We start from the raw sequence: 70,801 nt of genomic DNA, 5'->3' as shown, positions 1-70,801 counted from the left end.
GTGCCTCACCAACCATAAACCTCACCGCACGCCACTGATGGAGGCCACTGTGAAGGGTCTCAAGTGAACGGCGTCTTAGGTATGCTTCCACCACACCACACAGCACCATTGGGGAAGATGGTTAAATTGGCTCCACCACAAATTATTTATGGCAATACATGATAAAATCAACATCACAGTGTTAAAAATAGAGCCTTCAAGAGGGAATAACCTCAAAAACACGCAAAACTCAATTGTAAGTCTGATCCTCGGTCAAATTTTCAATGAACACATTTGTCATCTCGATAAAGTTTTGTGGCCACACGGTGGAAACCTGGTTAACGTGTCCGCCTCACAATGCAGAGGTGCAGGCTTATATTACGGCTCTAGCCTTCCTTTGTGGAGTTTGCATGTTCTTAACTTCACTCAACTATATTTATAGAGGACTTTAAAACAACCCCTGCTGTATACAAAGGGCTGTACCTAGAACAAAAATAATTTAGACAACAGCAAAGACAGACAAGCAATGCTTCTGGCAGCAAAAAATGGCAGTGGATACCCCCTTTGATCGCCAAGCTAAGGAAAATTCCGTCAAAATCTGAAGATGGACCCCTCGTCAAAGGTGGCGTGGACGGCAATAATGCCGTGGCGCTACTCAGGGAGCTAACGACTGGTATCGGGCATGGGTCGACAAGGTCCAGGGCCACGCACGACTGAGTAATTCCTTGCATTCAGAAATGAGCGGAGCTGAAAGCGTGTTTCGGTTCCTATTTTAACTTCACCAGCTGACCGCTGCGTATTCCGCCACGGTGCTTCCATGAAGGGCATGTGTGAATGTGGAAGAGGTCAGCCGGTGTGTATGCCAGAAATGGAGGCAATGTCCTCTCACCGCTGTCATGAACCTTCGATGTATTGTTGAAAAACTAACAAGAATTTTCTCCCACACCACGTACTGTATATATGTGATCCACCATGTGTGCCCTGTGACTAGTTCAGGGTGTACCCGCAATCCATCTGAAGTCATTTGGGATAGGCTCCAGCATAACCACAGCATTTGTGAGGATGAGCAGATTAGAAAATGTATGGATGGAAAAGGTTTTGTACCTGGTCTTTCAATAACATTTGTTTTTGTCTCAACGTGGCCAAATTAAATCACATCAGCTGGCTAATAAACTAAAGCATTCAAGAAAAGGAGGAGGCAGAACCCCCTCTCATTAAAAAGGAGGACAAAGGGCATACTCACATCAAAGAGAAGGAAGAGCTCCTCCAAACCAAGGGAGATGAAGAAAAGCTTCTCTACATCAAAGCGGAGGCTTGAATGCAGGGGTGCATTCACATCATCCACTTCCTTCTTAATGCGGGGGGACTCTGGCTCCTGCCACCCAGTACAAACATTTTCACTGACATTTTCAAGACAAGAAAATAGAGAAAAAAGGTTTGGCAAAGTGAATTCTCATGGTGTAGCTTTACATGACAGATTATTGTTTATATTTAAAGCCTATGACTCGATGCCACATACATGGATCACTGAATGCTTGGAGTTGTATAAGGTGAACAGGACCCTAAGAGCCTTCGTTGCGAACTCGATGAGGATGTGGAAAACCACACTTGAAGCCAATGGCAAGCCACCTGCCCAAGTGTCCATCAAATGAGTGATCAGATACCCTGCAGGAATAATAAGGTGGCCAAAGGAAGCGATTCAGACCACGGACGTTAGGACCCGAAAGCTCCTAACCATGCATGGAGGGTTCCATCCCAAATCCAGCACCCTGAGACTGTACGCAAGCCGAAAGGAAGGAGGCCGGGGACGAGTGAATGTGAGTGCCACTGCCCAGGATGAAACATCCAAGCTCCATGAATACATCAAGGAGAAGGCTCCAACGGATGACGTACTCAGAGAATGTCTCAGACAATGGGGAACAGAAGATGAGGCACTGAAAGAGGGATCATTATGGGAGGACAAGCCCCTACACGGGATGTACCACCGGACCATAACTGAAGTGGCCGATCTCAAGAAATCCTATCAGTGGCTCGAGAGGGCTGGCCTGAAGGACAACACAGAGGCACTCATCCTGGCTGCTCAGGAGCAGGCCTTGAGCACCAGAGCCATCGAGGCCCAGATATACCACACCAGACAAGACCCAAAGTGTAGGTTGTGCAAAGAGGCACCTGAGACGATCCAACACATAACTCCAGGGTGTAAGATGCTGGCAGGGAAAGCCTACATGGAACGCCATAACCAGGTGGCTGGCATAGTCTACCGAAACATCTGTGCGGAGTATGGACTGGAAACCCCAAGGTCAAAATGGGAAACACCTCCGAAGGTGGTGGAGAATGACAGAGCGAAGATCCTGTGGGACTTCCAGATCCAGACTGACAAGATGGTAATGGCGAACCAACCAGATATCGTGATCATAGATAAAGGGCATAGGAAAGCCATTGTCGTAGATGTAGCGGTCCCAAGTGATGGAAACATCAGGAAGAAAGAACATGAGAAACTCGAGAAATACCAAGAGCTCAGAGAGGAGCTGGAGAGAGCCTGGAAGGTAAAGGTGACAGTCGTGCCTGTGGTGGTCGGAGCATTCGGGGCAGTGACCCCCAAACTAGATATGAGTGGTTGCAACAGATCCCGGGAACAACATTGGACATCTCAGTCCAGAAATGTGCTGTGCTGGGAACAGCAAGGATACTGCGCAGAACCCTCAAGCTTCCTGGCCTCTGGTAGAGGACCCGAGCTGAATGAGGGACCGACACCACCCGAGGGGTGAGATGAGGATTTTTTTTTTTATATATATATGTATGTCTTGGCCTTAGCCACTGAATATTTTGAAAGTTGATAGTGAAAACAAAAATCAAAAGTGAAAAAGTTGTCGTATTTTGGAAAAGTGCAATATTTGGGAAAAAATACAGAGACCCGAACTGTGATTAATCACCGCATGAGGATTTATAAATTATTTAAACCAGGGGTGCCCAAACTTTTTCGATCGAAGATCTACTATTCGATCAACTAACCTCCCGAGATCTACCCTTACTGCACACAAACACACACGCGCACACACACACACACACACACACACACACATGCGCACGCCATGATGAGAAACAGCCTGAAATGGAGGCATGCGACTCACTTTTGCAGCCTGTTAACTATCGTAGCTCACACGTACCGTTGTAAAGTGCTTCCCTGGGCCCTCCTAGATTCTAATTCTTTGCTCGTGCCCTCGGTGAATTGTACACGAAGCAAACTCTGAATGAGAATCATGACGATAAAAGATAGAGCGCAACAGCTCTGATCACAAGTTTCAATTGCAAACTGCTGAGCGCTAACAACTTCCGATGACGTAATCACTCGCCACCGTAAATTTAAGATTTACCTGCTTTATTTGATTATTTATTTTATTTTTTGTGAAAATGAGACTGATAAGATGATTAATGTGCAGTGTATATTAACACAAAAAATATATTACTAAGATGTACAAAGACACAAAAATGTTCGTTTGTTTTTTTTCTTCTCGAGACTCCTCTGATCTACTTGCAATCTGTCTTAGATCTACCGGTAGATCAGGATCTACCTAATGGGCACCCCTGGTTTAGGGACTATCCCCCCCGCCTCCCCCGGTCTAGTTAAAATGGTATAACCCAAGAGGCAAGGTGCAGCTTGCTATCGTTACCGTGAGTTGCGATTCATGCTATTAAATAGTGATGGGTCCATGAGGCCTCATGAGGCGTGTCGACACAATGACACACTGTGTTGATACTGTACCGATACTGTGTCGCCGACCACTGCCACCTGCTGGACCTTCAAAATCCCTGCAGCCAACCCACTTGACAGACTGAACAAACTGATTTGATGATGACGTGTATACAATGCACTACCCAATGACTGGTACTGAATGAGTTAAAAGCTCAGTGTAGCCACAAGCGCCATTGTTTATGTTGTTGTTTATTCATTCATTCATTCATTCATTCAACTTCCGTACCGCTTGATCCTCACTAGGGTCGCGGGGGGTGCTGGAGCCCATCCCAGCCGTCTCCGGGCAGTAGGCGGGTGACACCCTGAATTGGTTGCCAGCCAATCGCAGGGCACACATAGACGAACAACCATCCACGCTCACACTCACACCTAGGGACAATTTAGAGTGTTCAATCAGCCTGCCATGCATATTTTTGGAATGTGGGAGGAAACCGGAGCACCCGGAGAAAACCCACGCAGGCCCGGGGAGAACATGCAAACTCCACACAGGGAGGCCGGAGCTGGAATCGAACCCGGTACCTCTGCACTGTGAAGCCGACGTGCTAACCACTGGACTACCGGGCCGCCCTTGTTGTTGTTTATGCTGTTTATATTGTCTATACTGTTCAGATTACATGTATTTTTTATATAGTGTAGCTGCTATCCTTTCTTAGCTGTGTGTGTTTAATGCACAGCATGTTTACATGCATGTATGCACTGAGGATTGAGAGGAAGAAATTTCATCTATGCTGCATGTCATACATAAAGCATATTTGACAATAAAGATGACATTGACCCTTGACAATATCATTCACATCCATGCATTCATATTGTATCATTCAATGTGTTTCAATAATGTGAAATTCATGTGAATGAGGATGCTTGTGGGCTTTGTCTTCACAATTTTTGATTTAGAAAAATAAGATGCTCCAGTGTTTTAAATTTCAGTCTGTTGCATTTAATGCATGCTATTTCCTCTGTTGTGAAGAAGACACACACACAAGGAATAAGACATGTCAAAAATCCGAGAGGCACTTGGTGAGACAAGGACATTTTAATGAATACCTTATTCTCCAAATGGAGATCAAAATGGCTCTACGCGGCGGACAATTTGTATTTGTCCGGAAGCTGCTCCATAATATGCACGTACTGTAGCAACGTCACTCGAGTGAAGCGCGTCTCAGCACTCAGCAGTCGATAGTCTGCTGCTCTCAGCTGTGCGCGCGAGCACGTACTTGCGGCGCCGACCCAACCCACGCCACATATTAAGCTTTGAACTACGACAACAGCTAAACTAGCCTAGCCGATGTAATGATGGTCAGCAGACAAGGTTTACGTTTTATATGACTTTAATAGCAACGTGGCAGAGTCATCAAACATGCGGGGTGCTCACTCGCAGTCACTTTCTGGAACTCCCCCTTAGAGGCGGGACGTCTCAATCAACTAGAGCAGGCGTGTCCAAAGTCCGGCCCGCGGGCCAAATCCGGCCCGCGGTCGAATTTCATCCGGCCCTCGGCCCCTGTCATAAAATCAGTGCCGTCTGGCCCGCAGTTTGGGCGCAATGGAACACGTGTTGCATTGACTGAGGTCTCGTAGACTGATGAGTGATGTTTCATAGAGTACTGCTTCCCTCTAGTGGCTAAATGAGTAATAGCATTCACTAAATGAGTAATAGCATTTAGACACTAGAGGGCATCACTCACGAGTTAACAAGACATCACTCCGTGTTTATATTGACTGATATGTCATATTTCAAATGATCCTTGCAGTTGTGGATATGTGTATTGCTTGTTCATTTCCCTATTGTTCGAGTCAAAGGTTTTGTGACTATTGAAAAGTCACGGTGATACATTTTATGTTTCAAATCAATCAATTTGCACTCAGGAGACTTCTGTTTAAGAAAAAGTCAAGTGAATAAGCAGTTGCATGTGATATACCTGTTTCAAATGAACCAAAAGAAATTCTTAAGATTGTTGAAATTAAAATAAAAATGGAAATGTGAAACAGACTGGCTTACTAAAATTTGTTGAACAATATTGTTGTTCAATGTAAAGAATGTCAGCCAAGGTCGGCCCCCCGACATTTTACCACATAAAATCTGGCCCCCTTGGCAAAAAGTTTGGACACCCCTGAACTAGAGTATGACGTACAGTACAAACGTTCATAAAACACTTCTCATATAATAATAGCCTATTATATGACAGCCGGCATGACGCTAGAAGTCAGACGGACACATTTTTTCTGATAATCAGTGTGTTTTCCGTGTTGCCCAAACATATTTTTATTCGAGCGAGGGTGGGGTCTAGCTTGTTTCGTCAATCGGCATCGTGTCGCCAGACGTACTTCCTTAGGATACACTGTGCGGGCTTTTGCTGGACTGTGTCAACGCAGCCGATGTGTCAATTAGCAGCCTGGACTGTGTCAACGCAGCCGATGCAGTCTAAACTGCGCCGGTGCAGTTCATGTGTTAATCACGTGACGTGATGAAGCGGCACATGCACCGACACGTGGTTTGCTCTGTGAGCCCTGCGCATGCATCAATGCATCGGTGTCGCTGGACCCATCACTACTATTAAAGCATTAGTCAAACGCCATCATGACTTGTGTCATTAATAAACCAAACACCGACCACCTGTCTCCTTCGTCGGACTATTGCTCTTGTTCACCGCATTGCCCATGCTTTATGTCTCATTCATGCTTCTAGTCGCCCTCCTCGTCGTAGTCGTTCGGGTTTGTGAGTATTTGCTTTGTCCTAGTATCGCACCTGGTTTTGTTTATTGTTTTATGTTCTCGAAAATCATTCTCTCCTTGTAATCGGCAAGCGCTTTGTGTTCTCGTTCTACTTTCTCTGGCTCCCTATTTTGCCAGTTGCCACTTGCATGCTCGTTGACCTGTTGTTTGCTATCGTTCTCGTCGTGTTTCTCGTTCTAGTTTCTCTGTACTATTTTCTCTGCTCGGCAGACCTTTATTTTACACATTGGATTTTTCTCGCGTGTTTTCCGATACGTTGTTTTTCTTTCGCATAGTCTGTTCTATTTCTGTTCCCTTGCCTTCTTGATGCAAGCTTTTTTGTTAGCCATTCTTATTGTAAATATTAAACTATTTTGTTTTTCACTGATATCTTGTTGACGTCTGCGATTATTGGGATCCCAAACCTGCTTCGGCTCGCACGCAAACGTGACAATATCTTCACAGAAACAAAATCACAGGAGCTGACCAAGGTTGTGGTGACAGCAGTTTATTCCCTGTATGCTGGCAACAAAATGGGAAAAAGTAATGGATGATGTAAAACAAATACTCACTCAGATTCAAAATGAAGGACTTAGGGACATTGAAACATTTCCTAGGACTCGATTTTGAACAAATAGATGGAGAAATTAAAATGTCACAGGAAAGATATGTGAAAAAGATTCTAGAAAGGTTTGAAATGCAAAACTGTCAATCAAGACAGACCCCTTGTGAACCAAAACTACAATATCTTCACAGAAACAAAATCACAGGAGCTGACCAAGGTTGTGGTGACAGCAGTTTATTCCCTGTATGCTGACAGCAAAATGGGGAAAAGTAATGGATGATATAAAACAAATACTCACTCAGAGATTCAAAATGGAGGACTTATTAGATTCTAGAAAGGTTTGAAATGCAAAACTGTCAACCAAGACAGACCCCTTGTGAACCACAACTAGAATACACTGAAAATGCAGAAAAGTTAAAACACTACAGGGAAGCAGTGGGAAGTTTAATATATTTATCTACATGTACAAAACCTGAAATCAATTATGTTGTCAGCAAACCATCTCAGCATTTCATTGAATCAACTGTGGAGTATTGGAATACAGTAAAACATAAATTCGGATATTTAAAAGAACAACAAAATCAGCGACAAAACAAGGGTTGGGGAATTTGCGATGCGGATCTTTGGAGGGTGTTGAAATGTGAATGTGTTGTTATGCAATTTTGTTGTTTTGCCCAGTGAGCTAAAGGCGTTGGGGGTGTTGGAGATTCATGTTATGTGTAGCGCTCTTGCTCACTGCTTTTCCTGTGGAGAGTCATGCCGGATGTACATATGAACAAAACGTCCGCTTTCAGTTAGCAGAAGCTATGCTCATGGCCACGGTTCGTGTTAATAATAATTCATTCATTCATTCATTGTTAATAATAATGTTAAGGAATTATTCCGCTAGAAGTAGTAGTAGAACATTGTTGATGAATTTCATCTTGCTATGAGAACTATTGACACTAGTCTCTGTCCTGAACATCTGCTTGTACTTAAAACAAAGAGTGTAGGGTGAAGTTGGGGTCCTATTTCCCCTTGAGTGATTAACAGTCCCCTGGCCGTCTTCTTTTGCGTCCCCCACATCGTAAAAGTCCCTGAAGGCTGTCAAGTGCCTTCGAAGAGGAAACCTAATCTCAAGATTTGCGGACCAGCAGATATTCTCTGTACTTTGTCAAAATGCCAAGATCGAACTTTGCTTGACTTTCTTGGTTTCAGATTTTTACATAAGGGGAAGGACTGCCCGCCCCTAATTAACATAATTAACATACTATGCCTATATATGCGTGTGACTGAAGTTGCTCGGGGCTCTCTGATGAAATCTGAGACTCACAGGAGCCCGAATCGATTCGTGTTGCGTTGTGATAAACTGAAGAAAAGACTACGTGGTGTTGGGTCTTCTTCTGTCACGTCCCGTGTTTGCCAGCAGGGGGCGGGCTTTCTTCCCGCCGTTTACACACCTGTCACCCATTTGGCAGTAATTGCTCAGCCTTTATTTGAACGCTCTGGCAGTCTACTCACTGCCGGAGAATTCCACGCCGTGCCAATATTCTCTCGCTCAAATTACTATTTGGATTATTTGTTGCCTCTTAGCTTTGTGGCTGTTATTACGCGCCATTATTCCTATTACGGACAAAATTTATATAATCGTCTAATCAGACCTTCCTTGCCATTTGTTTTCCGCAAGCGTTTTCTGTTGTTCCCTTTATTCTATCCCTGGTCCTTATTTTGACCAGTGTTTTTTGTTATTCTCCCTGTCGGGTATTTTGTGTTCGTCATTAAAGACTCCTTTTGTTCTCTGACAAAATCTCTTTTGTGTCTGCTATTTCGGGGATTCACCTTTCAGTTATTTTGTTGTGTACGAAGCAATAATTCCATCGCTTCGGGCACAACGTGACAGAATTCTCCGGCCCGCCATGGATCCCGCAGACATGGAAAAGATTTTGTCCGCTCTGTCCCGACAAGAGCAACAGATGGGTCCGCAGGGCCAAGCCCTTACGGAATTCCGCAGCGCGGTTTCCATGCTGGCTCATCGGTTCGATGAATTCGAACCCCGTTTGGTACGGGTGGAGTCACGGGGAACACCTCCCCCCGTGGTTCGTCCTACCACAGGGGTGTCCAAAAGTTTTTTGCCAAGGGGGCCAGATTTTATGTGGTAAAATGTTCGGGGGCCGACCTTGGCTGACATTCTTTACATTGAACAACAATATTGTTCAACAAATTTTAGTAAGCCAGTCTGTTTCACATTTCCATTTTTATTTTAATTTCAACAATCTTAAGAATTTCTTTTGGTTCATTTGAAACAGGTATATCACATGCAACTGCTTATTCACTTGACTTTTTCTTAAACAGAAGTCTCCTGAGTGCAAATTGATTGATTTGAAACATAAAATGTATCACCATGACTTTTCAATAGTCACAAAACCTTTGACTCGAACAACAGGGAAATGAACAAGCAATACACATATCCACAACTGCAAGGATCATTTGAAATATGACATATCAGTCAATATAAACACGGAGTGATGTCTTGTTAACTCGTGAGTGATGCCCTCTAGTGTCTAAATGCTATTACTCATTTAGTGAACGCTATTACTCATTTAGCCACTAGAGGGAAGCAGTACTCTATGAAACATCACTCACCAGTCTACGAGACCTCAGTCAATGCACCACGTGTTCCATTGCGCCCAACCTGCGGGCCAGACGGCACTGATTTTATGACAGGGGCCGAGGGCCGGATGAAATTCGACCGCGGGCCGGACTTTGGACATGCCTGTCCTACCACCACTGAGGCGCCCGCATCATTCCCCACAATGATGAGGGAGCCCTCGCTTCCACACCCCCCACGTTACGGGGGTGAGCACGGGCAGTGTGGGCACTTTCTCCACCAGTCCTCGCTCATATTCGATCAACAGCCTTCCGTCTATGCTAATGACGCCGTGAAGGTGGCATATATCATGAGCTTATTGACAGGTCCGGCGGCGTCATGGGCAATGGCGACGAGCGACGCGAAGCCGAGCCTCCGGTCTTCGTTCCACGACTTCGTTACGGCGTTTCGCCGTGTGTTCCACCATCCCGTGCAGGGCAGAGAGGCGGAGGGCCGGCTACTCGAACTCCACCAGGGAAGGCGATCGGTGGCGGATTACTCGATCGAGTTCCGGTTATTGGCCGCCCAGATTGGCTACGAAGACCGAGCACTATGTGGGCTGTTTCGTCACGGATTAAACCCCCAGCTCAAGGATGAACTGCCGACCCGCGACCACAGTTCCGACCTGGAGGAGTTGATCGATCTCTCCTTACGATTGGACAACCACCTGAGGGGAGAGAGACCGGGAACGTGGAGGTGATCGGTTCCCGTCCCGGCATGCCGCGTACCGCGGTGATTACTATGAGGCGCTTCGTGCAGCAGGACCCGAAGATCACCCTCGACCCCGGGAGGTGGTCACCGCGGAGGAACCGATGCAGCTGCGTGGCGAAAACTCTGGATCGGAAGGGGGAAGGCGCCGATTCAACGATCGGGCTCGGTCTGACAGCGACCGACCAGGACCTCATGCTGCTCCCAGCCTTCCGGAACCTCAGCCACCTTTATTCTCCGAATACCGTGAGTCACGACCCCGCGCGGAGCCTCCCGAGCCGCGGCGAATCAACTCCCGGCCGGGGCACCCCAGGAGACTGGAACTCGAAGGGGAGATATATGGGGGGGTCCCGGTCGCGACGGGTTAGGGACCTGATAGACTCGGGGGCCGATGAGTGTTTCATTGATACCGGTCTCGCCTCTGATTTAGGCTGTTTTATCGAGGAGTTGGTCGAGAAGAAGCGGGTTCATGACCTCGATGGGCGCCTCCTGGCGGTTGTGACACAAAGAACAGAACCACTTAAACTCCAAGTATCCGGTAACCATGTCGAGCATAGACGGTTTTATTTAATGCGGTCTCGAGCCGCTCCGGTTATACTCGGTTTGCCCTGGCTCAAGACTCACAACCCCGTCATTTCTTGGGAGCGCCCGGCAATAGAGAGTTGGAGCCGGTACTGTTACCAGCGTTGTTTACGGTCAGCCGTAGGGGAGCGCGAACGTGCCGGTAACGACTCCCCAGAAACTATCTGCCTTGACGGAGTGCCAAACTGCTATCATGACCTACGACAAGTATTCAGCAAGGATGACGCATGCTCGTTGCCCCCGCACCGCCCATACGACTGCGCCATAGACCTGCAGGTGGGCGCTCCGTTGCCGAATTCACGGCTTTATCAGGTGCCTCAACCAGAACGAGAGGCACTAACGGAATATATGAATAGCTCGCTCACTGCAGGTCTAATTAGGCCATCGCGATCACCGTTAGGGGCGGGGTTCTTTTTTGTGGAGAAAAAGGACAAGTCGCTACGACCGTGCGTTGATTATCGTGGATTGAATCACATCACGGTAAAAAATAAGTATCCGTTGCCGTTGTTGGACTCCGCTTTCGCTCCGTTGCAATCAGCCACTATATTTTCGAAATTAGATTTACGCAGTGCTTACCATTTGGTCCGCATTCGGGAAGGAGATGAATGGAAGACTGCTTTTAAGACCCCGCTGGGTCATTTCGAGTATTTGGTCATGCCTTTCGGTCTGACTAATGCTCCCGCGGTATTACAAAGTTTGATCAATGATGTGTTAAGGGATATGCTGAATATCTTCTGTTTTGTCTATCTTGACGATATTTTAATTTTCTCCCGTTCGTTGCAAGAACATAAGCAACACGTCCGACTTGTCTTACAGCGTTTGTTGGAAAATAGGCGAATTTCATGTACCGGTCATCTCTTTTCTGGGTTTCATTATTGAGCAGGGCAAGCTGAGAGCAGACCCCAACAAAACGCAGGCGGTGACGAACGCCTACTCCGTCCAACCGGAAGGAGTTACAGCGTTTTTTGGGGTTTGCCAACTTCTATAGGCGATTCATTCGCGGCTACAGCCAAAAGGCACTCCCGTTGACCCGACTGATTTCCACTAAATTCCCATTCAAATGGGACTCGGCTGCGGACACGGCGTTCGCAAGCTTGAAAGCAGCATTCACAAATCCTCCAGTATTGCAACATCATAACCCTGACTTTCCGTTCGTCGTAGAAGTGGACGACTCGGATTCAGGGGTGGGGGCGGTGCTGTCCCAGCGTTCCCCGGTCGACCAGAAGCTGCACCCCTGCGCCTTTTTCTCTCGTCGACTCAGCGCGGCCGAGACGAACTATGACGTGGGCAATCGCGAACTGTTGGCTGTGGTCGCCGCCTTGCAAGAAGACCTCGCGTCGGCCTCCGGCGGGATTGCTCCAGCCTCTGCCCATTCCTCTGCGGCCCTGGTCCCACATCGCCCTGGACTTTGTCACGGGCCTTCCTCCATCCCGTGGGCGGTCCGTTATTCTCACTGTCGTGGACCGGTTCTCCAAGGCCGCTCATTTTGTTCCTCTGTTCAAGTTGCCGTCTGCTTTGGAGACCGCAGACCTTCTCGTCAAGCACGTTTTCCGTCTCCATGGCATCCCGGTGGACATTGTCCCGGACCGGCGGCCCCAGTTCGTGTCCCGCGTGTGGAAGCGGTTTATTGAAATTTGTGTGAAGTAAATAAACTGAATTTAAAAGTAACATTTGAGTCCACACCGTTTAATTGAAGAACTCAAGCTGAAATAACTGCTTTGGAATACAGTAAAACAAAATCACCGCACATTTAAGATTAACTCGACAAACCAAACTGTTAATTTCACCTAAATAAAACAGTCAGGGAAAAAGAAAACACAACAACAACCAAAGAGAAACCAAACATGCATCCATCCGTCCATCCTTCCATTTCCAATTCACTTTTTCTCACAAGGGCCACATTTTTTATGACTTTTTTTTAAACAAGCACAAAGGTAAAAATTCAGATTTTAGAGGCCTTTTATTTTGAAATACAATACATGCTGATTTATATAGCGCTTTCACAACAGCGGCGGAGAGAACAAAGCGCTTATCAAAACAGTTAACATCAAGTAAAATAATAAACACAACACACAACGTAAAACACAGACAGTCGTACAGTCCTAACAGAGGAGAGAATCAAAGTGTCCTTTAACCAGTGGATCAGAGACGTCATGCTCAAAATGTGCACACGTCGGCTACAAGCTATGTTTCAAAGTCAACAAAAAGCAGTCGCATCCATTGACGAAAAAAAAGATAGGTTCACTTCTCCTGTCCCATGGAAATCCATTTCAATTCCAAGTGGCGACTCTCGGTTCCAAATCCTCAACTTCAGCAGCCATCCATCCATCCGCACCACCGCCGACTGTCCAACAGCGCCGACATCTCCACTGAACAAAACGAGGTTGTGAAAAATGCTGCCCATTGCAGGCGCAAAAAACACAAGCGCCCCAGGTCTGTCCAGCACCGACAGTCAATGGCGCAGACATTCCTCCCAATCAAAATCTGTGCTGGTACAGGCGTAACCACGCCTTGCGGCAGCCTTCACCGAGTTACTCCCATTAAAACAAATAAGTGTGAAACATTTTTATTTTACAAGACTGTATCTATTAAACTCGCCAAATCGTGTAGCCACCCTAGGTGCAGCTACCAGTTGCACCTTTCTATTAAGTTGTCACGGGAAAGTGTGTCAATTTATCAAATCTATTTGAGTTAGGATGCACTACTTCAGGTCACAGTGAGATTGGCAACAGCACACTCTAGTTGGAGTCAAGGGGAAAGATCCGACAGGACAACAAAAAAAATACAGTATACTGAGTAAATATTTACAATCGGAGTAGATGGGAAACTGAACTAAATACCTTACATGCCTCTGAACCAGAATACAAAAAGATGAACAAGGAAAAAAACACAAGTTAAATTGCTATCAGTTCTTATCAGTTGTTTTGGTATCAGATCTGACCCATGAAAAAAACGACTGAGATCTCAGATTAAAAAAAATGCTGGTTTCGTCAGAAAAAAAAGGAAATCCTTTCAACTGTCCGACCACCCTCCAGGGGACGGGTGGCTTTGAAGTCCAAGATTTAAATATACTTTCAAGCTCATAAACGGACTGGTTTCTTCATATCAAAACTACAGTATTTGAAATCCAAACCACTCACGTGCATGCATACATTTGGTGTCTTTTATTTTGAAGGTGGTCAACGGTGCTCTCTGTTCGCAGCTTCCCGTGTGCAGAGTGTTCACAATAGCTGTCTTGTCCGCAGTCCACTCACTCCAGGGTTTGATGAGCGTGGAGGGATTGACACTCTTGACTAAATTCTCCTGAATTTGTCGTTAACGTGTTCAAACCTCCACTCGGGGCGTCCAAAGTCATCTTGCTGGACCGACCAAAACATCTTTTGTTGAAGTTTCGTCCCCGATTAAAGTCGTCTCGGTGGACATTGGTGTTTCTCGGCCTTGTTTAGCTTCGGTTAGCTTGCTCGCCGCAAACAAAGAGGCGCTCGTGCTCAACACATCGCTCTGCAAAAATCGTAAACGTAAAATTGTTGTTGTAATTTCAGTGTGAACAATGTGCACAAGGACATCAGAATACGAGGAGGAACTATGTGGAGAAAAAGGGGACCACAAGGGACAACGTCAACTGCTGGACGCCATTGGCAGGATGCAGCCAAGAGTTGTTCTTCACAGATTAGGTTTGGTCACAACGTTCGTTTCACTTGTCTTGTACTCTTTTTAAAAGCCTTTATATGCTGTCTTTCTTGTACTCACTGAGTGTGTGTGCGTATATTAGGGATGTGAATCTCAGCACTGAGGACGATTCGATACACATCACGATCCACTGCCAGCGATGCGATACTTAAACGATACATGGAATTTTCTGGCGATACGATTCGATACACATTAAGTTAAAATCAATGCGATCCGATACGATACAATGCAATTTGTTGCGATATTGTGCAATTAAACATGATGCAAATAAGCAAAGAAAAAAAGCTTTTAAAAAGATGGAATTCAGTATGGTATTACAAAAAGGATACCACTTTATTCCTTATAAAGAGTAGAACTTGTAAAACAACTTATTTAAGCCCTTTCACAATTGGGTTTTGTGCAAAGGAAATGTAAACAATTTGGCACCTGAGACTCACAGCTGTTGCTATAGTGTAAACACAAACAGACTCTCACTGAGTGTCTTATATGAAATATTCATATATATATATATATATATATATATATATATATATATATATATATATATATATATATATTAGTTCTTATCAGTTGTCATATAGCGTATATATGTATGGATACATATATATATACACCTGTGTATGTATATATATATATATATATATATATATATATATAAATCTATAGCGCAAGATGTCCACCCATCCACTGTAAGTGCAACTCTTTGCGCACTGTTCAGCGACACAGTAATCTCACTTCTCACTTTGTTGTACACATCGGGAATATGTTTGTAAGTGAACACAGACCTGTCTGGTATTTTATACCGGGGTTCCAAAACGTGCACGAGCTGTCTGAAACCCTCGTTGTCCACCACGCTAAGGCTGGAGGTCTTTGCATATGAAATAAGCAGTGGCCTTAGTTATAGCCATTGCGCGGTTACAGTGAGTTGCAAGGGGACTCCCAAAATAAGAGGCATTTTTTATTCTGATCCTGACCTGGTTTACCAAGAGTTTCTCCGGTGTCCGACGAGGAACTGGGCGGGGAAGCGGGAGGGAAACTTGTCGGTGATCTGGTGCCATCAGTTTAAGTGGGTCTGCATATTTGTGGTGCTGCCGTTGCATGGCTTCTTAGTGCGACATTCCTTGCAAATTACGGAGGTTTTATCAAGCTTTCCGTCTTTCTTTTCGAAGCCGTAGTATTTCCAAACATAAGATTTGAATGTTGCGGCTGCATTAAATATAGTAGTTTCCTTGCTGCTGCGTGCGCTAACTTCCATAATGTTTCGCTCGTTGTGTACTGGACTGTATGTGACGCACGGCTACCGTCCGTATTCAACACAAAACGCAAAGCAATGATGGTGCATTCATTGCGCCTAGGAAATGGCAGATATGTGACGTTTAACATGAATAAAACGGCGATTGAATCGGATTTTACCGATACCCATCAATGCATCGTGATGAATCGCGATTTCACGGATACCCATCAATGCATCGTGATGAATCGCGATTTCACCCGTCAATCGCGTCGTACCCAGTGAATGAGCCGATGCACTCGGAATGGCGGACGTGCGCATCGATGTATCGATTAATATCGATTATTTTCCACACCCTTAGCGTATATATGTATGGATACATATATATATACACCCGTGTGTATGTATATGTACATGTGCTTATACTTGAGACACACGGGTGTGTCGGTCTTATTTTACCCATGTATACCTGAATAGTTCATCACTATTCATTCACATGGATAGTGATTATTATAATCACTATTAAAACCATTTCCATTAATAGTGATTATAATCAGAAACAGACTGCTGTGTTGAAAGCAAACTTGAGAAAAATGAAGTATGCAACCATGGTTTAAATCCACTATAGGCTGAGTACTAGTGTACCTTAGATGTGCACTTTACAATGTTATATTGCCCTATTTTGATTTCATAAAAAAAGCTGTTAAAGCAGCTGCTGTGTGACAAAATATTTTTTCACCATTATTGATGGACAGTAATATTGTGTGAGAGATTATGTGTGAATAACTGCACCAAGTGAAAAATGTTCATGTAAAATTGAAAATCGAATTTGTTATTTCAGTAAATATTTCCATTTGGCTCATAGAAAACTGATTCATGATTCCATGTTGATGAGAGCATTAAAATGGTGGGAAAAAAATGACAAAAAATGTAAAAGGAAATTCAGAAACGATAAATGTGTGAGTAATCATGATTAAATATTTAGTTGATTTGAGTTTATTATGACAGTTGCATTTTTAATTAGATTAAATATTTTAATCGTTTGACAGCTCTAATATATATATATATATATATATTAGAGCTTCAGAGAGATTCAGAGATTCAGATATATATATATATATATCGGCTGGATAGCTCAGCTGGTAAGGCATCGGTTTGGCATACGGGAGACGGTGGTTCGAATCCCGCTTGGGGCAAAAATGAGCACATAACACCATCCAGTGTGGGTCCTTGGGCAAGATCCTTCACGCTAATGCCTACCTCATACAATGATGACAGACAATAAAACGAATGACATGCCGGCTCAGACGTCGCCCGGCCAAACAAGGTCTGCGTCAGGTGCTGGGGAACCAGAGCACCTTGATGAAAAATGGGCTACTGGAACAAAGCGGAGATGGGCGAGATGCGATAACATGGCTCTGTTGGAATGCTACTACTCAAGCAACCCTAGTCAGAGGGGTTACATGCAGAGAATGTGGGCTAAATGGCTACTTCGAAACCCACAGTCACAGTTGACCGCGAAACAACTAGTAGCTCAGTGTGTTCCAACATCCACAAACGGCAACTGCTGTCACAACTTGAGATTGATGAGGTACAACGCAGGTTCCATGGTGAAGGGCCCCAGGCTGCCAGATCAGAGGAGGAGGTCATACAAGAGATTGGGAGGCAAGCCCCAATGAATGCAGATAATGAGATTGGGTGGCCAGCCCCAATGAATGAAATGCTGAGCGAGGCAGCAACTGACCTGAAAGCTAAGATCATGGCGAGAATGAAAGCTGGGCAACAAGGAAAGCGGCTACGGCCAAATACCTCCAGCGAGTGAGGCAAGTCCTAAGAAGCCAGCTCAATGGCAAGAATAAGACCCGGGCAATAAACAGCTATGCCCTGCCAGTGATCAGATACCCTGCAGGAATAATAAGGTGGCCAAAGGAAGAGATTCAGACCACGGATGTTAAGACCCGAAAGCTCCTAACCATGCATGGAGGGTTCCATCCCAAATCCAGCACCCTGAGACTGTACGCAAGCCGAAAGGATGGAGGCCGGGGACTAGTGAGTGTGAGAGCCACTGTCCAGGATGAAACATCCAAGCTCCATGAATACATCAAGGAGAAGGCTCCAACGGATGACGTACTCTGAGAATGTCTCAGACAATGGGGAACAGAAGATGAGGCGCTGGAAGAGGGACCATCATGGGAGGACAAGCCCCTACACGGGATGTACCACCGGACCATAACTGAAGTGGCTGATCTCAAGAAGTCCTATCAGTGGCTAGAGAGGGCTGGCCTGAAGGACAGCACAGAGGCACTCATCCTGGCTGCTCAGGAGCAGGCCTTGAGCACCAGAACCATCGAGGCCCAGATATACCACACCAGACAAGACCCAAGGTGTAGGTTGTGCAAAGAGGCACCTGAGACGATCCAACACATAACTGCAGGGTGTAAGATGCTGGCAGGGAAAGCCTACATGGAACGCCATAACCAGGTGGCTGGCATAGTCTACCGAAACATCTGTGCCGAGTATGGACTGGAAACCCCAAGGTAAAATGGGAAACACCTCCGAAGGTGGTGGAGAATGACAGAGCGAAGATCCTGTGGGACTTCCAGATCCAGACTGACAAGATGGTAATGGCGAACCAACCAGATATCGTGATCATAGATAAAGGGCAGAGGAAAGCCGTTGTAGTGGATGTAGCGGTCCCAAGTGATGGAAACATCAGGAAGAAGGAACATGAGAAACTCGAGAAATACCAAGGGCTCAGAGAGGAGCTGGAGAGAGCCTGGAAGGTAAAGGTGACAGTCGTGCCTGTGGTGGTCGGAGCACTCGGGGCAGTGACCCCCAAACTAGATGAGTGGTTGCAACAGATCCCGGGAACAACATCGGACATCTCAGTCCAGAAATGTGCAGTGCTGGGAACAGCAAGGATACTGCGCAGAACCCTCAAGCTTGCTGGCCTCTCATAGAGGACCCGAGCTGAATGAGGGACGGACAACGTCGGACGGTTGGAGGGTTGAGACGAGGATTCATTTTATATAATATAAAAAAAATAAATCCATCTCACCCCTCGGGTGGTGTCCGTCCCTCATTCAGCTCGGGTCCTCTACCAGAGGCCAGGAAGCTTGAGGGTTCTGCGCAGTATCCTTGCTGTTCCCAGCACTGCACATTTCTGGACTGAGATGTCCGATGTTGTTCCCGGGATCTGTTGCAACCACTCATCTAGTTTGGGGGTCACTGCCCCAAGTGCTCCGATCACCACAAGCACGACTGTCACCTTTACCTTCCAGGCTCTCTCCAGCTCCTCTCTGAGCCGTTGGTATTTCTCCAGTTTCTCGTGTTCCTTCTTTCTGATGTTTCCATCACTTGGGACCGCTACATCCACTACAACGGCTTTCCTCTGCCCTTTATCTATGATCACGATATCTGGTTGGTTCGCCATTACCATCTTGTCAGTCTGGATCTGGAAGTCCCACAGGATCTTCGCTCCTTCGGAGGTGTTTCCCATTTTGACCTTGGGGTTTCCAGTCCATACTCCGCACAGATATTTCGGTAGACTATGCCAGCCACCTGGTTATGGCTTTCCATGTAGGCTTTCCCTGCCAGCATCTTACACCCTGCAGTTAGGTGTTGACTCATCTCAGGTGTCTCTTTGCACAACCTACACCTTGGGTCTTGTCTGGTGTGGTATATCTGGGCGTCAGTGGCTCTGGTGCTCAGAGATCTACGGGGCGTCTCGGTCGTGGCGGATCAGAGTTCTGATTGACTCGGGGGCCGATGATTGTTTCCTCGATACAGACATTACCTCAGAGTTAGGCTGTTTAATCGAGGAACTAACCAAAAAGAAGCGCGTTCACGATCTTGATGGGCGTCTTCTGGCGATGGTGACCCAGATCACAGAACCTCTCAAGCTCAAGTTATCTGGGAATCACGTCGAATACAGGCGGTTTTATTTGATGCAGTCCCGAGCCGTTCCGGTTGTTCTCGGCTTACCATGTGTTTACCATGGGACCGCCCGGCCATAGAGATTTGGAGCCTCTTTTGTTATGAGCATTGTTTACGATCCGCCGTAGGGGGGCGCGCGCGTGTTTGCAACGATGCCCCCGAAATCATCTGCCTTGACAGAGTGCCTAGTTGCTATCACGACTTGCAACAGGTGTTCAAGCAAGGACCGCGCCCGATCTTTGCCTCCACACCGTCAATACAACTGCGCCATTGATTTGCAGGCGGGCGTCCCGCTGCCGAGCTCTTGGCTTTATCAGGTGTCTCATCCAGAACAGGAGGCATTGAGGGACTATATTAACAGCTCGCTCGTTGCAGGTCTTATCAGACCGTCATGATCGCCGTTAGGGCAGGGTTTTTCTTCGTTGAAAAGAAGGACAAGTCGTTGCGGCCGTGTGTGGACAATCGTGGGCTCAACGACATTACCATTAAGAACAAATGCCCACTTCCGTTGTTGGACTCCGCCTTCGCTCCCCTACAATCGGCCACCATTTTCTAAAAATTAGACTTGCGTAGTGCGTACCATCTGGTTCGCGTACGGGAAGGGGATGAATGGAAGACGGCTTTTAAGACTCCCTTAGGCCATTTTGAGTATTTAGTTATGCCTTTCGCTTTGACTAATGCTCCCGCTATATTCCAAAGTCTTGTCAACGACGTGTGGAGAGACCTGTTGAATGTTGAATATTCTGTTGAATGTGATTATTTTGTTTTATCTCGATGACATTTAGATTTTTTTTCCCGGTCATTACAGGAACACAAACGGCACGTCGGGCTAATTTTACAATGGTTATTAGAAAACAGGCTCTTCGTCAAGGCAGAGAAGTGTGAATTCCACGTGCAAACCATCTCTTTCCTGGGATTTATAATTGAGCAGGGTAAACTGAGAGCCGACCCCGTCAAAACTAGGGTGGTGGTGGAATGGCCAACTCTTACTAGCCGTAAAGAACTACAACGGTTCTTGGGGTTTCCCAATTTTTATAGAAGATTTGAACATCCCAATCCTGACCATCCTTTTATTGTTGAGGTGGACATCTCGGATTCAGGAGTGGGGGTGGTTTTGTCTCAACGATCTCCGGTTGACAAGAAGCTGCAGCCCTGCGCTTTTTTCTCTCGTCGACTCAGTGCCGCCGAGTCGAACTACGACGTGGGAAACCGCAAACTACTGGCGGTCGTAGCAGCCCTAGAGGAATGGAGACACTGGCTCGAGGGGACTAAGGGGCGTTCAATGTTTTCACAGACCATAAAAACCTGGAGTACATTTGCTCCGCTAAAAGACTGAACTCACGCCAGGCCCGGTGGGCGCTGCTGTTGACACGGTTTAATTTCACCCTCACATACTGTCCCGGTTCAAAGAACACCATGCCTGACGCCCTCTCCCGTCTCCACAATCCCGCAGGAAGGGACCGCACACCAGGATCCATACTTGTATCCATACCATTGTATCCTGGGGGCGTTGAGGTGGTAGATCGAGCGGAGGAGGGTTCAGGAGGCTCAAGATGGGGTCCAAGTCCTGGCTGACTGTCCCGCAGGGAAACTGTTTGTGCCTCCTTCACTGCGTTCGGGAGGTGTTGCAGCGGGGGCATGCGTCCAAGGTGGCTTGCCATCCCGGGGTGAACCGGACTTTGCACCTCATCTCCCAGCAGACGTTCCATTTCGGCCGCCTGCACACCTGCTGCCTATTTGTCGGTGATTACACCTGCTATATCTAGGCGCTCCGGTAATCGACTCATTGCCGGAGTATTGCATGCCGTGCCACTGCTGTTTGCCCATGTATTTTAGAAAACGCTACTGGTGTAGCATTATTGACCTTTACATTCTTCGCCGTCCCATTGTGAATATAAATCATAATTTGCCTAATCAATTCCCTTGCCGTTTTTTGCAAGCGTTTTTTGTTGTCTTATATTGTTTCCTGGTTTTTGTTAGTAACCAGCGCTTTCCGTTAGACGGTATTATTTTGGTTTGTAATAAATATTATTTTGTGAAAAGATCCTTTTTTTGGTGTCTGCTATTTCGGAGAGCCACTTATTCTCGCTTTTATGTTACGCACCAAGCGACAGTTCAAAATAAGTGTTGTATAAAATATAGCATTAGCAATATATTTGTAGAATAAATGTAATAAATAAGCAAAAGCATTGAAAACACTGCGTAAGGTGGCTGTGCTATTTACAGTGGTTACAGGTTTCCACGTATGTTTATCCCTCGTAGTCCACCGTTTGCGATGAATGCAAAATTGTCTTTGAATCAAAGGCAAAGGCATTCGGAAAAACACGAGAGAGCTGAAACCTATGGGGGGTTTTAAAATGGCCGAAATTTCTTGACGTCACCGGCTGATAATTCTCAGGCATTTCAGCAATAATAAAAAAGGTTTTGGTTCCGTAATCATCACAATTTACCTATTTTGCACCATAGAGACCCATTATAATTCATATTTTTGAATGCATCGTAAACCTAATGTGTAAATGTGCGATTTACGTCAATCGCTTTGTTTTCGCTTGGACAGACGTATGCATGCCACATTGTTGGTTTGAGGTCATTCCAATTGTGCAACTTTTAGGTGGCGTCAGAGGATCGCAAATGAGTTTGCCTTTTTGCAGGAGGCTTCAAACCAATGCATTTTACATGAACACGTCCGGTCGGGATTGTTAGTAGGGCTTGGTTGGGACCTCCAGACACAATTTTTTTTTTCCTTTTGCAAAAAATAAAGAATAAAAAATCCCAAAGAACTAATAAAAACTATATGTATGGATAGCACAGATGCCTTTGAACATTTTGAGTATTTGAAAAAAAAAAAGAATGTTTGTATAACACAACATACATCATTTCCAAAATTGTAAAACGCGTAACTTTGGGGGTTTTTTTTGTTTCGAAGGACCTAAGGGTTATTCAGCAGCCTGACAGCAGTCGGTAGGCATCAGCGGCGGGATCTCTCCTTCTTGCAGCACGGGTGTAACAGTCTGGCTGAAGGAGCTACGCAGTGCTGTCAGGGCGGGCTGGAGGGTGTGGGAGCGACTGTCCATCATAGCTTTTAGCTTAGCGAGTATCCTCCTGTTGCCCACCTCCTACAGAGTGTCCAGGGAGCAGCCCAGGACAGAACTGGCCCTCCTTACCAGTTCAGTTTCCTGAGTAGGAAGAGTCGGCTCTGTCCCTTCCTAATCAGGGCGTCCGTGTTGGTTGACCATTCCAGTTTATTGTTTAGAAGAACACCCAGGTACTTGTAGGAGGTCACCCTCTCTATGTCCGTACTCTCGATGTTCATCAGTGCAGGTGAGGACTGGTTTCTGCAGAAATCACAACCAACTTTTCCCGTGGTTGATTTTGTGGTGATTCTGCTGGCACCAGTCCATAAAGTCTCTGCACGTGTTTGTCTTCTTGTGTCGTTCAGACATCAGCGAAGATGTTTGTCCTGAGCGGCTGGGTGCTGAGCCTTCTCACATTAAAGAGGAAGAGAAGAAAAAAGAGGTATCCTACTCAAAAGAGGAAGAGGAGCAGCAGGCCCATTATATTAAAGAGGAGGAGCTCGAGCACCCTTGCACAAAAACGAAGGTGGAGGAGCCTAGAGGTAAGATCTAAAGCCTGAGCCCAACTCGAATTTAGGGCCTAAAATGTACGTCATTGCTTCAGGTCGGGTCGGGCCGGGCTTCTCTCTCGCTGACTTTTTAAAAAATAAATATCACTGTGATGTTGCTTCCCAAACAACACAGTGTGCTGAGGCGTTTCAAGGCTGTGAATAGTTTTGGCCACGAGAGACAGTGTTTTGCAAACAAACATAAGTCACCTCATCACAACACGGACTGTACTCTTACAATGGCAATTCAAAGAACTCCTTCCTGTCTCTGTCTATGATCCACCCTTCATTATTCTTTTTTGTCTCTGCAGAAACGGAACTATAAAACATGGAACTGTTTATACAGTCTTATTTAACTTCGATTTCGTTACAAAAGAGAGGCTTTAATTTGTTCACATGAATCACCCCTCCTCCTCACGAGTCCTCACAAATAAAACATGAAATTTCGTGTTTGCTTCGGGCTTGGGCCTGCAAATCAAGTTAATTGGTCGGGCTCGGGCCGGGTCTGGCTGTTTTTTTTTTGGCTCGATCTTACCTCTAGATGAGCCCCCTGACATCATAGAAGAGGAGGAGGAGGAGGTTATCCGCAAGGTGCCTTTTACTGGTGTCCTTCTGAAGAGTGCAAATGAGTCAGAGAGGTGTCGGAAACCACCAGCAAGAACCAAAAGCAGATGGCCTCCGAGCTCCACTATCAGATTGTGAAAACATGTGCGCGCGCACACACACACACACACACACACACACACACACACACACACACACACACTGATGAACAATTATAAAAAAAGACACGGCAACGCACAGAGAACTAGTGATGGGCGTCATGAAACGTGTTGACACAATGACACACTCTGTTGATACTGTGTCGCTGACCACTGACACCTGCTGGACTTTCAAAATCCCTGAAGGCAACTGTTGGGGGAAGAGTGGCCTCCTCTTCCCCGTGTATTCATAGAATTTCAGATGAGGTGAATGTTGGTTCTTCAAATACAGTAAATATTCCCATACCCGCTCCGGTTTCCTCCCACATTCCAAAAATATGCATGGCAGGCTGATTGAACACTCTAAATTGTCCCTAGGTGTGAGTGTGAGTGTGAGTGTGAATGGTTGTTCGTCTCTGTGTGCCCTGCGATTGGCTGGCAACCGATTCAGGGTGTCCCCCGCCTACTGCCCGGAGACAGCTGAGATAGGCTCCAGCAACTCCCGCGACCCTAGTGAGGATCAAGCGGTTAGGAAGATGAATGAATGAATGAATTCCCATACCCGGAATTCTATGGAAAGGAATATCCTTCACCCGGACTAAAAACCCATGCATTAACATGTTGACTACGATATTACATGTTACCGGAACTTGCGTAAGCGGAAAGTCCACTACCCGTTACCCAGATGGAGGTGTAATGCCGCGGGAGCTTAAATACACGCAACGCCCACCCGATGCGACAGAAAATACACAACGCTGTAACAAGCTTTCACTTCGCGTTTTTCGATCATCAGATTATAAACGACGAGTTTTTATTGCTATTTTTTTTTATTGATATTTTTGTATATTATTGATTGTGTTGTTACACATGCATTTTGTCAACTTGCAGGTCCATAAAGGACATATATCAGGCTCATTTCCCAAATGAGGAATTTCTGTTATCAGGACAGATTGGACAGCGCAAACACGAGTCCATACCAGAGAATATTTACTATTGTATATATTTACTTATTTTTCACTTTCTAGCTGATCAGAAATTTCCACTGCTGTGCAGTCAGGCGTCCTATCACACCCTCACAGCTCTTCTATTTGAGTTCGATACTTTCCGGTTTATCTTTTTTTTTTTCATTTACTTTGTTTATTGAACATAAAACATATACAGTAATAATTTGACAGGAGGTAAGGTAAGTAAAACAGTAAAAAGGAAAGAGAAATCAGTCATCATTCAACAGTTATTTTGTTCAAGGGAGTAGGAAGAAGTAATCTTTTGCGCGTTAACCCGAAATATTCTCTCAAATCAATGATGGTCAACGTGCACATACTTGAATTAAAATCACATGTCAAAATCTCATCTATGCATCTTAAACAGGATGGCATGTTTACACAATTCATATTGATTCATTATCTCCCATGCAATCATCAAGTTTTTGATCTTGTCTGGTTCTTCATCAGGCGGCACCATTTGGGAGTAAATAACGTTCTCTAGCAATAATGTTTACACCAAGCAGTTTCAAAGCGTTTATCACAGCACACAACTACCGTATTTTCACGACTATAAGGCGCCATTAAAAGTCTTAAATTTTCTCCAAAATGGACAGGACGCCTTATGGTGCGGAGCGTCCTTTATATGCGCTGGGTTCCAAAATCTGACTGACAGCCGACACGCTGTTTATATAGAGAAAAGGCGGAAGTGACTGTGAAAGAAGTCGGCCAATCAGGGAAGGGTGGGCGTGTATATATACATATATGGAGAGGGAAAGAGAGAGAGGACAGACAAGCTAGTCCGCCAATGGTGAAGGGTGGGCGTGTAAGTGGACGCCTCAAGCCAGTACCAACACTTGTATAGCGTGTGGCAATGTGCATTGTTGCAAAACAACTCCGGTTTTGGTTTCTAAGAACCCCTGAAAATAAATTCGACAAAGAGACATGCCTACGAAGCTCAGTTAAAACTTAAAGCCACCGGTTATGCTTTTGGCATGCGTGACCATCTCACAGCAGCGGTGAAAAATCAAGTCAAGCAAATGAAATCTGAGCTTGCCGTTATTCCCGGAGGCTTGACTAAAGAACTCCAACCGCTGGACATTGGCATCAACCGGGCGTTCAAAGTAAAGTTGCAAACAGCATGGGAACAATGATCGATGGCAAACACAACTTTACAAAGAGTGAGAGGCAGCGCTGGGCGAGTTACGCCACAATACGCAACAACGAGAGGGAACGCGGCGTTTTTGATGGATTACGGTACTTGCACAATTGTTCAATTCTTTCTACACACACACGCGCTGCCACCATGTTTCGCTCTGTTCTTTACTTTCAAATGTGGGAAAGCTTCACACGAGAGAAATGTTGACTTTGCTGTTGCTACTCCTTCTTTCCGCTCGGCAATGCGTAGCAACTCACACTAGCATGTGATGCATTCAATGACAACTGAGATGTGCAGTTCTCTGCTTCTGATACAGAGGATGAGGACTTTGATGGATTTCTGGGTGATGATTGATCGAAAACGTGAGAACATTGTACGATGGCTAAATAAAATACACCCGAACTCAGTTCTGCTTTCGTTGCCTTTTTAAAAACGTGTTTTTATCTTATCTGTATGTCTTGGCATGCTACCGTATGCTTCAAGCTAACGTGTTAGAGTGCGCGCATGCATGCCGTATGTTTAAGCTGCCGTATGTTTTACCACTGTAAAACTGCGGCTATTCGTACGATGTGTCCTGTGTATGTGTAAAATACAGAAATGTCACGCATTAATGAGACTGCGGCCATTAGTACAATGCGTCGAATAGTCGTAAAAATACGGTATTCTAAATTAAATGAATAATACCATGTTTTTATTTCATGACAACACTCAAAAAGAAGAAAGAAAAATAATAATGATAAAAAAACAGTTATCAGTAAATTCTGTTTCTTTGAAACTGTATGATCACATTATGTATTGCAATTTGTTAAACATTTAAACATTTGTTTAAGGCGTATTTTAAAGGCATTGACTTTGGGATGTTCGATTTAACCATATTTAATATACTCTGTAAATTGACCTTTTGCGAGCTGGCGAGAGCTCAGTGGACAATTTGTTCTGATGTTATCTCGTGGTCAAATTGGATAATGTATCCTGAGGCTGAATTTGAGTCTAGTTTTTAGATCAATTTCATATTTAACTATCCATCGTACCATCACTCCTACCATGAAATGGCGCGCCTTCCATCAACGACTGATCGCAGACAGACAGACTTTGACGAAAGCATGACATTACTCTGAACCTTGCAACATGACCACCACTTGAACCTTATCATGTGACCTTGACTTAAACTGTCTTAGCAAGAAAAATAATATTAACACCTTTTGCAGACATAGACCAGACAACTCTGTCAGTGCATCATTTGGCTAGATTGCGGTTTCCTGCTTCCAGCTGTGTTCCAACCAAAAGTCAAGGGCCTACAAGCAATTAGGGTTTTCGTGGAAGCCAGCATTAAGATGACTTCTAAAAAAATGTTGTAACATTAGAGCACCTGTCATCATGTTATATGAAAACAAATGTCTTTCGAAAAAAAAAGCATTGGATTAAGAAGAAAGATTAAGAAATGAAAAGAAGCCGAAAACATATGATGGAACGGTCATCCAGAAAAAGACAGGATGATGTCCATTACAGAAAGGATGTTATCCATTAGGAGTTACGCCCCACTTAGCATATATAAGACTTGCATAGAGATGTTGCCTTTGCGCATTTGTGCCTTGACCACAACAATTGCTTGTATCACACTTGTGTCCTGAATGTTCAGTAAAGCCTCTTGCAAGAACTTCTCCATTTCCAGCCTCTGATTTCACACCTCACCTCAGCCTGAATCAAACGAACGCGCAGGACCTGGGGGGAGCAGAGGACGGTGAAAGGATCCCGCCGTGTCCACAACAACCTCTCCCTCCCCCGCCTCCAACATTCTCTGTGCCTTGCCGTGTGTCTTTTTTTGATGTAGTTCATCAGGGTGTGTGTGTGTGTGTGTGTGTGTGTGTGTGTGTGTGTGTGTGTGTGTGTGTGTGTGTGTGCGCGTGTGTGCGTGTGCGTGTGCGTGTGTGTGCGCGTGTGTGTGCGTGTGTGTGTGTGCGCGTGTGTGTGCGCGTGTGTGTGCGTGTGTGTGTGTGTGTGTGTGTGTGTGTGTGCGCACACGCGTGCGCACATCACGTGCTCATAGGTATCTTGGGATATCTGATATGTATCTGTGTTGATTGGGCTCTTCTAATAACCGCCATTCTAAATCTAAACCATAATTCCACATGTGTTTGTCTTCTTGTGTCTTTCAGACATCAGCAAAGATGTTTGTCCTAAGCGGCTGGATGCAGAGTCTTCTCACATTAAAGAGGAAGAGGAGAAAAAAGAGATCTCCCACTTAAAAGAGGAAGTGGAGCAGCAGGCCCAATATATTAAAGAGCAGGAGCTACAGCACCGTTGCACGAAGGTGGAGGTGGATGAGCCCCCTGACATCAAAGAAGAGGAGGAGGAGGTTATCTGCAAGGTGCCATTTACTGGTGTCCTTCAGAAGAGTATAAATGAGGCGGACAGAGAGGCTCCAAGGACCAGCTCATGTCAACACATGACAACAAAAGGTGTTGGAAACCACCAGGAAGAATCAAAAGTATCTCCACGATCAGAAAGTGACAACATGTCATTAAATGCAGATGAGGAGGATGAAGATGACTCTGAAGGTGATCTGACAAGTAACACAGACAACAAACCCTGGAAATGTTCTCACTGTGGGAAAATGTATGCTTGTAAAAGTGCTTTGGAATTCCACATCAGAACACATACTGGTGCGACACCGTTCACCTGTTCAAACTGTGGCCGTAAATTCTCTTGTAAGGCAAGCTTAAAAATCCACACAAGAATCCACACCGGTGAAAAACCTTTTGCTTGCACAGTTTGTGGGCAAAGATTTTCTGAGAAGGGAAAGTTAACAAACCACGTAAGAACCCACACTGGTGAGAAACCTTTTGCCTGCGCAGTTTGTGGGCAAAGATTTTCTGAAAAGGGAAGCTTAAAAATACACACAAGAATACACACTGGTGAGAAACCGTTTACCTGCGCAGTTTGTGGCCAAATATTCTCTCGTAAGGGAACCTTAAAAATACACACAAGAATACACACTGGTGAGAAACCTTTTGCCTGCGCAGTTTGTGACCAAAGATTCTCTCATAAGGGAAGCTTCAAACGTCACACAAGAAGACACTCTGGTGAGAAACCTTTTGCATGCACCGACTGCGGGCAAAGATTCTCTCAGAAGGTAATCTTAAAAATACATACAAGAACCCACGCTGGTGAGAAACCGTTTACCTGCGCAGTTTGTGGCCAAATATTCTCTCGCAAGGGAAACTTAACATGTCACACAAGAACCCACACTGGTGAGAAACCTTTTGCTTGCACAGTTTGTGGGCAAAGATTTTCTGAGAAGAGAAAGTTAACAAACCACGTAAGAGCCCACACTGGTGAGAAACCTTTTGCCTGCGCAGTTTGTGGCCAAAGATTTACTGAGAAGGCAAGCTTAAAAATACACACAAGAATACACACTGGTGAGAAACCTTTTGCCTGCGCAGTTTGTGGCCAAAGATTCTCTCGTAAGGGATACGTAAAAATTCACACAAGAACCCACACTGGTGAGAAACCTTTTGCCTGCGCAGTTTGTGGCCAAAGATTCTCATGGAAGCATCAGATTAAGAATCACAAGTGTGATGATGAGACAAGCAGTCATCATTGAAGTTTTCACTTCTCACCCAAGAAGGTTTCAGGTTTGCATGCACCAAGGCTGATAGTATTTTATCCACCTTATTACTGGGATGCTGACGTTTTCCTTGAGTGCATTGAAAAGTTTTATTTGGTTGTTGTAATGATTTAGAAAATTTAGCATTTTCATCAGGGAATCTTCATGAGTTAGTTTTCATTTGGTTAGAGTTGTGTTTTTTTAAAATGTAGTTTGTTGTGAGGAGGTTTAGACATTTGTCTTTGTTTTTTATTTTCCTCTTCAAAATTCAACAGTCCTTGAATTGTAGAAAATGTATTTTTCTCTTCAATTCTGCTACATGTGCTCATTTCTCACAACCCACTTGCTGTCAATCACCTTTGGAGGTGCTCAGAATTGAAAGGCCAGTTGGGAGTTTTTTTTCACGAGCAATGAACCAATATAAATCTAATCTGTGCACAACATGCTAATTTGTGTCTGTTTGATGTAAATGTTAGTGTCCTATCCTGTATCATTTGGGCCATGAATAAACCTTAACAAATGTCAGTGTCATTACTGTTGCATGTTATGCTTTTTGAAAAATAACAGAACCAAATATTCACTCATTTTGTGTCAGTTTAAACTTTCCTGGGTTCTGTGTAATTGTCTTTTGTCCGCTCCACTTCCTGGAAAACCCCTGGACTTCTTCTGATCCAGTCTGTGCCACAGTACACAGGAATGAAAATACCTCTGAGGTCAAGGTTCCTTAGCTTCTCTTTCAGAGGCTTCATCATGGTGCGCGGATCACTTTGCCTTGGTCATTGCCACAAGTTTCACACTTGCATCCACTTGCATTTTGTATTCTCCAGTGAAAAAAACTGCAAAGTCTGTTTTTATCTGTTCCATTGTCCTTCAGTGTTGCTCTCAGCCTGTTGTTAGCCCGTTCGCCCAACGTGTAATTACGAGTGACACGGTTTAAAATCAGCCATTTTGGTGCCCTCAGCACAAATGCTTTGTCGTGCCCCCCCGCCGGCTCTCCCAACGACCTGTCACAAATGAATAATATCTGGGTATTTGTCAGTTTTGCTTTAGTTTACAACATATTTAGCCAAAATATTTTACAAAATGTGGCAGTCCTGTGCCCCAGTGGTTAGCTCATCGGCCTCACAGTGCAGAGGTCGTAGGTTCGATCCCGGCCCCGACCTCCCTGTGTGGAACTTACATGTACTCCCCAGGCCTGCGTGGGTTTTCTCCGGGTACTCTGGTTTCCCCTCCACATTCCAAAAACATGCATGGCTGGCTGATTTCACACTCAAAATGTCTCCCTACGTGTGAGTGTGAGCTTTGATGGTTGTTTGTAGCAGAAAAAAAGTTATACTGGAGATCTAATTCATTTGCAGTGCGTTCTCTGAGCTGGATAGGGTTTCTTGTGCGCTGAGAGTGTGCGACCAGTGTGCAGTTGCGCATCTTAGAGAGAACATTGGTGCCGTTGCATCTCTGGTAAAAGTAAATCTAAATGAAAGATACCATTCATTGTATTGCCTCACGCCGGAAACTTCGATTGCCTTATGCTCTGAGACAATTAACTCGCTGGTGCTGCCTTTGGGAGGAGTTTTGTTTCTTGGATGCACACAATGTCTACATTTTCTTCACTCAGCAAGTTCTCTCGTAGTGGCAGTTCTCGGTTGCTACCGTTTGCATTCCATTGAAGGATATGCGTATTCGACCATTTGATCCCGGTGGTCTTGGGGTCAAGTCGTGGCTGAGTTGTTTGGGCGTTGTTGCTTGACGGTTGGGGACTTACGCAATGGGGGCATCTCCACCGGTGTAACTGTACGGCATCTCGAGCTAGGCTGTGGGTGAGCAACATGCAGTTGAAATGGAATTTGCTTTTGCAACTTGAGGAGACCAGTCTATGGGCCCCCTGCCGGACTCGTCTCTGGCACTCAGCACATCGTGCTCCTTCAAGTATAATGTCTGCATTTGGCTGGGGTGCTGCGTCGGAAGTTGATGGAAGAGCGGATGTGGGTGGAGGCAGTGTGGTAGTGTCCTTGGAGGGGACACCGTTACAGCAAAACCTGTACAGTATTATACCTATATTTGTGCCTCGTTTTATATTGGATTCTTCTTTCATTAAAAAAATGAAAATACATATATTTTTAGCTGTATTTCAATGTTGGTGTTTCACTATTCAAACAAAAGTGACCAAACGGCGTGTTTTTGTACTTGCTATATCTCTTTTAACGTAATATTGAGTCACCAAAAGAGCAACGGACAACACTGCGGTGAAGCTGCAAATGTCCTAATTCGTTTCAAGGCCTGCCCCCCCTCCCCAAATTCAGACAGAAATGTTTTATTAATATGCATCAAAATATGTAACAAACAAATGTTACAATTACATTATTGCACTATAAAGTGCAAATGCTGGAACCAGAACTTGCTAATGAGCGACGGGTAGATGGTCCGGAGCTCATTCTTGTAGGTTTTGAGGACCTCCACATACCGCTCCTTGGTGACTTTCACTGCTGCGCCAGATTCTTCGTTGAAGATTGGTCCAGTGATGCCTCTGGCCGAGATTTCTGGTTCCAGCAAGACGGAGGGAGTTCTCACAACTCAAACCTGTCCCGAGATTGGCTGAAAGAGAACTTCGCAGGCCGAGTCATCAGTCTCAAGACTGATTTTGAGTGGGCACTCCATAGCCCAGACCTAAGCCCCCCAGATTTTTTTCTTTGGGGCTATCTTAAGGACAGAGTCTACGCAGGGAAACCCAGAACCATCACGGAACTCAAGAAAGCCATCAGGGAGGAGATGAGAGTCATTACAAATTCAGTCTGTAAGAACGTCATGGACAACTTTGTGCTGCGCCTCAAGAAATGCACGGAGATAAAACGGCGAAGACCCTCATGTTTTGATGTGATGTTTTGAATATAATAAACTAGTTATGGCCAAAGTTTCATTTCATTCGAACAAAACACTAAGAAATGGGGCCTAATTAGAGTTGGGGCCCATTTTTTGGGGTCACCCTGTATAAACCCAAATACTAAAGTTTGAACTTCGTGCAAAATGTGAAAAAAAAAAGTATTTTTTCACTAAAAGTCACCTGTCAGTGGCAGCCTCGCCCCTCTTAAAGCGCCAGGTAAATATTGTACATCAATATGGGTTTCCCTGGATGAAATATGTTTGTTTTCTTCATGATTTTTACGGTCCTTTGACCCAATTTATACTAGTGATGATACAAATGGAAGTGGAGTCGCGAGTCATGCCCCGCACAAAGGGGGCGTGGTTAAATGGAGCCCGAATCGAGGCCCCTCTTGTTTTTTCCTCATATCACGTGACCATAGGTAAACGAGGCCCCGTTTTCAGCGATCACGTGACTGACTCACATCGTGATTCGCGCTCAATAAACAGGCGCAGAAAACAGGAAGAGTCCCCGCATGACTGTCTGACGTCAGTCTTGGATCATTGCTACGCTACTTCGACTGCTTGAGAATGGAGGCGGAGCCACCCAAAAGGCGAAGGACCACGAGTTTGGGAGCATTTCAAACAGATATCTCCCAACAATGCGAGAGGGTTTTCTCAAAGGCAGGGGAAATCATATCCAAAAAAAGGAATCGACTGAGCCCCTACACAGTAATTTTATTCCTGAACAAAAATCAATAAAATATACCATTCCCTCTATCCAATGTGTGTCCCAGTTACACAAGCACATCAAGTAACTGAACATACAACTGACAAATATACGGACAATATTTCATGGACAAAACTTCCATTATTTTGTGCACAGATTTACTTACTGGTTTGTTGCCTGTTAACCACATAACATCTGCGTTACATCAAATGACCAGCAGATGTCAGCACTTAAATGAGCTATTAAATGAAAATGGGACCTCGATTGATCAGCCTTTTGGCGAAGCAATTGGCCTAAAAGACTCGATACATTCACGGGCATCCCGCCATCACTACTTATACCCGTGGACGAGGGATTAATATCTCGTTGTGTCCAAGGACCGGCAACCCGAGGCCAAGGCCAAGGACTTGACTCCGAGGCAAAGGCCAAGGACCAAGGACCGACTTTCGGTCCTCGAGGCCAAGAACCGGCTCGAGGACCACAACACTGTGAATTATATTGTCCAAAATTGAAATTTGAAGACACCTACATACCCTGGATTGCATGTGCAATTCATGGTCAGTATGGAGCCAGTCTTCTTATTCACACATACCCATGCATGATAACAATGAGATTTTTGTCCCTGCCTTTGACGAGGCAAGACATCGGCTTTCAGGAAACAAAAGTCAATTTTCAGCAGCTTGATGAAAAACAACCAACCATGGCCACATATCACATAATTATAAGCATCAAGACTCTTGTAGGCTTTGAGAGTCTCGTGTGTGAAAATGCGAGAGGTATTTATCAAATACAGGCAGCGGGGCGTGAGTGGACCTGTTCACCGACGAGTAATGATGGGACGATGATACCTGTCAGAGATTTTCTCGGACAAAGTTAAATAAACGACTCGGCACACAGGAAAATTGTCTTCAATATCGGCGGGAGCGGACCTCTGTGAGCGAACGACGGTTGTTGCTCCGCGATCACACTCAAAATCCCGTCTCCGCGAGTTCCACATTTTATTGTAACATAGGCAAAATACAAGAAAAACACTGCCCCCAATATTTGCATGCCGCACCCCCGGTCGGGCACCTCAGTAGTGATTGGTTACCTGTTTTTCAACCTCGAACCACCAGTACATAGGCGCCTTTTCTGGCTGGTCTACATCGAATTAGCATGCTGTAGACTTTGCGGATGGTCAATGTCGTCTGGGCGCGACGGGTTTTCTCAACTCGTCTTTTGTTGCTCAACCGCTGTTCCCGGATTATTCATTCCCCTTTTGTGACCGAGTTTCGCCTTCTCCCCTGTGGTCGCCCACCTGTATTGACGTGCTAATTGTGGGCTTCAACAGCCGGCCTTTGTGTGTAGGCATTTGGGGGTGCCGGGTATGCACCCAAACGCTTCGATGCGCCCAAATAAATGAAACTTTAAAAATGATACATTTTTGCTCATAGATTCTTCTAACAATACCTCAAGGAGTGTATTGACTCCACTTCACAAACAGCACTATATTGACACTGGGTTGGTCACCCAAAAGTGACCCCTGCAGTAGTTATAAAATCATTGCAGGTAAAGAAATTCTTTGTTTGTGAAACTGCTAAACTGAGTTAGTATGTAAACTATAGCAATTTTGAGTTACAATTCCAATTTTTAACTAATGTAGATGTAGCCGGGTCTTTGGAAAGACTGGACTGGACACAAAATAATTTTTAGGTGGACTTTATTCCCGACTGAACAATGAAAAATTGTTCAGCATTAAGATGAAAGACTGAGATGTTAACTGAATTTTAAAAGAGGTCAAAAGGGACCTAAGAGATCAAAGAAAATCATTTAACAGATTCCAGACAATTACGCCACAATAGTCCAAGCGGACACCAACTGGCTAGCCCTGGACCGACTATTTTCTGCTGCCCAGGTGCTAACAACGTCATGAAGTGGTCCGGCGATCTTAGAGAAGCCTTCCACAAATCTCCGATAATAGCTACAAAAGCCTAAGAAAGACCTGAGTTCCTTTACTATAGTGGGAATAGGCCACTGTTTCACTGCACTTATTTTATCTGGGTCTGTTTTTATGCCTTCCGCAGACACCTGGTGGCCCAGAAACTTCACTTCTGTTTTTAGGAAGTGACATTTCTCAATCTTTACCTTAAGGCCTGTGTCCCTCAATCGCTTCAGAACTGTCTCTAGTCTCACGAGATGGTCATGGAAGGTTGGTGAGAAGACGTCGCTTTTTGATCCTTCGATGTCGGCTCTTCCTATCATTGTGAAGCAGAATTCACCAAGCGTTGGATTGTTCACCCACTAATAGGGAACGTGAGCTGGGTTTAGACCGTCGTGAGACAGGTTAGTTTTACCCTACTGATAATGTGTTGTCGCGATAGCAATCCTGCTCAGTACGAGAAGAACCGCAGGTTCAGACATTTGGTGTATGTGCTTGGCTGAGGAGCCAATGGTGCGAGGCTACCATCTGCGGGATTATGACTGAACGCCTCTAAGTCAGAATCCCGCCTAGACGTGCCGATACCGTAGCGCCGCCGCCCCCCGGTTGGTCAAGGTTAGCGGCTCCGGCCGCGCGGAACGCCGTTCGACACTGGGCTGGGGTGCGCCCGGATGATGGGTGCCCCCTCTCCGGTTTATCACACCGCATGTTTGTGGAGAGCATGGTGCTAAATGACTTGCAAACGACCTGATTCTGGGTCAGGGTGTCGTACGTAGCAGAGCAGCTCCCTCGCTGCGATCTATTGAAAGTCATCCCTCGATCCAACCTTTTGTCGGCCGGTCCCCCTCCCCCCTCCCGAGCGCGACGACAGCGACGACGGGGGGACCCGCCGAGCGCCGCAGCTGAAGAGATCCGCGGGAAGGGCGCGGCGCGCGTCCAGAGTCGCCGCCGACACCCGCCGAAACCCGACACCCTCGCACCGACCCGCCTTCGCGCGGGGCCGGCGCGGACGCCCGGCGGGGAGCGGGCGAAGCGGCCGGGACGGGGGCCGGGTGGCCAGCGCGCCGGGGGGGCTCGCGCCCCCGCCGTCGCACCGCCTGCCCGGCCGCGCCGTCCGCGTCCGACTCCGCCCGCCTGACCCCCGCCGGGGCGGCTCCGCGCCCGCACCCCGGCTCCGGCGGCGGCGAGGGGCGGGCGGCGGGGCGGCTGCTCCCCCAGCCGCGGCGCGCGCCCAGCCCCGCTTCGCCCCCCAGCCCGACCGACCCAGCCCTTAGAGCCAATCCTTGTCCCGAAGTTACGGATCTGACTTGCCGACTTCCCTTACCCACCTTGTTCTAACATGCCAGAGGCTGTTCACCTTGGAGACCTGCTGCGGATATGGGTACGGCCTGGCGCGAGATTTACACCTTCTCCCCCGGATTTTCAAGGGCCGACGGGGGCTCACCGGACGCCGCCGGAACCGCGACGCTTTCCAGAGCACGGGCCCCTCTCTCGGGGCGAACCCATTCCAGGGCGCCCTGCTCTTCACCAAGAAAAGAGAACTCTCCCCGGGGCACCCGCCGGCTTCTCCGAGATCGTTTGCGTTACCGCACTGGGCGCGGGCGCGTCGCGCGCCGGAGCCGTCGCCTCCCCCCCGCCCGCCCTCGCGGGCGGGGCGGGGATAAAGGCGCCGGACCGACGGCGCGCCGCAACCGCGCGCCCCTCTCCGCCCTTCCAGGTTCGGGGATCTGAACCCGACTCCCTTTCGATCGACCGGGGGCGACGTAGGCCATCGCCCCGCGCTTCCGAACGGCGTTCGCCCATCCCTTAGGACCGACTGACCCATGTTCAACTGCTGTTCACATGGAACCCTTCTCCACTTCGGCCTTCAAAGCTCTCGTTTGAATATTTGCTACTACCACCAAGATCTGCACCCGCGGCGGCTCCACCCGGGCCCGCGCCCGAGGCTTCCGTGCTCACCGCGGCGGCCTTCCAAATAGACCAGTACGATCTGAAACGCCAAGTCACTCATTGTAGTCTGCATTAGTCGCTGAAAAGTGGCGGGCGCATTACACAACCCAAAAGGCATTCTAAGGTACTCATAAAGACCAAAAGGTGTGGTAAATGCCGTTTTGTGTTTATCCTTCTCATGTACTGCCACCTGATGGTACCCACTGGCGAGATCAAGTGTGGAAAAGAACTTGGCGCCACTTAGAGCATCCAGGCTTTCATCGATACGGGGGAGCGGAAAAGCATCCCGCCTCGTTTTCGAGTTGAGCCTCCTATAATCAACGCAAAGTCTCAAACTGCCATCTGATTTTCGGACCAAGACGACTGGTGAAGCATAGGAACTTGAACTCTCTTGAATAACACCTTTCCTCAACAACTCTGATATATGTTCTTTGACTTCCTGATACTGATTAGGTGGGATACGACGGTATGCTTGGTTTACTGGGATTTCATCAACCACGGGGATTTCATGTTTAACCCTGTCAGTAAATCCCAAGTCCTCGTCTTGTAGAGCAAAGACATCCGCATACTTTGTCAGGAGCCCCCTAAACTCTGCCTGTTGGGTCGTTGTACCACCTATGTCCAACCGGTCTAGTAAGCCCTGTACGTCACAGTTTGACTTTGGAACACTTTTCCGACTAATTGTGACTTCCTCGTGGTTGGCCGAAATCTGTCGAAAATTTACTTCTAAGGTATCGCCTTCCCTACACTGACACTGACTTAGAATACCTAGCCGTGTTCTTGGAGCTACCCAGATGTCCTCTGGAGACAAGTTGACGACTTGGACTGGGAAAACATTGCTGTGGGAAGGGACTACTGTTGGTACCACAATCAATCCTCCTGGTAATTGGCTATTTCCAGGTTCAAGCAGCATGCTTACAGCATCATTGGACGACCTCTTTAGGCCCCGTGCGTACACTGTTGCGACGGAAAAAAACGGTACTCTAACTTTGCTTGTTCCTATGACACGAGCAGCTGAAACCTTCTCTACCAACTCTGTTTCTTGCACGCGCTGAAAGGCCTCTTTCCAGGCAAAATCCAATTCACCACCTAAAGTGGTGTCGAACTGTGCCAATGCCAATTGTTGACATCGCTTGACAATGTTCATTCCAATAATACCCTGAAAAGATTTGCCAGCCTCATCTGTGTTATCTTGGATAACTAGGAATCCACACTCAGGGATCCTGACTCCCATTGCCTGCACGTCCAACTCAACATAACCTAAATAGGGTAGAGGCAAGTTATTTGCTGCGGTTAGTTTAAGCCATTTAGCAGTACAGTGCATATCTTTATCTCCTCCATTAAGACAGTTTCTGAAAAAACTTTCTGTGAGGGTACTTACATTGCTTCCAGAGTCAAGTATGCATCGCAAGGGGACTCCACCAATCTGTATGTCTACTTCAGGGCATTTGCCTACAGCCCTCTCTATAAAATGTTCTCTCGTCAAAAAAATGCCTGAACCTTCACTCCGACCCCTCACTGCCCGGCTCACAACAGTGGAGGATTCCCGTTTCTCTGGACTGGCGGGCTGGGGACAGTCGGATGTTTGGGTTTGCGTGTCACCGGACATTGCCTGGCAATATGTCCAACACCTCCACATCGCAGACAAATTGGTTGGCCGTCACTCGTATATTTGGGTTGAACCTTAGGTCTGCTATTGGTCATGGTGAGTCCTCGGACGGCATTTGTCAATTCACTAATAGCCTTTCCCTGTTGGGCAATTATTTTAACTACTTCCTGCAGGGTCACGGATAAGTCAGTTTGGACTTCAGTGGTTTTGTCTCTCTTCGCTAAAGTCCTATCCTGGTGGTCACTAACCAGGTTTCTGTTCTGTGCAACGCTAGTGTGAGGTGGTTGGTCTTCAAGGGCCCACATCATTGCCTCCTTTCTCACATCGAATAGACTACTTTCCGGTCTCTCTCTGAGCAGCCTACGCAGTTCACGCCTCAAGGTGGAGTCTCGCAGTCCCTCCACGAACTGATCTCTAAGAGCGATCTGAGCATTAGATACCACATTAGGCAACTGTTGGAGGGCTGAATTGAGCAGCTGTGAGAGAGCATGTGAAAATTCGCGCACTCCTTCTCCATCAAGTTGTCTGCGAGCATAAAAAGCGTGTGGAAGTTGCGGCACTGTACGGTTTTCTCGAAAGGCTTCACGCAAACATGAAAACACGTCACTGGGCTTCTTAGGTTGCCCTCGCATGCAAAATTTGACCTCCTCTAGAGCTGAACCTTTTAACAGTGAAAGAATGAAGTCTACTTGGTCTTCCTCCTGTAAACCTCTCATTCTTATTGCTCGTTCCACTTCCTCGATAAACTCATCGACAGTGTCCACATCTTCCCCATTCTTCCCACAAAAAGGTACAACTTGTTTTTCCTTTGAGATGTAAACAATTGATCTTGTCTGAACATTACCCAAATTTGCAAGGCTTGACATGAGAGCCTCCTGTTTCCGATTGAGTTCTCTAATCTGTGACTGTAATGCGGTCACACAGTTAGCTTCCTCACCCAATTGTAAGGAACTTGGGTCCTCCTCGCTGTAGGTTCCTGCTAGAATGGCAGCTGCTTGCACGTTGTCCTCTGACATTTTCAGGTCTCCGTTCCAATGTATTTAATGCAGCAAAGCGCAACAGTCACAAAAAGTCAATCCGTTTCTCTTCTGACAGCTTTGAAGACTCCCTCGCGTCCAGTGATGCGTGTCGATGCGAGGCTGTTCCACATTCAACCACACGAACCACCGGCTGTACACGAAGGCCTTACTCCATCGACACTCCACACTATGGCGTCAGGACTGCTTCACTTCTCACCACTACTGTTGTCTATTATACTTAAACTCACAATCTCAGAACTTAATAGGGAATCCCACTTCTGACACCAAAATTGTGTAGCCGGGTCTTTGGAAAGACTGGACTGGACACAAAATAATTTTTAGGTGGGCTTTATTCCCGACCGAACAATGAAAAATTGTTCAGCATTAAGATGAAAGACTGAGATGTTAACTGAATTTTAAAAGAGGTCAAAAAGGGACCTAAGAGATCAAAGAAAATCATTTAACAGATTACAGACAATTACGCCACAATAGACAACAGCAGTGGCTTGCTTAATAGGAACACAGAAATAAAAATACATTATTTACAAGTCACAATACTTCTTAGTGCAGAACAAATAATCATTACAACCCAATGTTTTGAGATGCAGCCACACTTACTCGATATGTTCCGGTGTGTTGGGTGTGTACAAAGCACGTGGTCAAACATAAATTATCTCCCCTCTAAAGAACAGATAACAGTTCATATAATTTACAGTAAAAAAACATATTTACATCTTATAACATTGCAACACTTACGCTGTACAGTTGTTCACACGACTCACGAGTGGTAGATGTCAAACTCCAACCCAAACCACTCCAGATATTGTGCTCTACAAATACCATTCAAGTTGGGACCTACAGTGGGCACAGTTCAGCGACTACCCTCCTTTATGTGCATGTCACCCTTTCTGGTTTGATTCTCACACGCTGCATATGTTCCCGCGTGTTTTGATCTAGTGTGGCTCTTAAAGTGACAGTGCTACATTTGTTAAACAAGGAAGCCTTCACTACAAGCATCTAAGTAAGGTTCACCTGGTTACATAGAAAATGTTGGTTAAATCATGTGAAATAAAAGACAAGAGTGATGAGTTTGTGTTTTTTTTGAGGAACACAATTTTTTGGAGTGTCTCTGCTCCAAGGTGATTTCTCCACTTCGACACCAGCTCTACAGCCTCAGAAAATACTCTTTCACATGGTTCAGATGATAATAGTGAGCAGAGAGTTTTCAATGATTGAATTGATGCAGATGTGGATATGTTTTCTGTTTCAATTTCTGTTTCCAGTTCCAATATATGTAAAGGGTCTTGGTTTCTGGGTGTTTGCTTCTGACAGGCAGCGTTGAACTTCAATTGTGGAGGATCTCCCAATTATAAGATAAAATGAATAAAGCAACTGTAAGGCTCTTTAACTGACTATCATATATATAACAGGTCATTCACTTGATAAACTGATAAAGTGGGTGCAATGCGCCACCGTAAAAAAATGTATATAACAGTAAACAATGCTCAAAGGAGAAATATATTTACCAAGATCAAAAGTATTCCACACTGGGGGAAATTTCTGAGAACGATCCATAATTTCGCTAAACTCCAGCCAACAAACCCACAACATGTTGATACAGTTTGTGTCCTTATGAACACACTTTGGCGCAGCACATTCAAACGATTCAGTTCCTGGATTGGTCACGTGATTCCTTCTTAAAGCAATACACGCACCAATACGGGGTTTCACTCTTGAGCTCTTGGCACTGTGCTAACATACCAGTGTCGCTCATCTCATCACTACTGACGACTGCTTTTGCTTCCGAGGTGCGCGCATCTTCATAACGTCACTGATGTTTGCAAACCTTGAAATTGGTTATAATGAAGTGTCGCCAAGTTTATCTAACCCCGCCCCCAGAAGATGCTCATTGGATGTTCAATGCTCCCTTTCAGATGTGCCGGATATGTCCTCACTGCATTCGTTCATTTTAATTCACCAGTTGTGTTTCTAGACAGAGCAACTGCCAAATCTTACCCAGTTGGATTTTTTCCGAATCTTTCAAGGGTGTCCAAATCCGGTCCACGCTGTGTTTTAGATGTCTCCTTCCTCCAACACAACCGATTCAATTGATCACACACACACAACTAAAATCACTTCATGCCTTCTTTCAGCCATTCGGAATCTACGAACATAAAACATGTCCAAGCAATTATGAAACAACAGAATGCAATTTAGGTCATCTTAACATGAAATAATATGATGCTCAAACATAAAATGATAATAATATAACATAAGCTTAAACAACTATCATTCTTTCTATTCTAAATTGGCAATAAAAAAGCGGATTTTTTTATTATAACACACATACAAAAAAATGTTTAACTTTTCTCAACTGGTGGTAAAGGGTCAAAAAGTACACTGATTCATAGCTCATGTTGGTCCACAGAAAATACTCCTGTGATCAGCAATGTTGATTCCACCTGTCACATTCTTCTGGCAGATTGGTTGTTGATCGAACACATTTATGGATGAACTGATATGACACAGTTACTAAAAACACAGTTGAAGATGTGCTTTCGTACGTCTTCCAAAAAAAAAGATCCCGATTTGCTTCATATAGTTTGTTGTGAAAACACTCTCAAGTAACAATTTGGAGTAATTCAACAGAAAATAAGTGTGTGCGCAATTATAACATGCTGGATCGGGGGCCTAGAGGACCAAAGATGCCCACCCCTGGTCTCTCTATTAATACAATACAATACAATACAATACAATACAATACAATACAATACAATACAATACAATACAATACAATACAATACAATACAATACAATACAATACAATACAATACATGCTGATTTAAGATTAAGATTAAGAAAACCTTTATTAGTCTCGCAATGGAGAAATTCCAGATTCACAGCAGCAAAGTTATGAAAGGATATAGCGCTTTCACAACAGCGGCAGTAACAAAGCGCTTAACAAAACAGTTCACATAAAGTAAAATAAATAAACACAACACATAACATAAAACACAGACAGCCGTGCAGTCCTAACCACTTTTCCGTCACACGCTTTGTTGTTTGAAGCAGTGTGAGATGAAAGAGGAGAGAATCAAAGTGTCCTTTAACTGGTGGATCAGATCAGAGACGTCATGCTCAAAATGTGCACATAATCTTCTGTCTGTTTTCAGGGGACGCAGGCTTCATTCCAGGTGGTCTCTTGCAACATCGATTTTTCACGCCAAACCAAGATTCTCCGCGTTGTAGGGGTCATCCTCACGAAGAAACGTAATCGTCATCTCCCAAGCGGGTTCACCTTTCTAGATGATTATGCTGATGAGGAGACAGGCCTTGCAGATTCTTATCGTTTTCATTGCTTCGTCAGCCTCGCTGAGAACACGGGCTCGAAACAAGCGGCTCACCAGCGTATCCAACATGGCCATCGATAGCCGCCGGATGAACTCCGACTAAATGTTTCTTAGATCTCCAACAAGGGATCCATGCTGCCTCCGTGTCACTGGCACCAAAGGAACCAAGGCACCCCAGACAGAGCCTGTGCCATTATGTTCCCTCGGTGTCAGATGGATTGACCCCAAGCTGCCAAATCCAAATATCTGGAACGCAGAATTGTAGTTGTGAGACACTGGGTAAAATGTCGCCCTGAAACATGGTTCACAACAAACCTTCTTAAATTAAATGCTAATAAAACTGAAGTCCTCCTTCTTGGCACCAAATCCACTTTATCCAAAGTAAACAGTTTTCCCTTCAACATTGACAGTTCCCTAGTGTCCCCCTCACCCCAGGTTAAGAGTCTGGGTGTCATCCTGGATAGCATGCTCACCTTCCACTCACATATCAACACCATCACCTGCACTGCTTATTTCCACCTCTGCAATATTACCAGACTTCGCCCTTCCCTCACCCCCCGCACCACTGCTATTCTTGTCCACAGTCTTGTCACATCCCGCCTTGATTACTGCAACGCTCTCCTCTTCGGCCTACCTCAAAAGTCCCTTCATAAAATCCAGCTGGTTCAAAACGCCTCTGCTCGCATCATCACAAAAACATCTTCCCAGCAGCACATCACATCACATTTATATAGCACTTTCACAACAGCGGCAGCTGTAACAAAGTGCTTTACAAAACAGTTAACATAAAGTAAAATAATAAACACAACACATAACATAAAATACGGACAGTCGTGCAGTCCTAACCACTTTTCCGTCACACGCTTTGTTGTTTGAAGCAGTTTGAGATGAAAGAGGAGAGAATCAAAGTGTCCTTTAACCAGTGGATCAGAGACGTCATGCTCAAAATGTGCACACGTCGGCTACAAACTAAGTTTCAAAGTCAACAAGAAGCTGTAGCATTGACGAAAAAAGAGATTGGTTCACTCCTGACCCATGGAAATCCATTTCAATTCCAAGCGGCGACTCACGGTTCCAAATACGCATCATTATTGTTATTATGATTTTATGTCCTATCTTGTTTACTAATTTTTACATTGTATTTTCTTATTGTCTGTACAGTGTCCTTGGGTGGCATGAAAGGCGCTTTTAAATAAAATGCATTATTATTATTATTATTATTATTATTATTATTATTATTATTATTATTATTATTATTATTATTATTATTATTATTATAAAAAGGCTTATCCGAGAGTGAGCAAACTAGCGTTGTGGGTGTTGCTTGAACGGTATGGGTTGAAAGGCAGATGTCTGGATACCATTATGGACCTGCATGAGACGACAGAGTATAAGGTGAGGGGAAGGGAGGGAGTGAGTGGAGGATGGATGCCAGCGAGAGGGCTCCGAGAAGGATGCTCTACATCACCGATCCTCTTTAACATCTACCATCAGGCGGTGATGAGGCAGGCACTGGCGGCGAGGAACCGAGATAACAGTGAGGAGAAAATGGTGGTGTGGAGGTGGATACCAGGAGGGTCATTCGCAGGTGAACATGGCTGGGAGAGAGGGAGCTCGGAAACAAAAGAAGTGAGTGTATCGAGCGCCTTGTTTGCAGACGGCACTACTATAGCGGGAACGAAAGGAGAGATACACGAGAGTGTAAGGAGAGTGAAAAGTGTGATGACTCAGTGGGAAGAGTCATCACACAATGAGGAGAAGGAGGAGGTGCTGGAGTTTGGAACGCAAGAGGGGGAGGAGATTAGCATGTTAGGAAGCTGGATTGGTACTCAGGCAGACGTGAAAAACAGGATCAAAAGGGCAGGAAAGGTATGGGGGAGTGTGGAAGGGTGGCCGAAAGGGACACGACTATCAAAGAGGTGGCAAGGGAGAATAGTAGAGGCGTGTGTAGAGAGCAGCTTGCTGTATGACTGTCAGGTAAGAACGTGGTTGAAGAAGGATGGGGGGAAACTACAGAAGTGGATGGATAGGTGCTATAGGTATGTGTGGAGTGATAGGAACGGAGAACCACTGAGGCAAATGCAAGAAAGAGGAGTGAATATGTATGACGTGAGGAAAATGCTGGGAGTAAAATCCATTGAGTGGAAAATCGAGAGGCGAGTGTTGCAGAGAATCGGACATGTGATGCGTATAGGAAATGAAAGACTAAAAAAAAGCTATGGTATTGGGATGGTGGGAGGAACTGGAAGGAAGAGGGAAGAAGATGGGGCGCAAAAGGAAGACTGTGTTGTACTGGAAGAGAGTGATGAGGAATGCAGGAATGGACTGGACGGAGGTGGAAAGATTGACGAGTGACAGGGAAGGATGGAAGCGGAGAGTGAGCGAGCGAATGGATCACCTGTATAAATGGGAAAATCAGAAAGGTCACAGATATGAGGTGGGAAGGAACGAGGAAAGACTGGAAAGGAATGTTAGGAGAGTGAATGACGGGTTGATATGTCATTATGAGGGGTGCGGAAAAGTGTGCAGGAGTAGAGCTGGTCTAACCATGCACGAAAAACGCATACACCGCAGGAACGAGGAACAGGTGGAGTTTGAGTGTGGGAAGTATGGGAGGAGGTTTGGGTCAAAAGGGAATAAAATAAGTCACAAAAGGAGTTGCACGGGAGGAGCGTATGAGGAGAAGGGAGAAAGGAGACAGTGCGTAGGGTGTGAAAGTTGGGTGACGAAAACCAACTATGCCAGACACATGAGAGGGTGTGAAAGAATGGACAGAGAGAATGAGGTGGAGAGGGGAGGAGGGAGAAGGGAGGGAGCGGGCGTGGCGCGTGGAGGGGGACCTGGGGGGACGAAGGGCGAATGGGGAGGGGGGTCGTGGAGGGAGAAGGGTGGCTTGCGGGAGGTGTGAGAAGGAAATGTTGGCGGGGAACCTTGCGAGACACCAACGGGATTCGTGCCGGGTGTGGGACCCGGGAGGGGGGGCAAGTCCCTGACAGGGGCCGACTGTCCAGGATCAGGAACAGGATATGGATGAGGTCAGACAGGTATGGAGGGGCAAGGTTATGGATGACTTTGAATGTAAGGAGCAGGATTTTATATTGAATGCTGTGTATAATGGGGAGCCAGTGGATATGTTGGAGGACAGGTGTAATATGGTTTATGGCTGGTGTGAGCGTGATAATGCGAGCGGCTGAGTTTTGGACCAGCTGAAGCTTATGGAGGGTTTTTGGGGGGAGACCGAGCAGGAGGTAGTTACAGTAGTCAAGTCGATAGGTGACGAGGGTATGAACAAGTATTGCAGTGGAGTTAGGGGTGAGAGAAGAGCGGAGCAGGTGAATGTTTCTAAGATGATAATATGCAAAACGAGTAATGTTGTTGATATGTGAGATGAAGGAGAGGGTGCTATCAAGGATGACGCCCAGACTCTTGACCTGAGGGGAGGGGGAGATGGTGGAGCTGTCAAAAGGAATGGAGAAATTGTTTATTTTGTTTAGGGTGGATTTGGTGCCAATGAGGAGGAGTTCAGTTTTATTGTGAGGAGTTCACTTTTATTTTATTATTTAATATGTCAACCACAAGTTGACATATTAAATAAACTTAAGGCGATCGGTTACACAGTTGAACATGGAAATAGAGCAGCGGCAAGAGAGGTCAATGTTAACGAGTCAATGTTATAACTTGCTGTTACTGAAGTGAACTGTGTCGCTGGCAGATGATGTTGAAGTGTGTGCATAAGTCCTTTGGTTTAGGCGTGACACTCAATTTGAGTTTTTATTGCTTTAAATGCATTTTCAGGCCGAGTTGAGGACTTTTTTTGAGTTTGAATTTATCTTCATAGGAATGAGTTATGTGGTCAAATTAATGGTGATTTAGGCTTCAGGGGGCATCCTGAACAAAATACATGTTGAAGTGTGTGCATAAGTCCTTTGGTTTAGGCGTGACACTCAATTTGAGTTTTTATTGATTTAAATGCATTTTCAGGCCGAGTTGAGCACGTTTTCTGAGTTTGAATATATCTTCATAGGAATGAGTTGTGTGATCAAATTAATGCTCATTTAGGCTTCACGGGGTCATCCTGAACAAAATACATGTTGAAGTGTGTGCATAAGTCCTTTGGTTTAGGCGTGACACTATATTTGAGTTTTTATTGCTTTAAATGCATTTTCAGGCCGAGTTGAGCACGTTTTTTGCCTTTGAATGTATGTTCATAGGAATGTGTTATGTGGTCAAATTAATGCTCATTTAGGCTTCAGGAGGTCATCCTGAACAAAATACATGTTGAAGTGTGTGCATAAGTCCTTTGGTTTAGGCGTGACACTCAATTTGAGTTTTTATTGCTTTAAATGCATTTTCAGGCCGAGTTGAGCACGTTTTCTGAGTTTGAATGTATCTTCATAGGAATGAGTTATGTGGTCAAATTAATGCTCATTTAGGCTTCAGGAGGTCAACCTGAACTAAATACATGTTGAGATGTGTGCATTAGTCCTTTGGTTTAGGCATGACACTCAATTTGAGTTTTTATTGCTTTAAATGCATTTTCAGGCCGAGTTGAGCACGTTTTTTGACTTTGAATGTAGCTTCATAGGAATGAGTTGTGTGATCAAATTAATGGTGATTTAGGCTTCAGGGGTCATCCTGAACAAAATACATGTTGAAGTGTGTGCATAAGTCCTTTGGTTTTGGCGTGACACTCATTTTGAGTTTTTATTGCTTTAAATGCACTTTCAGGCCGAGTTGAGCTCGTTTTTTTACTTTGAATGTATCTTCATAGGAATGAGTTGTGTAGTTAAATTAATGGTGATTTAGGCTTCAGGGCGTCATCCTGAACAAAATACATGTTAAAGTGTGTGCATAAGTCCTTTGGTTTAGGTGTGACACTCATTTTGAGTTTTTATTGCTCTAAATGCATTGTCAGGCCGAGTTGAGCACGTTTCTGAGTATGAATGTATCTTCATAGGAATGAGTTGTCTAGTCAAATTAATGCTCATTTAGGCTTCAGGGGGTCATCCTGAACAAAATACATGTTGAAGTGTGTGCATAAGTCCTTTGGTTTATGTGTGACACTCAATTTGAGTTTTTATTGCTTTAAATGCATTTTCAGGCCGAGCTGAACACCTTATTTGACTTTGAATGTATCTTCATAGGAATGAGATGTGTAGTCAAATTAATGCTCATTTAGGCTTCAGGATGTCAACCTGAACAAAATACATGTTGAAATGTGTGCATAAGTCCTTTGGTTTAGGCGTGACACTCAATTTGAGTTTTTATTGCTTTAAATGCATTTTCAGGTCGTACCGAGCTCGTTTTTTGACTTTGAATGTATCTTCATAGGAATGAGATGTGTAGTCAAATTAATGCTCATTTAGGCTTGAGGGGGTCAACCTGAACTAAATACATGTTGAAATGTGTGCATAAGTCCTTTGGTTTAGGCGTGACACTCATTTTGAGTTTTTATTGCTTTAAATGCACTTTCAGGCTGAGTTGAGCACGTTTTTTGACTTTGAATGTATCTTCATAGGAATGAGATGTGTAGTCAAATTAATGCTCATTTAGGCTTCAGGAGGTTAACCTGAACAAAATACTTTTTGAAATGTGTGCATAAGTCCTTTGGTTTAGGCGTGACACTGAATATGAGTTTTTATTGCTTTAAATGCATTTTCAGGCCGTACCGAGCACGTTTTTTGACTTTGAATGTATCTTCATAGGAATGAGGTGTGTCATCAAATTAATGATGATTTAGGCTTCAGGTGGTCAACCTGAACAAAAAACATTTTGAAATGTGTGCATAAGTCCTTTGGTTTAGGCGTGACACTCAATTTGAGTTTTTATTGCTTTAAATGCATTTTCAGGCCGAGCCGAGCACGTTTTTTGACTTTGAATGTATCTTCATAGGAATGAGATGTGTAGTCAAATTAATGCTCATTTAGGCTTCAGGAGGTCAACCTTAACTAAATACATGTTGAAATGTGTGCATAAGTCCTTTGGTTTAGGCGTGACACTCATTTTGAGTTTTTATTGCTTTAAATGCACTTTCAGGCCGAGTTGAGCTCGTTTTTTGACTTTGAATGTATCTTCATAGGAATGAGTTGTGTAGTCAAATTAATGGTGATTTAGGCTGCAGGGCGACATCCTGAACAAAATACATGTTGAAGTGTGTGCATAAGTCCTTTGGTTTAGGTGTGACACTCAATTTGAGTTTTTATTGCTTTAAATGCATTTTCAGGCCGTACCGAGCACGTTTTTTGACTTTGAATGTATCTTCATAGGAATGAGGTGTGTCATCAAATTAATGATGATTTAGGCTTCAGTGGGTCAACCTGAACAAAATACATGTTGAAATGTGTGCATAAGTCCTTTGGTTTAGGTGTGACACTCAATTTGAGTTTTTATTGCTTTAAATGCATTTTCAGGCCGAGCTGAACACGTTTTTTTGACTTGGAATGTATCTTCATAGGAATGAGTTGTGTGATCAAATTAATGGTTATTTAGGCTTCAGGGCGTCATCCTGAACAAAATACATGTTAAAGTGTGTGCATAAGTCCTTTGGTTTAGGTGTGACACTCATTTTGAGTTTTTATTGCTCTAAATGCATTGTCAGGCCGAGTTGAGCACGTTTCTGAGTATGAATGTATCTTCATAGGAATGAGTTGTCTAGTCAAATTAATGCTCATTTAGGCTTCAGGGGGTCATCCTGAACAAAATACATGTTGAAGTGTGTGCATAAGTCCTTTGGTTTATGTGTGACACTCAATTTGAGTTTTTATTGCTTTCAATGCATTTTCAGGCCGAGCTGAACACCTTATTTGACTTTGAATGTATCTTCATAGGAATGAGATGTGTAGTCAAATTAATGCTCATTTAGGCTTCAGGATGTCAACCTGAACAAAATACATGTTGAAATGTGTGCATAAGTCCTTTGGTTTAGGCGTGACACTCAATTTGAGTTTTTATTGCTTTAAATGCATTTTCAGGCCGTACCGAGCTCGTTTTTTGACTTTGAATGTATCTTCATAGGAATGAGATGTGTAGTCAAATTAATGCTCATTTAGGCTTGAGGGGGTCAACCTGAACAAAATACATGTTGAAGTGTGTGCATAAGTCCTTTGGTTTAGGCGTGGCACTCATTTTGAGTTTTTATTGCTTTAAATGCTCTTTCAGGCCGAGTTGAGCACGTTTTTTGACTTTGAATGTATCTTCATAGGAATGAGATGTGTAGTCAAATTAATGCTCATTTAGGCTTCAGGAGGTTAACCTGAACAAAATACTTTTTGAAATGTGTGCATAAGTCCTTTGGTTTAGGCGTGACACTGAATATGAAATTTTATTGCTTTAAATGCATTTTCAGGCCGTACCGAGCACGTTTTTTGACTTTGAATGTATCTTCATAGGAATGAGGTGTGTCATCAAATTAATGATGATTTAGGCTTCAGGTGGTCAACCTGAACAAAATACATGTTGAAGTGTGTGCATAAGTCCTTTGGTTTAGGCGTGACACTCATTTTGAGTTTTTATTGCTTTAAATGCACTTTCAGGCCGAGTTGAGCTCGTTTTTTGACTTTGAATGTATCTTCATAGGAATGAGTTGTGTAGTCAAATTAATGGTGATTTAGGCTTCAGGGCGACATCCTGAACAAAATACATGTTGAAGTGTGTGCATAAGTCCTTTGGTTTAGGTGTGACACTCAATTTGAGTTTTTATTGCTTTAAATGCATTTTCAGGCCGTACCGAGCACGTTTTTTGACTTTGAATGTATCTTCATAGGAATGAGTTGTGTGATCAAATTAATGGTGATTTAGGCTTCAGGGGGTCATCCTGAACAAAATACATGTTGAAGTGTGTGCATAAGTCCTTTGGTTTTGGCGTGACACTCATTTTGAGTTTTTATTGCTTTAAATGCACTTTCAGGCCGAGTTGAGCTCGTTTTTTTACTTTGAATGTATCTTCATAGGAATGAGTTGTGTAGTTAAATTAATGGTGATTTAGGCTTCAGGGCATCATCCTGAACAAAATACATGTTAAAGTGTGTGCATAAGTCCTTCGGTTTAGGTGTGACACTCATTTTGAGTTTTTATTGCTATAAATGCATTGTCAGGCCGAGTTGAGCACGTTTCTGAGTATGAATGTATCTTCATAGGAATGAGTTGTCTAGTCAAATTAATGCTCATTTAGGCTTCAGGGGGTCATCCTGAACAAAATACATGTTAAAGTGTGTGCATAAGTCCTTTGGTTTATGTGTGACACTCAATTTGAGTTTTTATTGCTTTAAATGGATTTTCAGGCCGAGCTGAACACCTTATTTGACTTTGAATGTATCTTCATAGGAATGAGATGTGTAGTCAAATTAATGCTCATTTAGGCTTCAGGATGTCAACCTGAACAAAATACATGTTGAAATGTGTGCATAAGTCCTTTGGTTTAGGCGTGACACTCAATTTGAGTTTTTATTGCTTAAAATGCATTTTCAGGCCGTACCGAGCTCGTTTTTTGACTTTGAATGTATCTTCATAGGAATGAGATGTGTAGTCAAATTAATGCTCATTTAGGCTTGAGGGGGTCAACCTGAACTAAATACATGTTGAAATGTGTGCATAAGTCCTTTGGTTTAAGCGTGACACTCATTTTGAGTTTTTATTGCTTTAAATGCACTTTCAGGCTGAGTTGAGCACGTTTTTTGACTTTGAATGTATCTTCATAGGAATGAGGTGTGTCATCAAAAAATGGTGATTTAGGCTTCAGGGGGTAATCCTGAACAAAATACATGTTGAAGTGTGTGCATAAGTCCTTTGGTTTAGGCGTGGCACTCATTTTGAGTTTTTATTGCTTTAAATGCTCTTTCAGGCCGAGTGGAGCACGTTTTTTGACTTTGAATGTATCTTTATAGGAATGAGATGTGTAGTCAAATTAATGCTCATTTAGGCTTCAGGAGGTTAACCTGAACAAAATACTTTTTGAAATGTGTGCATAAGTCCTTTGGTTTAGGCGTGACACTGAATATGAGTTTTTATTGTTTTAAATGCATTTTCAGGCCGTACCGAGCACGTTTTTTGACTTTGAATGTATCTTCATAGGAATGAGGTGTGTCATCAAATTAATGATGATTTAGGCTTCAGGTGGTCAACCTGAACAAAAAAACATTTTGAAATGTGTGCATAAGTCCTTTGGTTTAGGTGTGACACTCAATTTGAGTTTTTATTGCTCTAAATGCATTTTCAGGCCGAGTTGAGCATGTTTCTGAGTATGAATGTATCTTCATAGGAATGAGTTGTCTAGTCAAATTAATGCTCATTTAGGCTTCAGGAGGTCAACCTGAACAAAATACATGTTGAAATGTGTGCATGCGTCCTTTGGTTTAGGCGTGACACTCAATTTGAGTTTTTATTGCTCTAAATGCATTTTCAGGCCGAGTTGAGCACGTTTCTGAGTATGAATGTACGTTCATAGGAATGAGATGTCTAGTCAAATTAATGGTCATTTAGGCTTCAGGACGTCAACCTGAAATAAATACATGTTGAAATGTGTGCATAAGTCCTTTGGTTTAGGCGTGACACTCATTTTGAGTTTTTATTGCTTTAAATGCACTTTCAGGCCGAGTGGAGCACGTTTTTTGACTTTGAATGTATCTTCATAGGAATGAGATGTGTAGTCAAATTAATGCTCATTTAGGCTTCAGGAGGTCAACCTGAACAAAATACATGTTGAAATGTGTGCATAAGTCCTTTGGTTTAGGCGTGACACTCAATTTGAGTTTTTATTGCTTTAAATGCACTTTCAGGCCTAGTTGAGCACGTTTTGTGACTTTGAATGTACCTTCATAGGAATGAGTTGTGTAGTCAAATTAATGCTCATTTAGGCTTCAGGAGGTCAACCTGAACTAAATACATGTTGAAATGTGTGCATAAGTCCTTTGGTTTAGGCGTGACACTCATTTTCAGTTTTTATTGCTTTAAATGCACTTTCAGTCCGAGTTGAGCCCGTTTTGTGACTTTGAATGTACCTTCATAGGAATGAGTTGTGTAGTCAAATTAATGCTCATTTAGGCTTCAGGAGGTCAACCTGAACTAAATACATGTTGAAATGTGTGCATAAGTCCTTTGGGTTAGGCGTGATACTCATTTTCAGTTTTTATTGCTTTAAATGTACTTTCAGTCCGAGTTGAGCCCGTTTTTTTACTTTGAATGTTCCTTCATAGGAATGAGTTGTGTAGTCAAATTAATGCTCATTTAGGCTTCAGGAGGTCAACCTGAACTAAATACATGTTGAAATGTGTGGATAAGTCCTTTGGTTTAGGCGTGACACTCATTTTGAGTTTTTATTGCTTTAAATGCACTTTCAGTCCGAGTTGAGCCCGTTTTTTTACTTTGAATGTTCCTTCATAGGAATGAGTTGTGTAGTCAAATTAATGCTCATTTAGGCTTCAGGAGGTCAACCTGAACTAAATACATGTTGAAATGTGTGCATAAGTCCTTTGGTTTAGGCGTGACACTCATTTTCAGTTTTTATTGCTTTAAATGCACTTTCAGTCCAGGTTGAGCCCGTTTTTTTACTTTGAATGTATCTTCATAGGAATGAGTTGTGTAGTCAAATTAATGCTCATTTAGGCTTCAGGAGGTCAACCTGAACTAAATACATGTTGAAATGTGTGCATAAGTCCTTTGGTTTAGGCGTGACACTCATTTTCAGTTTTTATTGCTTTAAATGCACTTTCAGTCCGAGTTGAGCCCGTTTTTTTACTTTGAATGTATCTTCATAGGAATAAGTTGTGTAGTCAAATTAATGCTCATTTAGGCTTCAGAATGTCAACCTGAACTAAATACATGTTGAAATGTGTGCATAAGTCCTTTGGTTTAGGCGTGACACTCATTTTGAGTTTTTATTGCTTTAAATGCACTTTCAGGCCTAGTTGAGCACGTTTTGTGACTTTGAATGTACCTTCATAGGAATGAGTTGTGTAGTCAAATTAATGCTCATTTAGGCTTCAGGAGGTCAACCTGAACTAAATACATGTTGAAATGTGTGCATAAGTCCTTTGGTTTAGGCGTGACACTCATTTTCAGTTTTTATTGCTTTAAATGTACTTTCAGTCCGAGTTGAGCCCGTTTTTTTACTTTGAATGTTCCTTCATAGGAATGAGTTGTGTAGTCAAATTAATGCTCATTTAGGCTTCAGGAGGTCAACCTGAACTAAATACATGTTGAAATGTGTGCATAAGGCCTTTGGTTTAGGCGTGACACTCATTTTGAGTTTTTATTGCTTTAAATGCATTTTCAGGCCGAGTAGAGCACGTTTTTTTACTTTGAATGTATCTTCATAGGAATAAGTTGTGTAGTCAAATTAATGCTCATTTAGGCTTCAGGACGTCAACCTGAACTAAATACATGTTGAAATGTGTGCATAAGTCCTTTGGTTTAGGCGTGACACTCATTTTCAGTTTTTATTGCTTTAAATGCACTTTCAGTCCGAGTTGAGCCCGTTTTTTTACTTTGAATGTATCTTCATAGGAATAAGTTGTGTAGTCAAATTAATGGTGATTTAGGCTTCAGGAGGTCAACCTGAACTAAATACATGTTGAAATGTGTGCATAAGTCCTTTGGTTTAGGCGTGACACTCATTTTGAGTTTTTATTGCTTTAAATGCACTTTCAGGCCTAGTTGAGCACGTTTTGTGACTTTGAATGTACCTTCATAGGAATGAGTTGTGTAGTCAAATTAATGCTCATTTAGGCTTCAGGAGGTCAACCTGAACTAAATACATGTTGAAATGTGTGCATAAGTCCTTTGGTTTAAGCGTGACACTCATTTTCAGTTTTTATTACTTTAAATGCACTTTCAGTCCGAGTTGAGCCCGTTTTGTGACTTTGAATGTACCTTCATAGGAATGAGTTGTGTAGTCAAATTAATGCTCATTTAGGCTTCAGGAGGTCAACCTGAACTAAATACATGTTGAAATGTGTGCATAAGTCCTTTGGTTTAGGCGTGACACTCATTTTCAGTTTTTATTGCTTTAAATGCACTTTCAGTCCGAGTTGAGCCCGTTTTTTTACTTTGAATGTATCTTCATAGGAATAAGTTGTGTAGTCAAATTAATGGTGATTTAGGCTTCAGGAGGTCAACCTGAACTAATAAGGCCTTTGGTTTAGGCGTGACACTCATTTTGAGTTTTTATTGCTTTAAATGCATTTTCAGGCCGAGTAGAGCACGTTTTTTTACTTTGAATGTATCTTCATAGGAATAAGTTGTGTAGTCAAATTAATGCTCATTTAGGCTTCAGAATGTCAACCTGAACTAAATACATGTTGAAATGTGTGCATAAATCCTTTGGTTTAGGCGTGACACTCATTTTGAGTTTTTATTGCTTTAAATTGCTTTAAATGCACTTTCAGGCCTAGTTGAGCACGTTTTGTGACTTTGAATGTACCTTCATAGGAATGAGTTGTGTAGTCAAATTAATGCTCATTTAGGCTTCAGGAGGTCAACCTGAACTAAATACATGTTGAAATGTGTGCATAAGTCCTTTGGTTTAGTCGTGACACTCATTTTCAGTTTTTATTGCTTTAAATGTACTTTCAGTCCGAGTTGAGCCCGTTTTTTTACTTTGAATGTTCCTTCATAGGAATGAGTTGTGTAGTCAAATTAATGCTCATTTAGGCTTCAGGAGGTCAACCTGAACTAAATACATGTTGAAATGTGTGCATAAGTTCTTTGGTTTAGGCGTGACACTCATTTTGAGTTTTTATTGCTTTAAATGCATTTTCAGGCCGAGTAGAGCACGTTTTTTTACTTTGAATGTATCTTCATAGGAATAAGTTGTGTAGTCAAATTAATGCTCATTTAGGCTTCAGGAGGTCAACCTGTACTAAATACATGTTGAAATGTGTGCTTAAGTCCTTTGGTTTAGGCGTGACACTCATTTTGAGTTTTTATTGCTTTAAATGCACTTTCAGGCCTAGTTGAGCACGTTTTGTGACTTTGAATGTACCTTCATAGGAATGAGTTGTGTAGTCAAATTAATGCTCATTTAGGCTTCAGGAGGTCAACCTGAACTAAATACATGTTGAAATGTGTGCATAAGTCCTTTGGTTTAGGCGTGACACTCATTTTCAGTTTTTATTGCTTTAAATGCACTTTCAGTCCGAGTTGAGCCCGTTTTGTGACTTTGAATGTACCTTCATAGGAATGAGTTGTGTAGTCAAATTAATGCTCATTTAGGCTTCAGGAGGTCAACCTGAACTAAATACATGTTGAAATGTGTGCATAAGTCCTTTGGTTTAGGCGTGACACTCATTTTCAGTTTTTATTGCTTTAAATGCACTTTCAGTCCGAGTTGAGCCCGTTTTTTTACTTTGAATGTATCTTCATAGGAATAAGTTGTGTAGTCAAATTAATGGTGATTTAGGCTTCAGGAGGTCAACCTGAACTAAATACATGTTGAAATGTGTGCTTAAGTCCTTTGGTTTAGGCGTGACACTCATTTTGAGTTTTTATTGCTTTAAATGCACTTTCAGGCCTAGTTGAGCACGTTTTGTGACTTTGAATGTACCTTCATAGGAATGAGTTGTGTAGTCAGATTAATGCTCATTTAGGCTTCAGGAGGTCAACCTGAACTAAATACATGTTGAAATGTGTGCATAAGTCCTTTGGTTTAGGCGTGACACTCATTTTCAGTTTTTATTGCTTTAAATGCACTTTCAGTCCGAGTTGAGCCCGTTTTGTGACTTTGAATGTACCTTCATAGGAATGAGTTGTGTAGTCAAATTAATGCTCATTTAGGCTTCAGGAGGTCAACCTGAACTAAATACATGTTGAAATGTGTGCTTAAGTCCTTTGGTTTAGGCGTGACACTCATTTTGAGTTTTTATTGCTTTAAATGCACTTTCAGGCCTAGTTGAGCACGTTTTGTGACTTTGAATGTACCTTCATAGGAATGAGTTGTGTAGTCAAATTAATGCTCATTTAGGCTTCAGGAGGTCAACCTGAACTAAATACATGTTGAAATGTGTGCATAAGTCCTTTGGTTTAGGCGTGATACTCATTTTCAGTTTTTATTGCTTTAAATGTACTTTCAGTCCGAGTTGAGCCCGTTTTTTTACTTTGAATGTTCCTTCATAGGAATGAGTTGTGTAGTCAAATTAATGCTCATTTAGGCTTCAGGAGGTCAACCTGAACTAAATACATGTTGAAATGTGTGCATAAGTCCTTTGGTTTAGGCGTGACACTCATTTTGAGTTTTTATTGCTTTAAATGCACTTTCAGTCCGAGTTGAGCCCGTTTTTTTACTTTGAATGTTCCTTCATAGGAATGAGTTGTGTAGTCAAATTAATGCTCATTTAGGCTTCAGGAGGTCAACCTGAACTAAATACATGTTGAAATGTGTGCATAAGTCCTTTGGTTTAGGCGTGACACTCATTTTGAGTTTTTATTGCTTTAAATGCACTTTCAGTCCAGGTTTAGCCCGTTTTTTTACTTTGAATGTATCTTCATAGGAATGAGTTGTGTAGTCAAATTAATGCTCATTTAGGCTTCAGGAGGTCAACCTGAACTAAATACATGTTGAAATGTGTGCATAAGTCCTTTGGTTTAGGCGTGACACTCATTTTCAGTTTTTATTGCTTTAAATGCACTTTCAGTCCGAGTTGAGCCCGTTTTTTTACTTTGAATGTATCTTCATAGGAATAAGTTGTGTAGTCAAATTAATGCTCATTTAGGCTTCAGAATGTCAAACTGAACTAAATACATGTTGAAATGTGTGCATAAGTCCTTTGGTTTAGGCGTGACACTCATTTTGAGTTTTTATTGCTTTAAATGCACTTTCAGGCCTAGTTGAGCACGTTTTGTGACTTTGAATGTACCTTCATAGGAATGAGTTGTGTAGTCAAATTAATGCTCATTTAGGCTTCAGGAGGTCAACCTGAACTAAATACATGTTGAAATGTGTGCATAAGTCCTTTGGTTTAGGCGTGACACTCATTTTCAGTTTTTATTGCTTTAAATGTACTTTCAGTCCGAGTTGAGCCCGTTTTTTTACTTTGAATGTTCCTTCATAGGAATGAGTTGTGTAGTCAAATTAATGCTCATTTAGGCTTCAGGAGGTCAACCTGAACTAAATACATGTTGAAATGTGTGCATAAGGCCTTTGGTTTAGGCGTGACACTCATTTTGAGTTTTTATTGCTTTAAATGCATTTTCAGGCCGAGTAGAGCACGTTTTTTTACTTTGAATGTATCTTCATAGGAATAAGTTGTGTAGTCAAATTAATGCTCATTTAGGCTTCAGGACGTCAACCTGAACTAAATACATGTTGAAATGTGTGCATAAGTCCTTTGGTTTAGGCGTGACACTCATTTTCAGTTTTTATTGCTTTAAATGCACTTTCAGTCCGAGTTGAGCCCGTTTTTTTACTTTGAATGTATCTTCATAGGAATAAGTTGTGTAGTCAAATTAATGGTGATTTAGGCTTCAGGAGGTCAACCTGAACTAAATACATGTTGAAATGTGTGCATAAGTCCTTTGGTTTAGGCGTGACACTCATTTTGAGTTTTTATTGCTTTAAATGCACTTTCAGGCCTAGTTGAGCACGTTTTGTGACTTTGAATGTACCTTCATAGGAATGAGTTGTGTAGTCAAATTAATGCTCATTTAGGCTTCAGGAGGTCAACCTGAACTAAATACATGTTGAAATGTGTGCATAAGTCCTTTGGTTTAGGCGTGACACTCATTTTCAGTTTTTATTACTTTAAATGCACTTTCAGTCCGAGTTGAGCCCGTTTTGTGACTTTGAATGTACCTTCATAGGAATGAGTTGTGTAGTCAAATTAATGCTCATTTAGGCTTCAGGAGGTCAACCTGAACTAAATACATGTTGAAATGTGTGCATAAGTCCTTTGGTTTAGGCGTGACACTCATTTTCAGTTTTTATTGCTTTAAATGCACTTTCAGTCCGAGTTGAGCCCGTTTTTTTACTTTGAATGTATCTTCATAGGAATAAGTTGTGTAGTCAAATTAATGGTGATTTAGGCTTCAGGAGGTCAACCTGAACTAATAAGGCCTTTGGTTTAGGCGTGACACTCATTTTGAGTTTTTATTGCTTTAAATGCATTTTCAGGCCGAGTAGAGCACGTTTTTTTACTTTGAATGTATCTTCATAGGAATAAGTTGTGTAGTCAAATTAATGCTCATTTAGGCTTCAGAATGTCAACCTGAACTAAATACATGTTGAAATGTGTGCATAAATCCTTTGGTTTAGGCGTGACACTCATTTTGAGTTTTTATTGCTTTAAATTGCTTTAAATGCACTTTCAGGCCTAGTTGAGCACGTTTTGTGACTTTGAATGTACCTTCATAGGAATGAGTTGTGTAGTCAAATTAATGCTCATTTAGGCTTCAGGAGGTCAACCTGAACTAAATACATGTTGAAATGTGTGCATAAGTCCTTTGGTTTAGTCGTGACACTCATTTTCAGTTTTTATTGCTTTAAATGTACTTTCAGTCCGAGTTGAGCCCGTTTTTTTACTTTGAATGTTCCTTCATAGGAATGAGTTGTGTAGTCAAATTAATGCTCATTTAGGCTTCAGGAGGTCAACCTGAACTAAATACATGTTCAAATGTGTGCATAAGTCCTTTGGTTTAGGCGTGACACTCATTTTGAGTTTTTATTGCTTTAAATGCATTTTCAGGCCGAGTAGAGCACGTTTTTTTACTTTGAATGTATCTTCATAGGAATAAGTTGTGTAGTCAAATTAATGCTCATTTAGGCTTCAGGAGGTCAACCTGAACTAAATACATGTTGAAATGTGTGCTTAAGTCCTTTGGTTTAGGCGTGACACTCATTTTGAGTTTTTATTGCTTTAAATGCACTTTCAGGCCTAGTTGAGCACGTTTTGTGACTTTGAATGTACCTTCATAGGAATGAGTTGTGTAGTCAAATTAATGCTCATTTAGGCTTCAGGAGGTCAACCTGAACTAAATACATGTTGAAATGTGTGCATAAGTCCTTTGGTTTAGGCGTGACACTCATTTTCAGTTTTCATTGCTTTAAATGCACTTTCAGTCCGAGTTGAGCCCGTTTTGTGACTTTGAATGTACCTTCATAGGAATGAGTTGTGTAGTCAAATTAATGCTCATTTAGGCTTCAGGAGGTCAACCTGAACTAAATACATGTTGAAATGTGTGCATAAGTCCTTTGGTTTAGGCGTGACACTCATTTTCAGTTTTTATTGCTTTAAATGCACTTTCAGTCCGAGTTGAGCCCGTTTTTTTACTTTGAATGTATCTTCATAGGAATAAGTTGTGTAGTCAAATTAATGGTGATTTAGGCTTCAGGAGGTCAACCTGAACTAAATACATGTTGAAATGTGTGCTTAAGTCCTTTGGTTTAGGCGTGACACTCATTTTGAGTTTTTATTGCTTTAAATGCACTTTCAGGCCTAGTTGAGCACGTTTTGTGACTTTGAATGTACCTTCATAGGAATGAGTTGTGTAGTCAGATTAATGCTCATTTAGGCTTCAGGAGGTCAACCTGAACTAAATACATGTTGAAATGTGTGCATAAGTCCTTTGATTTAGGCGTGACACTCATTTTCAGTTTTTATTGCTTTAAATGCACTTTCAGTCCGAGTTGAGCCCGTTTTGTGACTTTGAATGTACCTTCATAGGAATGAGTTGTGTAGTCAAATTAATCCTCATTTAGGCTTCAGGAGGTCAACCTGAACTAAATACATGTTGAAATGTGTGCATAAGTCCTTTGGTTTAGGCGTGACACTCATTTTCAGTTTTTATTGCTTTAAATGCACTTTCAGTCCGAGTTGAGCCCGTTTTTTTACTTTGAATGTATCTTCATAGGAATAAGTTGTGTAGTCAAATTAATGGTGATTTAGGCTTCAGGAGGTCAACCTGAACTAAATACATGTTGAAATGTGTGCTTAAGTCCTTTGGTTTAGGCGGGACACTCATTTTGAGTTTTTATTGCTTTAAATGCACTTTCAGGCCTAGTTGAGCACGTTTTGTGACTTTGAATGTACCTTCATAGGAATGAGTTGTGTAGTCAAATTAATGCTCATTTAGGCTTCAGGAGGTCAACCTGAACTAAATACATGTTGAAATGTGTGCATAAGTCCTTTGGTTTAGGCGTGACACTCATTTTCAGTTTTTATTGCTTTAAATGTACTTTCAGTCCGAGTTGAGCCCGTTTTTTTACTTTGAATGTTCCTTCATAGGAATGAGTTGTGTAGTCAAATTAATGCTCATTTAGGCTTCAGGAGGTCAACCTGAACTAAATACATGTTGAAATGTGTGCATAAGTCCTTTGGTTTAGGCGTGACACTCATTTTGAGTTTTTATTGCTTTAAATGCACTTTCAGTCCGAGTTGAGCCCGTTTTTTTACTTTGAATGTTCCTTCATAGGAATGAGTTGTGTAGTCAAATTAATGCTCATTTAGGCTTCAGGAGGTCAACCTGAACTAAATACATGTTGAAATGTGTGCATAAGTCCTTTGGTTTAGGCGTGACACTCATTTTGAGTTTTTATTGCTTTAAATGCACTTTCAGTCCGAGTTGAGCCCGTTTTTTTACTTTGAATGTTCCTTCATAGGAATGAGTTGTGTAGTCAAATTAATGCTCATTTAGGCTTCAGGAGGTCAACCTGAACTAAATACATGTTGAAATGTGTGCATAAGTCCTTTGGTTTAGGCGTGACACTCATTTTCAGTTTTTATTGCTTTAAATGCACTTTCAGTCCGAGTTGAGCCCGTTTTTTTACTTTGAATGTATCTTCATAGGAATAAGTTGTGTAGTCAAATTAATGGTGATTTAGGCTTCAGGAGGTCAACCTGAACTAAATACATGTTGAAATGTGTGCATAAGTCCTTTGGTTTAGGCGTGACACTCATTTTGAGTTTTTATTGCTTTAAATGCACTTTCAGGCCTAGTTGAGCACGTTTTGTGACTTTGAATGTACCTTCATAGGAATGAGTTGTGTAGTCAAATTAATGCTCATTTAGGCTTCAGGAGGTCAACCTGAACTAAATACATGTTGAAATGTGTGCATAAGTCCTTTGGTTTAGGCGTGACACTCATTTTCAGTTTTTATTGCTTTAAATGCACTTTCAGTCCGAGTTGAGCCCGTTTTTTTACTTTGAATGTATCTTCATAGGAATAAGTTGTGTAGTCAAATTAATGCTCATTTAGGCTTCAGAATGTCAACCTGAACTAAATACATGTTGAAATGTGTGCATAAGTCCTTTGGTTTAGGCGTGACACTCATTTTGAGTTTTTATTGCTTTAAATGCACTTTCAGGCCTAGTTGAGCACGTTTTGTGACTTTGAATGTACCTTCATAGGAATGAGTTGTGTAGTCAAATTAATGCTCATTTAGGCTTCAGGAGGTCAACCTGAACTAAATACATGTTGAAATGTGTGCATAAGTCCTTTGGTTTAGGCGTGACACTCATTTTCAGTTTTTATTGCTTTAAATGTACTTTCAGTCCGAGTTGAGCCCGTTTTGTGACTTTGAATGTACCTTCATAGGAATGAGTTGTGTAGTCAAATTTAACGCTCATTTAGGCTTCAGGAGGTCAACCTGAACTAAATAAATGTTGAAATGTGTGCATAAGTCATTTGGTCTAGGCGTGACACTCATTATGAACCATTGATGAAAATAAGTTTTATTTTTAAAAAAGCCAAAAAATGTGAAAGGGACGAAATTACAAATGTCCTGTGTGTTTCACATAGAGTCCCGCTCCCTCTCTTTCTCTGTGACACACACGCTTCCGAGCGCGCCAGCACGCAGCAAGCACACACACAAACGCACGCACACACACTCACACAAAAGTACGCACAGACGAGCACGTATCGTAAACAACACACCAACGATGATTTAGATCAAAGAAACACTCACACATGTATGGGCACACGATCACGCGCGCGCAAACACACACACAAACTCATGAGAGGCACACACATCCGCACACGCTACGCATGTAAACAACATTTGGACACTGATTGATGATCAAAGACTAACCCACGTGGAAGACTGAAAGATGCACAGCCAATCACCTAGGCTTTGCATCTTTTCACCTCCCCCTGCTCTCACACCACGTGGGCTAGATCCACTCGGGCTGTCATTGGTGGACGTCGTCGGTGTCAGAACAAATCAAGTGCAAGCAAAAGTTAAAACCTCCGAGTAATTCGTCATTTTTATCCGAATACACTACTTTTTTTGGGGGGGGGGGGTGCGCACAACACACACACGCACACACACACGCACGCACCCACACAAACACACACAAACACACGAAAACACCTACACACTCTCACACACGCACGCACACATACACTAGCACGCATCGGAAACAACACTTTAGACGTTGAAATGTGTGCAGACGTCCTTTGGTTCAGGCATGACACTCAATTTTAGTTTTTATTGATTCAAATGCATTTTCAGACAGAGCAGGGCACTTACTGACTTTGAATGTATCTTCATGGGAATGAGTTGTGTGATCAAATTAATGCTCATTTAGGCTTCAGGAGATCAACCTAAACTAAATACATGTTGAAATGTGTGCATAAGTCCTTTGGTTTAGGCGTGACACTCATTTTCAGTTTTTATTGCTTTAAATGCACTTTCAGTCCGAGTTGAGCCCGTTTTTTTACTTTGAATGTATCTTCATAGGAATAAGTTGTGTAGTCAAATTAATGGTGATTTAGGCTTCAGGAGGTCAACCTGAACTAAATACATGTTGAAATGTGTGCATAAGTCCTTTGGTTTAGGCGTGACACTCATTTTGAGTTTTTATTGCTTTAAAAGCACTTTCAGGCCTAGTTGAGCACGTTTTGTGACTTTGAATGTACCTTCATAGGAATGAGTTGTGTAGTCAAATTAATGCTCATTTAGGCTTCAGGAGGTCAACCTGAACTAAATACATGTTGTAATGTGTGCATAAGTCCTTTGGTTTAGGCGTGACACTCATTTTCAGTTTTTATTGCTTTAAATGCACTTTCAGTCCGAGTTGAGCCCGTTTTTTTACTTTGAATGTATCTTCATAGGAATGAGTTGTGTAGTCAAATTAATGCTCATTTAGGCTTCAGGAGGTCAACCTTAACTAAATACATGTTGTAATGTGTGCATAAGTCCTTTGGTTTAGGCGTGACACTCATTTTGAGTTTTTATTGCTTTAAATGCATTTTCAGGCCGAGTAGAGCACGTTTTTTTACTTTGAATGTATCTTCATAGGAATAAGTTGTGTAGTCAAATTAATGCTCATTTAGGCTTCAGGACGTCAACCTGAACTAAATACATGTTGAAATGTGTGCATAAGTCCTTTGGTTTAGGCGTGACACTCATTTTCAGTTTTTATTGCTTTAAATGCACTTTCAGTCCGAGTTGAGCCCGTTTTTTTACTTTGAATGTATCTTCATAGGAATAAGTTGTGTAGTCAAATTAATGGTGATTTAGGCTTCAGGAGGTCAACCTGAACTAAATACATGTTGAAATGTGTGCATAAGTCCTTTGGTTTAGGCGTGACACTCATTTTGAGTTTTTATTGCTTTAAATGCACTTTCAGGCCTAGTTGAGCACGTTTTGTGACTTTGAATGTACCTTCATAGGAATGAGTTGTGTAGTCAAATTAATGCTCATTTAGGCTTCAGGAGGTCAACCTGAACTAAATACATGTTGAAATGTGTGCATCAGTCCTTTGGTTTTGGTGTGACACTCAATTTGAGTGTTTATTGCTTTAAATGCATTTTCAGGCCGAGCCGAGCACGCTTTCTGAGTTTGAATATATCTTCATAGGAATGAGTTGTGTGGTCAAATTTAACGCTCATTTAGGCTTCAGGAGGTCAACCTGAACTAAATACATGTTGTAATGTGTGCATAAGGCCTTTGGTTTAGGCGTGACACTCATTTTGAGTTTTTATTGCTTTAAATGCACTTTCAGGCCTAGTTGAGCCCGTTTTTTTACTTTGAATGTATCTTCATAGGAATAAGTTGTGTAGTCAAATTAATGCTCATTTAGGCTTCAGAATGTCAACCTGAACTAAATACATGTTGAAATGTGTGCATAAGTCCTTTGGTTTAGGCGTGACACTCATTTTGAGTTTTTATTGCTTTAAATGTACTTTCAGTCCGAGTTGAGCACGTTTTTTTACTTTGAATGTATCTTCATAGGAATAGGTTGTGTAGTCAAATTAATGGTGATTTAGGCTTCAGGAGGTCAACCTGAACTAAATACATGTTGAAATGTGTGCATAAGTCCTTCGGTTTAGGCGTGACACTCATTTTGAGTTTTTATTGCTTTAAATGCACTTTCAGGCCTAGTTGAGCACGTTTTGTGACTTTGAATGTACCTTCATAGGAATGAGTTGTGTAGTCAAATTAATGCTCATTTAGGCTTCAGGACGTCAACCTGAACTAAATACATGTTGAAATGTGTGCATAAGTCCTTTGGTTTAGGCGTGACACTCATTTTCAGTTTTTATTGCTTTAAATGCACTTTCAGTCCGAGTTGAGCCCGTTTTTTTACTTTGAATGTATCTTCATAGGAATAAGTTGTGTAGTCAAATTAATGGTGATTTAGGCTTCAGGAGGTCAACCTGAACTAAATACATGTTGAAATGTGTGCATAAGTCCTTTGGTTTAGGCGTGACACTCATTTTGAGTTTTTATTGCTTTAAATGCACTTTCAGGCCTAGTTGAGCACGTTTTGTGACTTTGAATGTACCTTCATAGGAATGAGTTGTGTAGTCAAATTAATGCTCATTTAGGCTTCAGGAGTTCAACCTGAACTAAATACATTTTGAAATGTGTGCATCAGTCCTTTGGTTTTGGTGTGACACTCAATTTGAGTGTTTATTGCTTTAAATGCATTTTCAGGCCGAGCCGAGCACGCTTTCTGAGTTTGAATATATCTTCATAGGAATGAGTTGTGTGGTCAAATTTAACGCTCATTTAGGCTTCAGGAGGTCAACCTGAACTAAATAAATGTTGAAATGTGTGCATAAGTCATTTGGTCTAGGCGTGACACTCATTATGAACCATTGATGAAAATAAGTTTTATTTTTAAAAAAGCCAAAAAATGTGAAAGGGACGAAATTACAAATGTCCTGTGTGTTTCACATAGAGTCCCGCTCCCTCTCTTTCTCTGTGACACACACGCTTCCGAGCGCGCCAGCACGCAGCAAGCACACACACAAACGCACGCACACACACTCACACAAAAGTACGCACAGACGAGCACGTATCGTAAACAACACACCAACGATGATTTAGATCAAAGAAACACTCACACATGTATGGGCACACGATCACGCGCGCGCAAACACACACACAAACTCATGAGAGGCACACACATCCGCACACGCTACGCATGTAAACAACATTTGGACACTGATTGATGATCAAAGACTAACCCACGTGGAAGACTGAAAGATGCACAGCCAATCACCTAGGCTTTGCATCTTTTCACCTCCCCCTGCTCTCACACCACGTGGGCTAGATCCACTCGGGCTGTCATTGGTGGACGTCGTCGGTGTCAGAACAAATCAAGTGCAAGCAAAAGTTAAAACCTCCGAGTAATTCGTCATTTTTATCCGAATACAGTACTTTTTTTTGGGGGGGGGGGGTGCGCACAACACACACACGCACACACACACGCACGCACCAACACAAACACACACAAACACACGAAAACACCTACACACTCTCACACACGCACGCACACATACACTAGCACGCATCGGAAACAACACTTTAGACGTTGAAATGTGTGCAGACGTCCTTTGGTTCAGGCATGACACTCAATTTTAGTTTTTATTGATTCAAATGCATTTTCAGACAGAGCAGGGCACTTACTGACTTTGAATGTATCTTCATGGGAATGAGTTGTGTGATCAAATTAATGCTCATTTAGGCTTCAGGAGATCAACCTAAACTAAATACATGTTGAAATGTGTGCATAAGTCCTTTGGTTTAGGCGTGACACTCATTTTCAGTTTTTATTGCTTTAAATGCACTTTCAGTCCGAGTTGAGCCCGTTTTTTTACTTTGAATGTATCTTCATAGGAATAAGTTGTGTAGTCAAATTAATGGTGATTTAGGCTTCAGGAGGTCAACCTGAACTAAATACATGTTGAAATGTGTGCATAAGTCCTTTGGTTTAGGCGTGACACTCATTTTGAGTTTTTATTGCTTTAAATGCACTTTCAGGCCTAGTTGAGCACGTTTTGTGACTTTGAATGTACCTTCATAGGAATGAGTTGTGTAGTCAAATTAATGCTCATTTAGGCTTCAGGAGGTCAACCTGAACTAAATACATGTTGAAATGTGTGCATAAGTCCTTTGGTTTAGGCGTGACACTCATTTTCAGTTTTTATTGCTTTAAATGTACTTTCAGTCCGAGTTGAGCCCGTTTTTTTACTTTGAATGTTCCTTCATAGGAATGAGTTGTGTAGTCAAATTAATGCTCATTTAGGCTTCAGGAGGTCAACCTGAACTAAATACATGTTGAAATGTGTGCATAAGTCCTTTGGTTTAGGCGTGACACTCATTTTCAGTTTTTATTGCTTTAAATGCACTTTCAGTCCGAGTTGAGCCCGTTTTTTTACTTTGAATGTATCTTCATAGGAATAAGTTGTGTAGTCAAATTAATGCTCATTTAGGCTTCAGAATGTCAACCTGAACTAAATACATGTTGAAATGTGTGCATAAGTCCTTTGGTTTAGGCGTGACACTCATTTTGAGTTTTTATTGCTTTAAAAGCACTTTCAGGCCTAGTTGAGCACGTTTTGTGACTTTGAATGTACCTTCATAGGAATGAGTTGTGTAGTCAAATTAATGCTCATTTAGGCTTCAGGAGGTCAACCTGAACTAAATACATGTTGTAATGTGTGCATAAGTCCTTTGGTTTAGGCGTGACACTCATTTTCAGTTTTTATTGCTTTAAATGCACTTTCAGTCCGAGTTGAGCCCGTTTTTTTACTTTGAATGTATCTTCATAGGAATAAGTTGTGTAGTCAAATTAATGGTGATTTAGGCTTCAGGAGGTCAACCTGAACTAAATACATGTTGTAATGTGTGCATAAGGCCTTTGGTTTAGGCGTGACACTCATTTTGAGTTTTTATTGCTTTAAATGCACTTTCAGGCCTAGTTGAGCCCGTTTTTTTACTTTGAATGTATCTTCATAGGAATAAGTTGTGTAGTCAAATTAATGCTCATTTAGGCTTCAGAATGTCAACCTGAACTAAATACATGTTGAAATGTGTGCATAAGTCCTTTGGTTTAGGCGTGACACTCATTTTGAGTTTTTATTGCTTTAAATGCACTTTCAGGCCTAGTTGAGCACGTTTTGTGACTTTGAATGTACCTTCATAGGAATGAGTTGTGTAGTCAAATTAATGCTCATTTAGGCTTCAGGAGGTCAACCTGAACTAAATACATGTTGAAATGTGTGCATAAGTCCTTTGGTTTAGGCGTGACACTCATTTTCAGTTTTTATTGCTTTAAATGCACTTTCAGTCCGAGTTTAGCCCGTTTTGTGACTTTGAATGTACCTTCATAGGAATGAGTTGTGTAGTCAAATTAATGCTCATTTAGGCTTCAGGAGGTCAACCTGAACTAAATACATGTTGAAATGTGTGCATAAGTCCTTTGGTTTAGGCGTGACACTCATTTTCAGTTTTTATTGCTTTAAATGCACTTTCAGTCCGAGTTGAGCCCGTTTTTTTACTTTGAATGTATCTTCATAGGAATAAGTTGTGTAGTCAAATTAATGGTGATTTAGGCTTCAGGAGGTCAACCTGAACTAAATACATGTTGAAATGTGTGCATAAGTCCTTTGGTTTAGGCGTGACACTCATTTTGAGTTTTTATTGCTTTAAATGCACTTTCAGGCCTAGTTGAGCACGTTTTGTGACTTTGAATGTACCTTCATAGGAATGAGTTGTGTAGTCAAATTAATGCTCATTTAGGCTTCAGGAGGTCCACCTGAACTAAATACATGTTGAAATGTGTGCATAAGTCCTTTGGTTTAGGCGTGACACTCATTTTCAGTTTTTATTGCTTTAAATGCACTTTCAGTCCGAGTTGAGCCCGTTTTTTTACTTTGAATGTTCCTTCATAGGAATGATTTGTGTAGTCAAATTAATGCTCATTTAGGCTTCAGGAGGTCAACCTGAACTAAATACATGTTGAAATGTGTGCATAAGTCCTTTGGTTTAGGCGTGACACTCATTTTGAGTTTTTATTGCTTTAAATGCACTTTCAGGCCTAGTTGAGCACGTTTTGTGACTTTGAATGTACCTTCATAGGAATGAGTTGTGTAGTCAAATTAATGCTCATTTAGGCTTCAGGAGGTCAACCTGAACTAAATACATGTTGAAATGTGTGCATAAGTCCTTTGGTTTAGGCGTGACACTCATTTTCAGTTTTTATTGCTTTAAATGCACTTTCAGTCCGAGTTTAGCCCGTTTTGTGACTTTGAATGTACCTTCATAGGAATGAGTTGTGTAGTCAAATTAATGCTCATTTAGGCTTCAGGAGGTCAACCTGAACTAAATACATGTTGAAATGTGTGCATAAGTCCTTTGGTTTAGGCGTGACACTCATTTTCAGTTTTTATTGCTTTAAATGCACTTTCAGTCCGAGTTGAGCCCGTTTTTTTACTTTGAATGTATCTTCATAGGAATAAGTTGTGTAGTCAAATTAATGGTGATTTAGGCTTCAGGAGGTCAACCTGAACTAAATACATGTTGAAATGTGTGCATAAGTCCTTTGGTTTAGGCGTGACACTCATTTTGAGTTTTTATTGCTTTAAATGCACTTTCAGGCCTAGTTGAGCACGTTTTGTGACTTTGAATGTACCTTCATAGGAATGAGTTGTGTAGTCAAATTAATGCTCATTTAGGCTTCAGGAGGTCCACCTGAACTAAATACATGTTGAAATGTGTGCATAAGTCCTTTGGTTTAGGCGTGACACTCATTTTCAGTTTTTATTGCTTTAAATGCACTTTCAGTCCGAGTTGAGCCCGTTTTTTTACTTTGAATGTTCCTTCATAGGAATGATTTGTGTAGTCAAATTAATGCTCATTTAGGCTTCAGGAGGTCAACCTGAACTAAATACATGTTGAAATGTGTGCATAAGTCCTTTGGTTTAGGCGTGACACTCATTTTCAGTTTTTATTGCTTTAAATGCACTTTCAGGCCTAGTTGAGCACGTTTTGTGACTTTGAATGTACCTTCAAAGGGAATTAGTTGTGTAGTCAAATTAATGCTCATTTAGGCTTCAGGAGGTCAACCTGAACTAAATACATGTTGAAATGTGTGCATAAGTCCTTTGGTTTAGGCGTGACACTCATTTTCAGTTTTTATTGCTTTAAATGCACTTTCAGTCCGAGTTGAGCCCGTTTTGTGACTTTGAATGTACCTTCATAGGAATGAGTTGTGTAGTCAAATTAATGCTCATTTAGGCTTCAGGAGGTCAACCTGAACTAAATACATGTTGAAATGTGTGCATAAGTCCTTTGGTTTAGGCG

At 42.9% G+C, this 70,801-nt stretch overlaps 1 protein-coding gene and 3 long non-coding RNA genes across 4 annotated transcripts; 2 read left to right on the top strand and 2 right to left on the bottom strand.

Annotated features, from left to right (window-relative positions):
- The first annotated feature begins 14,144 nt into the window (after window positions 1-14,144).
- On the top strand, window positions 14,145-22,891 carry LOC127593762 (uncharacterized). The gene is made up of 4 exons (XR_007960489.1): window positions 14,145-14,374; window positions 14,466-14,597; window positions 21,234-22,027; window positions 22,715-22,891. It is a non-coding gene; the product is annotated as an uncharacterized LOC127593762 (long non-coding RNA).
- A 59-nt stretch (window positions 22,892-22,950) lies between these two features.
- Window positions 22,951-29,049, top strand: LOC127594069 (zinc finger protein 37-like). Its single transcript, XM_052055975.1, has 4 exons — window positions 22,951-23,101; window positions 23,220-23,396; window positions 28,399-28,989; window positions 29,027-29,049. Exons 1-4 carry the CDS (start codon window positions 23,071-23,073, stop codon window positions 29,047-29,049), a joined length of 822 nt encoding a protein of 273 aa, XP_051911935.1. The 5' UTR covers window positions 22,951-23,070.
- On the bottom strand, window positions 23,491-24,342 carry LOC127593774 (uncharacterized). The gene is made up of 2 exons (XR_007960501.1): window positions 24,212-24,342; window positions 23,491-23,670 (listed from the first exon to the last, which is right to left on the bottom strand). It is a non-coding gene; the product is annotated as an uncharacterized LOC127593774 (long non-coding RNA).
- A 21-nt stretch (window positions 29,050-29,070) lies between the features above and the next one.
- LOC127593764 (uncharacterized) lies at window positions 29,071-29,904 on the bottom strand. Its single transcript, XR_007960491.1, has 3 exons — window positions 29,755-29,904; window positions 29,426-29,670; window positions 29,071-29,173 (listed from the first exon to the last, which is right to left on the bottom strand). It is a non-coding gene; the product is annotated as an uncharacterized LOC127593764 (long non-coding RNA).
- Between the last annotated feature and the right edge of the window lie 40,897 nt (window positions 29,905-70,801).

This window comes from Hippocampus zosterae, chromosome 21 (genome assembly GCF_025434085.1).
Source record: "Hippocampus zosterae strain Florida chromosome 21, ASM2543408v3, whole genome shotgun sequence".
In the NCBI taxonomy this organism is placed as follows: domain Eukaryota; kingdom Metazoa; phylum Chordata; class Actinopteri; order Syngnathiformes; family Syngnathidae; genus Hippocampus; species Hippocampus zosterae.
This window is presented reverse-complemented; position numbering and strand designations above follow the sequence as displayed.

What these genes read in the sequence shown, in the direction of transcription:
- LOC127594069 (XM_052055975.1), top strand. Translation starts at nt 23,071, where the DNA reads ATGTCCGTACTCTCGATGTTCATCAGTGCAG. An exon ending in CTCGATGTTCATCAGTGCAG is followed by an intron (nt 23,102 to 23,219) that starts GTGAGGACTGGT and finishes TGTGTCGTTCAG; the next exon opens with ACATCAGCGAAGATGTTTGT. An exon ending in GAAGGTGGAGGAGCCTAGAG is followed by an intron (nt 23,397 to 28,398) that starts GTAAGATCTAAA and finishes TGTGTCTTTCAG; the next exon opens with ACATCAGCAAAGATGTTTGT.